The sequence below is a fragment of the Apium graveolens genome, chromosome 7, assembly GCF_009905375.1.
Source record: "Apium graveolens cultivar Ventura chromosome 7, ASM990537v1, whole genome shotgun sequence".
Taxonomy (NCBI): Eukaryota; Viridiplantae; Streptophyta; class Magnoliopsida; order Apiales; family Apiaceae; genus Apium; species Apium graveolens.
This window is the reverse complement of record NC_133653.1, coordinates 235895375-235967463: the sequence shown is the minus strand read 5'-3', so window position 1 is coordinate 235967463 and position 72089 is coordinate 235895375. Positions and strand designations below refer to the sequence as shown.

At 37.1% G+C, this 72089-nt stretch overlaps 2 protein-coding genes and 1 long non-coding RNA gene across 3 annotated transcripts; 1 reads left to right on the top strand and 2 right to left on the bottom strand.

Annotated features, from left to right (window-relative positions):
- Positions 1-6012: 6012 nt before the first annotated feature.
- Positions 6013-14680, top strand: LOC141671939 (nuclear pore complex protein GP210). The gene is made up of 2 exons (XM_074478395.1): positions 6013-6656; positions 9096-14680. Exons 1-2 carry the CDS (start codon positions 6164-6166, stop codon positions 14495-14497), a joined length of 5895 nt encoding a protein of 1964 aa, XP_074334496.1. The 5' UTR covers positions 6013-6163; the 3' UTR covers positions 14498-14680.
- A 12393-nt stretch (positions 14681-27073) lies between these two features.
- On the bottom strand, positions 27074-30058 carry LOC141673098 (uncharacterized). The gene is made up of 5 exons (XR_012555809.1): positions 29887-30058; positions 28652-28986; positions 28320-28379; positions 27788-27962; positions 27074-27272 (listed from the first exon to the last, which is right to left on the bottom strand). It is a non-coding gene; the product is annotated as an uncharacterized LOC141673098 (long non-coding RNA).
- A 32193-nt stretch (positions 30059-62251) lies between these two features.
- LOC141674564 (uncharacterized) lies at positions 62252-62764 on the bottom strand. The gene has a single exon (XM_074481274.1). The coding sequence runs from the start codon at positions 62762-62764 to the stop codon at positions 62252-62254; it is 513 nt and encodes a 170-aa protein (XP_074337375.1).
- Between the last annotated feature and the right edge of the window lie 9325 nt (positions 62765-72089).

Below are 72089 nucleotides of genomic sequence, written 5' to 3'. Positions count from 1 at the left end.
ATTAAGAGGCATATCATCCCTCTTAGACATATTACCAACACGCTGACAGCGATCACACTTCAAAATGAACCGATGCGCATCCTTAAATAATGTAGGCCAGAAGAATCCTGCTTGAAGGATACGAACTGCTATCTTTTCTCCACCATAGTGGCCTCCATAAACAGTCAAATGACAGTCTCGCAAGATGCCCTCTGTCTCGCTGTACAGAATACATCTTTTGATGATTTGATCAGCTCCTTGCCGAAACAAAAATGGCTCATCCCACATGTACCACTTCACCTCATAAAGAAACTTCTTCCTATGAGTAGAAGACAAGTCTGGAGGCATAATATTGCTCACAAGGTAGTTCATAATATCAGTGAACCACGATTCTTCCTCTTGTACCCCAAACAACTGCTCATCGGGAAAAGACTCATTTATCAATGTTTCATCTTATGAAGTCGTACTTGGATCTTCTAAACGAGAGAGATGATCAACGACTTGATTCACAGTACCTTTCCTATCCTTGATCTCCAACTCAAACTACTGAAGTAAAAGAACCCATCGAATCAATCTACGCTTCGAGTCCTTCTTTGAGACGAGATAGTGAATCACAGCGTGATCAGTGAAAACTGTCACCTTCGTCCCGAGCAATAAGAACGAAACTTCTCAAAACCGTAGATAATGGCTAAGAGTTCCTTTTCAGTAGTAGTATAGTTCAGTTGAGCACCATTGAGGGTCTTACTAGCATAGTAGACCACATGAAATATATTGTTCTTCCTTTGCCCAAGAGCTGCTCCAACTGTATAGTCACTTGCATCGCACATCTTTTCAAAAGGCTCATTCCATCATGCATCTCTGAAATGTGGCATGTGCACCACACAACCCAAAAGAAACTCTTCTGAAGGCAAACGTACCAAATGGACAGGTGAAGGTAGTCTTTTCCTGATCTTCTGGAGTGATGCAAATCTGATTATAACACGAATAACCATCCAGAAGACAATTGTATACATGCCCAACCAACCTGTCAAGCATCTGATCAATAAAAGGAAGAGGGAAGTGATCCTTCCTCGTGGCCTTGTTCAGCTTCCTGTAATCCATACAAACTCTCCACCCCGTGACTGTTCGATTAGGACGAGCTCATTCTTCACATTAGCGACCACAGTAATACCTCCTTTCTTCGGCACACACTAAACTGGGCTCACCCACGAACTGTCATAAATAGGATAGATGATCCCTGCATCTAGCCACTTGAGAATTTCCTTCTTCACAACCTCTTTCATTATCGGATTTAGCCTTCGTTGTTGCTCAACAGTTGGCTTGCTTCCTTCCTCTAGCAGGATTTTATGCATGCAATATGAAGGGCTGATTCCCTTGATATCCGCTATAGTCCATCCAATTGTCGATTTGAACTCTCTTAGAATTCTCAAGAGCTTTTCCTCATCACTACCTGAAAGATCAGATGCAATAATAACAAGCAAATTAGATGCATCACCTAAAAATGCATACCTCAAGTGTTCAGGAAATGGTTTAAGCTCAAGTGTAGGAGCTTCCTCAATTGATGGCTTGAGAAGCCCCTTGATTTTTGAGTTCTGACATTCCAAGAGATTCAAAAGGCATATCCAGCATTCGCTTTCAAGGAGAAGCATTTAAATACTGCAACTGCTTATTACCTTCATCATCTTCACTATCTGAATTCCCCAACAAGGCTTTCTCTAAGGCATCAGACCTTAGAAATTGATCAAGTTCTGAAGTAACTACAGAATCGACCAATTCCACTTTTAAGCACTCCTCATTATCAGTAGGGAATTTCATGGCATTGAAAACATTAAAAGTCACATCTTGATCCAGTACTCGCATAGTGAGCTCACCCTTATGTACATCAATCAAAGTTCGGCCAGTAGCCAGGAATGTCTTCCCAAGATTATGGGAATCTTTTTATCCTCCTCGAAATCAAGAATTACAAAGTTAGCAGGAAAGATGAGTTTGTCCACCTTAACCAAGACATCCTCCATAATGCCTCGTGGATATGTAATAGAACGATCGACCAACTGCAAGGACACATAAGTAGGCTTTGGCTCAAGTAAATCCAACTTCTTGAAGACAGAAAAAGGCATCAGATTGATGCTAGCTCCCAAATTACATAAACACTTATCGAACGACAAGTTTCTGATGGTGTAAGGAATAATGAAGCTTCCAGGATCTTTAAGCTTTAGAGACAACTTCTGTTGCAGCACAACACTGCATTCCTCCGTAAGAGCAATAGTCTCTTAGTCATCGAGCTTCACTTTCCGAGAGAGAATACCTTTGATAAACTTCGCATAGCTAGGCATCTGTTCAAGAGATTCAACGAAAGTTATGTTGATATGAAGTTTCTTGAACACCTCCAGAAACTTAGCAAACTGCTTATCCAACTTTTGCTTCTGCAGCCTTTTAGGAAAATGAGGTGGAGGATAAACCTGTTTCTCCCCTGTATTACCCTCAGGAGGAGTGTGTTCCACAACTTTCTTCCTTGTTTCCACTTTTGCTTCATTCTATACATCTTCTTCAGCCATAACTTCAGATTCTGAAACTTGAGATTTTTCGGGGTGTGCAACCTTCCCCGACCTCAATGTAATTGCCATAACCTGCTCTTTAGCTTCCTTCTTTCCTGGAACTTCTGTGTCACTAGAGAGTGTACCAGGTTGTCGATTCAACAAGGCATTGGCAATCTGTCCAATTTGATTCTCCAAGGTCTTGATAGAAACCGCTTGGCTCTTGCACATGAGCCTCAACTCTTCCAATTCAGATTTTTCATTAGATTGTTGCAGTTGGAGTTGTTGTCTTGGTGCATATTACGGTTGTTGAAAACCAGGAGGGTTGTATTGATTTGATGCATACTGCTGATAAGGTTGTTGCACCGCATTCTAAGTGTTGCTCCAGCTGAAGTTAGGATGATTGCGGTTGTTGGGATGATAGGTGGCTGGAACTGGTTGCTGTGACATCTAAAAGTTGCTCATGAACTGAGCCGATTCACTAGAAATAGCACACTGCTCCATCTCATGCGCACCAACACAAAACTCACAAACACTAGTGATCTGATTAACCCCATAACTAGCCAAAAAATCCACCTTCATCGTCAAAGCCTTAAGCTGAGCAGCTATCGCAGTAGCTGCATCTACCTCCAAAATTCCTGCTACCTTGACTTGAGGCAATCGCTGAGAAGGGTTCTAGTATTCATTAGCATCCATCAGTTCAATCAACTCATAAGTTTCATCATAGCTCTTAGCCCATAAGGCTCCACCTGATGCTGCATCAAATATGGGTCTGGACTGTGCTCCCAAGCCATTATAAAAATAGTTTATAATCATCCAGTCAGGCATCCCATGATGATGACACTTTCTCAGAATCTCCTTATAACGATCCCAAACTTCACATAAAGACTCTCCCGATTGCTGCGCAAATTGAGTAAGAGCGTTCCCGACTGCAGCTGTCTTCTTAGGGAAGAATTTAGTAAGAAACTTTTGAGCAAGATCTTCCCATTCGGTGATAGAGCCTAGTGGTAGAGAATGCAACCAACACTTAGCTTTATCCCTCAGAGAGAATGGAAAAAGCCTTAGCTTTATAGCATCTTCAAAAAATTATTGAATTTGAAAGTGTCGTAGATCTCGATAAAATCTCTAATATGGATGTTGGGATCTTCCGTCGGAGAACCCCCAAACTGAAATGAGTTATGCACCATCTGAATTGTGCTAGCCTTGATTTCAAAAGTGTGTAGCCGCGATGGCTGGTCTGACAATGCTAGACTGAATATCATTAATCTTCGGTTGAGAGTAATCCATCAAAGCCTTTGGATTCGCTTCTGGTTCTCCCATTGCAATAAGAACTTCTTCTTCAACTTTTTCAACTTCTGCACGAACTTCTTCTTCTACTAAAACTTCTTCCTCCGCTTTATCCAGTGTTCTTTTTCGAGATCGAGAATGCGTTAGCATATCTCTAGAGTACCTGTAAAAGCAATAAGCAAACAAGTAAGTAAAATATCCGAGTCAGTGGACTTTAACAACCACTGATGTCAAGCACATAAACTAAAAATTAACACCGAGTCCCTGGCAGCGGCGCTAAAAACTTGTTAGGACGAAAATACGTGCTAATTTTACATGCAAGTATACACGTTTGCAAGTAATATAGAATTCTTTCTAGTTCGTTCGCACAGAGACTGCTTTAGGTTAACTTCAATCTATGCACTTATGCAACAATGATATGGCTATCGTTCAATGCTAAGATGATAACAAGTTGAGATTGTTTATAACTACGATTAACTAAGAGATTATACTAAATAATATTAACTAAGAGAATAAGAGGATTGAATTACTTATACGAGACAAACATGGGATCCTAACTTCATTACTAATTCATTCAAAGTCATTGTTCTTAACCTTAACATGCAATGGTGATGACAACTAATCAGATAACACAAAACTAATAAACGCCAACTTTCGTTGTACGAATACCCTACTACCAGACATCCATAAAAGAGATAGAAGCTGAATAGACACCAATTATATTGAAACCCTATATGTCTATAGAATTTGACAACATAACGGTTTAATGCGCAAGTTATCTATCGTGATTACATATGGCAAGTAAGATGGTTAAAATTACCTACGAATCATGCATAACAAATACATGAACCAATGCTAGCATGGCAAGTTCTAAACCCCTATATTCACTTTCTCTTCAATAGAGATTAAAACGCTATCTTATAAGTTCGCGACGCTCATAAGACGAATAAGCACAACCAATACTAGGATATCATACAATCACCACACACTAAGATATTAAAACAATTTAACTATTGAAATCCATAAGTAAATCCGTTAGAATCCCACGATAACGATTAGTTCATAACCGAACTCATCATCACCGCGGGTTCCGATGAAAGCATGGTATAATAAACTAAGTCTTTGTAAAACTGAATAATAATCAAAGTACGTAATCAAGAGTAATAGGTTCAACAAACAAGAAAACTAGCATCCAAGATTACAACTTAAACAAAGAATCACAAGGATAAACTAGATCCTCTTCACCTTTCGTTGTATTTGTGCTCGTAGGTCTTCTCGACGTCTTCTCCTTAGCCTCTGTTATGAAAAACGTCTTTTTGGAGTCTTTATATAGCAGCCCAATCATAATAGAAGTCCAGAAAATCAATCTTCTACTTGAATCATGATTTCTGGAAAACGACCTGGCGCGGCCGCGCGCTATCCCAGCGGAGAGCGCTGTATCTCAGCGCGCGCGGGCGCGCTAAGCTTATGGAAAATCTGAGTTTTTTTCGCGCGCGCTAAGCTTACGGAAAATCTGAGTTTTTTTCTTCTTCTCTTGCTTGCAGCTGCTACTTTCTTGTGCAATTTGATCGAGACTCCATTCCTAACACTCTTCAAGTATAAAACCATGTAAGATCCATTCCTGCCTTCGATTATGTCCTGAAATGCAAAACACTATAAAAACACATCAAATACACAAATAACTTGAGTACAAAACACCAATTCGAGCCTTTATAGAGTGTTTAAGCGGATATAAATTCCTTTTAACAATGATCCGAGTACTGCGTCCGTCTCATTTAATTTGTTCAATTGGATTTTTTTTACTTAATTTAAGATATATGACCGTATCGTTACATTATTTTTTGGATTTTTTTTTTGGGGATAAATATTTAAGATTTTAAATTTATTCCCAATAAAAAAATTAAAAAAGAATCAATGAATTTATATATTCAATTCACCTTAAAGTATGCGGAAAAGTAAAATAATAGATGTACAAGTAAGTTCAAAATAAATAAATTTATTTTTTTAGTGTATGTACGAAGACATATGTTAAGTATGAAATCTTATAAATTTAAGTTATTTTAATTAACATGAAATATTTGTGTATGGGAGGATGTACTGTTATTAATAAATATGAGAGAATCAAAATAAGTTTAAGTTGCGAAATTAAAATAAATAAAGGGAAAGGTGGGCAAAGTAATGTTAATAATAAGGATTTTAAATGGGAGTCCGAGCTGCCCCACATAAACCCCTTCTCTTCCGAGTTGCTCCTGTCCGAGTGTTGCCCAAAACAAAACCCTAAAATATCTCCACAGTCACACACTCACTTGCCTGCCCTATATACATATACATATACAAATGTGTGAGAAATTGAGTGCCCTTGTATGAATCTATCATCTGAAAATCAATCAATCAATCAATCCATCCTAGGGATGTGTGAATCAGCATCGAGTTGGTTAGGTGTGGTGTTGGTGTTGATGTTAGTGTTAGTTAGCAATGGCTATGCGACGTCGTTTGGACCTCACATAGCTGATGTGAATATATTGTTGCCACCCAAGATGAGTAATCCTGTTGAGTATAGACTTCAAGCAAGTGATGGTTGCTTCAAATGGTCATGGGATCATCATGATATCTTGTCTCTTGTACCAGAGTACAATTCATCTAGTCACTGCTCTACCACTGCACACTTATTGTCAATAGCACCTTTTACTGGCCGCAAGGAGACTGCTGTCTATGCTACCGATGTCGATACTGGCAGGGTTATTCGTTGCAAAGTTTACATTGATAATCTCGCCAGAATTCAAATCTTTCATAGTTCTGTCAAACTTGATTTAGATGGCCTTGCCACTCTACGTGTCCGTGCCTTTGATACTCAAGGTACCTCACTTTGCTTTGTTTTCATTTGTTTTACTTTCATTTTTCAATAACCGCATCACAAACTTGATTAACTTTTACTTTTTGTATATAAGTGTTAATACAACTTTTAAGGACCAGGGTCAAATCATCATATTGGTCCCTATCGACTACTGGGCATAACTAGTTTTGATAACATAACTAGTTTCCCTCTTAATTATCATCACATGATTGAGCTTCAGCAGTTTCCTCCTGATATTAGCAGAACAGGCTGTGTGTCTGGATATCTAGATTTTTTTTAACATATACTTGAATGTTTTTGGAGTTGTTGTATGTTTAAGTGATAAGAGATGCAATAGAAAAACAGGTAGAAATTGCAGCATTAAGATAGAAATCAAAGAGATTAGGCAGAATTGGAGAGATATAGCAGAGGGATAAAGATAGACCAGAGATATTGATATTTAGGGATGGAAAGAGATAGTATAGAGTGAACTTGCAGGGAAACCGGAGAAGATAGTTTTAGAGAGAGAGAGAAAGACAGCAGATAATTGTAGGAAGATAAATTGGTGGAATTACTCGGACGGAAGTGTCCGACATGGATATGTGTCCAGGTATCGGACTCGGCAACATTTTAAAAAATATACATATTTTGGTCTAAAATAATTGTCCAAATCCGAGTGTCCGACATGGGTACTCGAAGGTAAAATGAAGAGTCCGAGTAACATAGGGTGGAACTAAGTCCTATTTTCTGATATTTCATAAAGCATCAACTGAACTTAGAATTACTACTACTATTTATAGTACCCTAGTGAGCAACTAACTCCTGAAATGTCATAACTACCTTCACTACTAGTTAATACAACTGGACCAGTACGGTAGACATAGTGATGCAATTCGTAATAATTGCACCTTAGATTTTTTTTAGTTCCTTGGAAGGATTTCATTCATTACCCATTTGCGGTTCCATAATATAGATTTGTAGGTGGGTTATCAAACGAAGACTTCTGAAGAAAGATAGGATGATTCGTTTTGGCATGGCTCTCTCCCCTATACGTGCTGTGTGAAACTCTGCAGCTGAATCAATTCAACATCTTTTCTTTGATTGTCCTTCACCATTTTCATGACGAAATGCTATATTTTATAGTTTAAATTTGATGGAGAATATTCAGTTCTTTCAGAATCTTTCTAGAGGATCCATTTGAGTTAGAATTGGAAATTATTTGTTTCGGCAGCTATTCCTTCCATACGGCAGGAACATTATTGCAGAAGTATGAAAAAGAAATATCTCCAAAAGTATCCCTGAAGTTGTGCAATTTATTTTAAATTTAATCGGGGTTTGGTCCATTTGCATGCAAAATTAGGAAGCAGGAAGCAAAAGTTTGTCTTTAATTTCAATGTTGTACTAGCTCGTTGAGTTCTGTTTGTTGTTGGCCGAGCTGGGCCTTTCCGCTCTCTATTTCCTTCCGAGGATTTGCGTTTTTTTATTCTGTTGAGTTAAAGAGTTAGCATTTTTTTAAATCAGTGACTGTTCATATGAATATAGTTGGAGGAATTAACAGGTAATACCATCTTTATCAGTAAAATAGAACAGCAGATTAATAAATCTTTGTTGTTGAATATTAACGAAATTAAAACAATTCCATGTCTTCACATGTATGTTTGCTAGTTACCATGCTACTATAATTCACTTGTATGCCTAGGATGCTCAGGTACTAGTGGCTAATTTCCTAGTGCATTAAGATTTTATGAACTTAACCCACACCTTTTTTTAATTTGCTATAATCTAGCGTCCTTTTTTTTTTAATTTGCTGTAATCTAGCGTGCGCGCGGATACACACACACACACACACAGACACTACTTCCAAACTGCTAGCAACAAAGTCTGACAAAGAAAACTACTGTTGATAGGTCTCATTTGCCAAGAATAATGTGCCACGCAATATACTGTATATAGACAACAGCTGTTCTTTTTTATGTGTCAACAGTTGCAGAGATTGATACTATATGAATCTGCCTGTTGATTCTACTATGTATTTTTCACGAATAAGAATTAAATCCATCACTGCAATTTTTGGTGAACAATTTAATTGCTATATACACAGCCCAAACGGATCTTCCCATTGCTGGTAAATTTTTTTTTTGGGGGGGGTGTCAAACGTGCTCTTAATTTACTATGTTTTCATGATCTTTGGTCTAATTAGTAGAATATTACTGAGGATTGAGGAATAACGAGAGATGAGATACTGAGATCTCAAAATTTTCTTATAGACATCTTTGTCAGTTGCTTTTATTGTTAATAATATTTTTTAGACTTTGGTTGCATGTGTTCTTGGGCTAATACTGCTTACTGCAGTGCGGGGGGCCTGGGCCTCTCTGAACCAGATACAATTGGTGTCGTATTTTAATATGATGTGAATTTATAAACAAACTCGTAAATCTTTGTTTACTGGTCTTCTTGTGCAGAAAATGTGTTTTCATCCCTAGTGGGCATACGGTTCATGTGGCAACTCATGCCTGATAATGATGGATCAACCCACCACCTTGTCCACGTACCTTTAAAGCTGTCTCCGCTAGGTGATTGTGGTGGCTTGTGTGGTGATCTGGACGTCCAAATCAAACTGGAAGATAGTGGAGTATTTTCGGACCTTTATGTCGTAAAAGGAACTGATATCGGTCACGAACGTGTTTCAGTCGATTTGCTTGAGCCAACGTATGATCACATGGCAGATAGTATAATTTTAACTGTTGCAGAAGCTATGTCTCTTTATCCACCGTCTCCAGTTTTTGTTCTCGTCGGTGCTGTTGTGCAATATTCTCTTAAAATTATACGGGGGAATATTCCTCAAGCAGTAACTTTGCCATCTCTGTATCATCAATGGTCGGTTTTGAACTCTTCAGTTTCTCGGATAGACACAACACTGGGTAGAGCTCTTGCATTGAACTTAGGTGTAACAAATGTTATTGTTAAAGATACAAGGGTTGACGGCCACATCCAACTGTCATCTATACACGTTGTGCTGCCAGATTCTCTATTTTTATACATATTGCCTCTGTCACATTCCGGTGATATTCTCGAAGGTGCAGCACCTTATCCATCTGTTTCACGTTGGTATGTTGTTTCTGGTAGACAATATCTCATTGAAATGAAAGTCTTCTCGCAAGTACCTGAGTCACAAGAGATATATATTACGGAGAGTGATGATATAAATTTGTACGATAACCAATATGAGTTTTGGAATACGTTTCCAGTTTCAGATAATATTACTTTGAAACGTGCGTGCTTGAATTCTAAAATTCTGAGAGCGATGTCATATGGATTGGGAAAACTAACAGCAACTTTGACATTCAGTAATGGGCTTAATGAGGTGAAAGAGGTTCTCAAGGTTGTGCAAGAAGTCAAAGTTTGTGAGCAAGTTAAGTTTAGCAGGGACAAAAGAAGTGCATCTGGGAGTATTTTCCTGCCATGGACCCCATCTGTCTATCAGGAGGTTGAGCTTAAGGCTGCAGGAGGTTGTGCCATGTCTTTCAGTGACTACAAATGGTTTTCTTCTGATATGTCTATTGTAAGTGTATCTGCACATGGTATCATCCAGTCAAAGAGACCAGGGAAAGCTATTATTGAAGTTGTATCTATTTTTGATTCTTTCAATTATGATGAGGTGGAAATTGAAGTTTCCGTTCCTTCCTCTATGATTATGCTGCAATATTTTCCTGTAGAGACTGTTGTGGGATCAAATCTTGTAGCTTCCGTGACACTGAAAGCTTCTAATGGTGAATACTATTTCAGATGTGATGCCTTCAGTTCCGCCATTCGCTGGAATATCGAAAGTGATTGTTTAAAAATTGTTTATACAGAAAGGGAATCTTTTCTTGTGGACAAGCAAGAAGTCCCTGATATATATGTGTCACTATATGGCCCTCCATGTGCCTGGGCCCGTATATATGCTTCTGGAACTGGTCGAACATTGCTACATGCATCATTGAAAAAAAAATATCATTCTCCTGATCTTTCCCTTAGTGGACCAATCGATTTAAAAGCATCAACCCTTATTTCAGCATATCTACCACTCTTAGTGCATCAGGCAGGTGATGGGAACCAGTATGGTGGTTATTGGTTCAATTTGTCTTATGCTGAGGCTAATAAACAGTTGAAGAATTTGAAAATCTTAAATCTTGTCCCTGGCACACATATGGATGTCATTCTGTCTGGAGGACCAGATCAGTGGGGAGGAAGTGTTGAATTTACTGAAAGTGTGGAAATTCTACCTCAGGAACATACCAACCACAAAGGGGTTTTGGTCCATAATATTACTACAATTTATGGTAGCTTATATAGAATATCCTGCCAGAATTGGGGAAAATTTAAGCTTCTTTTCAAACGTGGAAACCTGGCTGGCAATAATCATATTCTACCTGCCGTGGCAGAGGCTGAATTAGTGGTCATATGTAGCTTACCATCTTCAATCTCAATAGTAGTTAATAGTGCTGTCAATGCCCTTGATGTAATACAGACTTCAAAGCAGGCTGACCGGAATTCAGGGCAAGTGTGTGTGCTTCCAATCACCGTGGCTAATGGGCAAACTATAAGAGTATCTGCTGTTGGCATTAGTGACTCTGGAAATGCTTTTGGAAACTCTTCTTCTCTTAGTTTAAGTTGGGAAATGAAAAATTGTGATGGATTAGCCTTTTGGGATGATGTTGCTTCATCCATTTCACATTGGGAGAGGTTTTTGGTCTTGCAAAACTCTACAGGGCTTTGTGCTGTTCGTGCTACTGTTGATGGATTTATAAATACCTTGAGCAATCAGCAATTTCTTAAATCCTATGCCGGTTCAAAAGTTCTTACCGATGCTATACAATTACATCTAGTTTCTACTTTAAAAGTTGTTCCAGAGTTCAGCTTGTTATTTTTCAGTCCCTTGGCTAGATTAAATCTCTCAATTAGTGGAGGGAGTTGCGCACTGGATACTGTGGTTAATGATACCCTAATTGCTGAAGTAATTGATTATCCGCCGGATGTACAGTGCTCTCAACTATCACTAGTGCCTAAAGGTTTAGGGACTGCACTTGTGACAGTTTATGATATGGGACTTTCTCCACCACTTGTTGCTGCCTCTGTGGTACAAGTTGCTGATGTAGATTGGCTTAAGATTACTTCAGGAGAACTAGTTAGCCTTGTGGAAGGTGGTTCCCACTCTGTAGATCTTCTGGCTGGGGTGAATGATGGACGCTCATTTGACTTCTCTCAGTACATGTATATAAACATTCGTGTGCATATTGAAGATCGCGTTGTTCATCTGATAGATGGGACTATTGACGGATATGTGAAGGCTCAAACTTTTATACTTCAGGCCAAAAATCGCGGTATTACGACTCTATATGTAAGCACGAGGCAACAATCTGGACGTGAAATAGTGAGTCAATGTATTAAGGTAGAAGTTTATGCTCCACTGAGTATACGTCCCTCCAGAATATATCTTGTACCTGGTGCTTCTTACGTACTTACTGTAGAAGGAGGCCCAACTACTGGCGGTTATGTTGAATATGAAAGTTTGGATGATGTGACTGCAATAATTCATAGATCTTTGGGGCGGCTGAGTGCAATTGCACCAGGGAATACCACTCTCTTGGCTAGATTTTATAGTAGTGGTGATAAAGTGACGTGTCATGCATTTGGAAATGTAGTAGTTACGGTGCCTCCTTCGGTAATGTTAAATGTCCAGAGTGAGCAAGTTGCTATTGGCAGCAGCATGCCTATTTATCCTTCCTTTGCCAATGGTAGTTTGTTTTCTTTGTATGAGCTGTGCAAGAATTATGAATGGAGTGTTGAAGATGAAGACGTAATGAATTTTAAAGTTGTAGATATCTTGCATGGGCACAGACATGGTTCCTCTTCCCTTAATTTGGAAGAAAATGGATCTAATGTTAAGCTCAACCTAAAGTTTATTCGCGTGTTGTATGGAAAATCTTCTGGCAGGACCCGTGTTGACGTTTCATTATCTTGTGATTTTGTATCTCGTTCATATTCACAGTCCAGCACTTATACTGCATCCATAATGCTCTATGTGGTACCAGATATCCCTCTTGCTCTTGGAAAACCAGCGACATGGGTACTTCCTCCTCATTATATAACATCAAATCTCTTGCCATCATCCTCAGAGTCCTACAGCCAGGGAGCTGCTCAGAGCAGCAAAGGAACTATTACTTACTCTTTGTTAAAAGAACATGAGGGTCAGAATAATATTGAGTTACTAAATGAAGCTATGTCTATCGGAAGTGTAAAAATACAAACAAGAGATAGTAATATTATTGGGTGCATTCAGGCAAAAGATACATTGAGCGGAAGATCTGAGATCGCATCTTGTGTTAGAGTTGCTGAGGTGGCTCAGATCAGAGTAAACAGACTTGTGTTTCCATTTTACATTGCTGACCTTGCTATCGGAGCAGAACTTGATGTTCCGTTAATTTATTATGATGCTTTTGGATACCCTTTTTACGAGGCTTATAATATTGTTTTGTATGATGTGGAGACTAATTATGGCGACATTGTTTCCATCAATGACACACGTGATGGGCATATTTATCTGAAAGGATTACAATTTGGTAGAGCGCTTGTTCGAATATTTTTCAGAAATAACTCAACCAAGTCGGACTACTTGTTGATTACAGTTGGTGCTCGTGTATGCCCTCATAATCCAATCCTCCAATTGGGTAATCGTCTTAATTTCAGCATTGAAGGCCTCACCAATCAAGTATCTGGATGGTGGACGAGTGTTAATTCAAGTACTGTCTCAATAGACAGAGTGTCTGGAGAAGCTGAAGCTGTTGCAGAAGGAAGTACTCAAGTCATGTATGAAAGCTCAGATTTCAAGTTTCTGACAATGGTTACAGTGTTGAAGGGGTATATGATTTCAGTTAATGCTCCAAAAGAGATTCTAACGAATGCTCCCATCTCAACGGGAGGATATAGCTTCCTTGTGACATTCAGTGAGGCATTTGAACACATCCATGAAGCAGGTGGGACTATTAACACACTTCTGCATGAGTGCAAGGTGGACCCACCTTTTGTTGGTTATGCCAACCCATGGATGGATTACAGTGGAAGGTCGTATTGTCTTTTCTTTCCATACTCCCCAAAACACTTGGTCCATTCTATCGGAAATTTAAAAGATACAAGGCAGGAAATAAGGGTTACGGTTAGTGCATCTGTGCGAGGAGCCAACATATCTGGATCTGTTTCTGCCCTTTTTGTTGGGGGATTTGCAATACTGGAAATGGACCACAACTCATTACAGTTAAATTTGACCCCCAAGGCTGACATGTCTGTCATAACTGTAGTTGGTAATACGGATGTTGTAGTTGACTGGCATGGTCGGAAACAGTTACAGATCACACCTGTCCACATGGAAAATCATGGAGTAGCAGGGCGGGCAGAATATGAGGTCAAAGTTCTCGGCTCCGAGAGGTTCCAAGATAAATTGATCATCTCACTTGCAGCCAATGGCCAGAAAGTAGAAATTGATGTAAACTATGAACCTGAGAAGATAACAGGACTGCCTTCCTCCAGTAACTTCAGCAATTGGGTCATTGTACTTGTGTGTTCCACTGTATTAATATCAACATTAATTCTGTTTCTCTATTACCTGGATAGACCAAATAGAGATCAGTCAAATGTAGCACCTACCAGCCCCACTGTCATAGCACATTTACCGGCAACCCCTTCTCGTAGCAGTACATCCGTCGTGAATGAACACTCTCCACAGACACCTCAAGCGTTCATAGACTATGTGAGGAAAACAGTTGATGAGACTCCATACTACAGGAAAGATCCGCGGAGAAGGTTTAACGCTCAGAATACCTTTTAGATTGTACGTGAACTTTATTAGTTTGTCCTTTCTTCTTTAGGAATTGTTATATCAGTATTGGATAATACCTAGTCACACTAGAAAAGGCATCTCATGCAAGGCAAATGTTGTATTCATGCCATTTTTCTGGACTGTAAATTAAGACCCTGTATTTTAGTGTTTTACCTGCACCAATTTGTGTCCTATCTTGTTCCTAAATTTTGGTATATCATACTTTTGCAAGTCATTTTATTTTTTTATACCAAATTTTGGACTTTGGCCGTTTCTGGAAATGCAGGAAGTACCAAGTTCAGTACACTTACTATTCATTCTATTACATTAAATTTTTTAAAATTTAACATTCTATTACATTAAAATTTTAAATTTTAAAAATTTAACATTTATATACATGTTTGTTAAATAGAGATATAGCATGTTGTAATTTGTGAGAAGTTAGTTTTGTGTGAGAAGTGACTTTACTGTAAGTAGGGGTGAGCAAAAAATCGAAAACAACCCAAAACCGAACCGTAACCGGTAAAAATCGAGCCGAAAAAATCCGAACTGAAATCGAAACCAAAATATTAAAAAGCGAACCGATTGCATGGGTTTGGTTCCGGTTATTAGTTAAAATTGAACCGGCAATAACCAAACTGAACCGATTATCTAAATAATTAAATAAATATATAATTTATATAATTTAAATGAAATTAAAAAAATCAAAATTTTATATTTTAAAAAATAAATACATGATTTACTAGAAATGTGCATTCTAGTTGGTATAATTAAGGGGCCCTAAATAGTGTTCATGATTAAAGTTTCTGTCTACGTAGTCTAGCAGCAACTTATGTATTCTAAAGGGTAAAAACTAAAACACTAACTGTAATATTTGAACCTGCAGCTGTTTTCTTAAATGCCCTAGCCTGTCATGCACATTTTATTAACTTATGGTTTTCTTTTGAAAATTCCCTTTGTTTACTTGTGAAAGGAATTTACAAAAAGTTTATATGTTATGTTACTAAACTTCTTTCTATTTATATATTATTTTTTATTTTTGTATTTTACGGTTTTGTAACCGAAACCGCACCGATTATAACCGAACCGAGGTTTTTTAAACCAAAATCGAAGCCGAAATCGAATTGACGGTTGCGTTTTTCATTTTTGAAAACCGGACATAATTGGTTGCAGTTTGACGGTTTTGTAACCGAAACCGAACCGATTATAACCGAACCGAAATTTTTTAAACCAAAATCAAAACCGAATCCGAATCGACGGTTGCGTTTCATAATTAATTTACAAGATCATGTTAGTCAATTAAGAAAAAATTAGTTTATTTGCTTTAGTTGCCTTAATTTCTTATTTTGGTTTTGTAGTATTCACCATAGCGATTGTCACTTTTTTTTACCACATATGTTGAAAATGTGAATGAATTATTATTATTATTTTTAAAAAAATAACTAATATATTTTGTTAAAAGTGCGATAAATGAGTTACATGATTGTGGAACTTGACAGAAGTATATTTTATGAGAGCGATGGTCTCATGAATAGGAAGTATATGTCATAATATTAATGATTATCGAGTTTGTTCAAATATTTTTCTAATAGAAATGAAAGTTCTATATTTGTTATATCCATATACGTTTGAATTTTTTTTACCTGTACATCATATTTAGCCTTAAAAATTTCTGTCTCATCTTTGTTTATATTTAGTTTTCGGTGTTTTATGATAACGATATTTTATTATAACTGTTTCTTGTATTATCATAATATATATATACACATATATATGTAAATTATCAATTTTAGATAATGAAATAGTAATAATTATACGCAATAATGAGTTATACTGATTAATAAATGTGATAGTACATATAGCTCCTGGGAGGGCTACTCCTAGGCCTTCAACTCCACGCAGCTCCTGGGAGGACTACTCCTAAGCTCCTGACTCCATATAGCTCCTGGGAGGACTACTCCTAGGCATTCAACTCTATACAGCTCCTGAGAGGACTACTCCTAAGCCCCCAACTCCACGCGACTCCTGGGAGGAGTAGTCCCGCGCAACACCACTCCCAACTAGCTCAGTCCCGCAAGCAGAACCCTGATAAACCCCAGCACGTGAGACGTTGGCCCAAGCACGTGACGGGGACAACTGTCACACATCAATCATGGGAATAATCAGGACACGTGTCAGAGGATCCTCAGAACATTCCTCGACCAGTCCCGCGCTGACACGTGTAAAGCATCCACTCCCGCCAGGTGTCCTCCGCTCCCAGAACCATTGGCTACGATTCAAAGGTACCAACCCCAAAACCCTATCCTTGGGCTATAAATAGCCCAAGAAGGTAAGGTTTTGGGGTTAATCATTCTTTCACACTCATACACACACAGCAACCTTACATTCATATTCATCTCCATCTTCCCAAAAAGCTAGTTCTTACTCTCACGCCGGAGGCGCCGCGAGACTCCAACCCCCCTTTCGGTGTTGTTTTGTAGGAACCCAACCACAGCTACACCTCCACAACGACGAAGGATCCAGGACGCCGTCGAAGGAGCAGCCCCGCCACCAGGAGTTATCATTTGGCGCTAGAAGGAGGGGTCGCTCCATCCTTGGGTCTCGGTGCCCCTGGATTCGTCGTCATCAACAAACTCTTCAAAGAGTCCATTTATTCAAAATTGTAAGAATCCAAGCAACCCACCTTTTTCATAAGCATGAATGTTGTTTATTTCGGCCACGTTTGTGTACGCTTGTTATTTTAGGCCACGTTTGTGTGAGCCCGTTTTGTTGATTTAAGCCACGTTTGTGTGAGCTATCGTTAGCTTTAATCGTTATTGCTCTAGTTTGAATATAGCATTCGCATTATACTGCATCGTTGTTTAAACTGCTCCTAGGGAGCTATTTGTTAGTGTTCGTTGTTATTCTGGGTAGTTTTTGCAATTCTCAAAAAGCAACCTTAGATTGATATTCTCGGTAGCATATTGTTGTTATTTGTCGTTGGTATTGTTGAGAAATGGCAAGACCAGGAAAGAATACTTCTGGGAGACCATCTGCTAGTGCTCAGGTCTAGGAGCCAGACCACTCCCAGGCCCTTGACCCTGGAGCCGAAAGAGAAACGTTCCAGGAGCAACCACTACACACTCCCGTAGTGGAGAGAATTGTAAACACCAGGGATGCCAGGACCCTCATAGAGCTCAATCAGTACAAGTACACCAATGTCCCGGTAGCCGAAGAGCACATGGCCAACCTTACGAGCGATGAACAAGCAGAAGCAATCAGACTATACAGACAGGAACAGACCCGACTCCAAGAAGAGGCAGAACTAGAGGAGGAGCCGGAGGAGTCCGGGACTCCCAGCAATCAAAGAGGTCTGTGTTCGACCGCATTGGAGCCAAAGGAAAGAAAAACAAAAAAGATCAAGGCAAGAAAGAAGCAGAAGCTACTAAACAGAGAAAGTTGGAAGAAGTCCGGAAGCAAATCAGGAAAGAAGAGGAAGCAAAGCTCGAGCTAAAGATCCAAAAGAGAATGTAATTAGAAGAAGAGAAGCTGTTGGCCAAGTCTAGGAGCAAGAGAACCCGGAGAGACCCTACTCCGGAGCTGATTTCTGAGGATGAAGAAGAAGAGAAGCAGAAGGACCTAAAAGACATGATCTATGAATTGCAGAGGAAGATGGACAGAGACTCAGGAGTGGAGATTGGAGAAACACTCACTCCTTTCAGCCACTCCTTAGAAGCTATCCCCCGGCAGCGGAACTTGAAACATACAACTTTGACTCCTTTGATGGTATGGGAGACCTGGAGGAGCACCTGAACTACTTTGATCAGATAGCTCAGATATATTACTACAACGACTTGACGAAATCAAGGTTCTTCGCTTCAACCCTTAAGGGAGGGGCCCAGAGATGGTTCAGCAGAATCCCCTCCCGCAACATCCACTCCTGGAAGGAATTTCGAGCCTCTTTCCTTAGGAGATTTCGGGCGAACAAAATGCACGAAATGCACATGTGTCACCTGGAGACGATCCGGCAACACGACAATGAGTCCCTCTCTGCATACATGCGCCGGTTCCAGGAAGCAATCAATAAAGTTTCAAATCTGGACGAGAGGGAAGCTTTAAGCATTTTTAGAAGAAACCTGGACCCAGAGCACAACGAAAGGTATATTGTGGAGCTAATCAATAAGGAGCCACAAAGTCTGGCAGCAGCTTATTCCATGGCTGCCAGATTCATTAAGGAAACAGATGTGCTCCAGGCAATGAGAATGACCCGGAATGGAGGGTCCAGGAGTAAAAACACTGATGACTGACCGAAAGGGGTTTACCATCAGGACAAGAAATTCAAGCAAAGCAACCAAAGCCAAGAAAGACAAGCAAACCCGGTTTTCCAAAGACTTGGTCCTAAGCAGGAGTCGAACAACGACCCAGGACCCGTGAAGCAAGCTCGGGAGCCGAAGCAGGAGCCGGACTGGACTCCTCTCAACATGACCCGGGAGGAAATCTTGAAAGAAGTCAAAGACAAGCCTTTCTATTATCCTTCGAAGCCAATGCAAAATCCTCCGGAGAGCAGGCCCTACAATAGGCAATGTGATTATCACGAGACTCATGGCCACAAAACCGAGAATTGCTTATCACTCAAGTACTTCATTGAGGACCAAGTGAAGAATGAGAATATGAACAAATACTTAGTTCGGGACCACAGCAGAGGGGAAGCGCAGAAGAAAGGAAAGAATGTAGTCAATGTGGTCCTAGGCGGATCCTACTCCCCACCCCGGAGCCCGGACTTCGGCGAAGAAGTGCTCTCAATCCAATCACTCCCAGACATGGTGATATCATTCAGCAGCAACGACTACGAAGGAGTCAACCCTCATCACAATGCAGCTTTAGTTGTCACTCTAGACATCTTTGATAATGAAGTAAGAAGAATGCTCATAGACAATAGCTCCTCAGTAAATATTCTCTTCAAACACACAGTGGATAGAATGCAGTTAGGAAACGTCCGCTCAAATGAATGTCGAGAAGACCCACTCTATGGCTTCGGCCACAACTTAGTCCCAATCCAAGGAACTTTATATCTGCCAGTCATTTTTGGATCTGCTCCTAACCAAGTGACTCATGTCATCAAATTTTATGTGATCAACGCTCCTTCTTCATACAACGGAATCATTGGCAGATCAGCTCTAACCATGGTCCAAGCAATAACTTTAATCTCCCATCTCAAGATCAAATTCCCAACCCCAACAAGAGTCGGAGAGATTAAAGGAGACTATGGAGTCGCTGAAACATGGTACAACCAGGGGTTAGTTATGGCAGAAACCCATCAAGATAACAAGAGGAAGGCTACGGTCCTCCGCAAGCAACAAAGCATGAAGAAGCACCGACCCCGGACAAGGGAAGAAGCAAACAAAACAAGTCCAGAAGAACTGGCAAGCAACCAAGTCATGGTACAGGACAAGACAAGTCGAGTCCTAGACCAACCTTGTCCTACCATGCAAGCAACCGAAGAACCTGAACAAACAAACAACTATCTAAAGAAGAACTCTGAAGCCCGGATTCATCAAATGATTTCAAACAAAGAGCAAGCAAAAATTGAAGCGACAGTTGAAACAGAAGAAGTCCAGATAGACGAAAGCAATTCTAGCAAAAAAGTGAAAGTTGGGTCAGGACTCGAGGAGTCCTTCAAGGAGAGATTAGTATCCCTCCTCCGGGAGTACAGAGATGTTTTTGCCTGGAGTCCAAGGGACATGCCAGGACTACATGAGTCCATAGCAATGCACAGCTTGGATGTCAACCCCAGCAGGAAACCAGTAAAACAAAAGAGAAGGAACTTTGCTCCAGAGAGGCTAAGAGCCATTGACGAAGAAGTAGAAAAGCTACTCAAAGCAGGAATCATCAAAGAAATCAAATATCCGGAGTGGCTAGCCAATGTGGTCATGGTTAAGAAGTCCAACGGCAAATGGAGAATGTGTGTGGACTACACCGACCTAAATGATGCATGCCCGAAGGACCCGTATCCTCTTCCAAACATTGATCAACTGATAGATGCCACCTCAGGACATGTAATGCTAAGTTTCATGGATGCTTTCTCCGGATACAACCAGATAAAGATGAACCCGAAGGACATCCCTAAGACAGCATTCATAACTCACAGAGTAGTCTACACTTATGTGATGCTACCCTTCGGGCTTACCAGCGCAGGATCCACTTACCAAAGAGCCATGAACAAGATATTCAAGTCCCAGATTGGGAGAAATCTGGAGTGCTATGTCGATGACATGATTTCCAAATCAACAACTATACCAGGGCACGTGGGAGATCTGAAAGAATGCTTTGAAAATCTAAGGAAGAACCAACTCAAGCTAAACCCGGAGAAATGCACCTTCGGAGTAGGAGCAGGCAAGTTCCTAGGATTCATGATCAGCAACAGAGGCATAGAAGCCAATCCGGAGAAAATAAAAGCAATCCAGAAGATGAAAGCTCCCAGGACCCAAAAAGATGTGCAGAAGCTAGCAGGATCACTAGCAGCACTCAGGAGATTTGTCTCAAAACTAGCAGAGAGGTGCCTACCCTTCTTTGATTTACTCAAAGGAGCAACCAACAAGAAAGAGGTAAACTGGAATCCGGAGTGCCAGAAAGCATTCGATAAAATCAAGAACTACCTCTCTCAGCCACCAGTCCTAACTAAAGCTAAGCCAGGAGAGCCTCTCTACTTATACTTGTCAGCAGGAGCACAAGCCGTAGGAGCTGCCCTAATCAGGGAAGAGAATGGAACACAGCAACCAGTCTACTATGTAAGCCATGTCTTAAAAGATGCAGAAACAAGATACCCAAGATTGGAAAAGTTTGCCTTTGCTCTGGTGACAACTTCAAGGAAACTCAGGCACTACTTCCGAGGGAAATCAGAGTAGTGACAAATCAACCACTAAGGAAAATAATCCACAAGCCAGATATCTCAGGAATACTTGTTAATTGGGCTGTGGAATTGAGCCAGTTCAACCTAAGCTTCATTCCCAGGACTGCAATCAAAGCTCAAGCTCTTGCAGATTTCATAATCGAATGCAACTTCCCGGAAGAAGACCAACAACCAATGGACACGGATCAGGAGCCAAAAAAGGAAATTAGTCCGGAAGCCTGGACCTTAAAGGTAGATGGTTCTTTAATAACCGAAAGGTCAGGAGCCGGACTCATACTCAGGAGTCCAGAAGGATTTAAGATTCAGACAGCTATATCCTTCAGCTTCCCAGCAACAAACAATCAAGCATAATATGAGGCGTTGATCGCAGGACTAAAGCTCTCCCGGATTCTAAGGGTCCAGGACTTAAAAATCTACAGCGACTCCCAGAGAGTGGTCAAGCAAACAAATGGAGAATACATAGCAAAGGACCCTACTCTGGCGAAGTACCAAGCACTGGTTCAGAGCTACTTAGCCTCAATCCCAAGCCACCAAGTCCTTCAGATATGCCGAGAAGAAAATGAAGAAGCGGATATCCTATCCAAATTAGTCCGGAATTCATCAGATCTGGACTGCTCAGTCTACTTCGAAGAACTCCACAAACCATCTATTGAATCCGGAGAGGTCTTGGAAATAGAAAGCACTCAAAATTGGATGACTCCCTTCATAAACTACTTGGAAAAAGGGGAGCTCCCAGAAGATAAAGGAAAAGCTCAAAGATTGAAAGCAAAAGCAGCCAAGTTCTTCCTCGAAGAAGGAGTACTCTACCGCATGACCTTCTCATCTCATATCCTGAAGTGCATTGGCCCAGAAGAAGCAAAGTACTGCTTGGCAGAAGTGCATGAAGGAATATGCGGAGACCACATGTCTGCAAAAGCCCTAGCTCATAAGATCATAAGACAAGGCTACTACTGGCCAACAATTCATCAGGATGCAATACAATTCGTCAAGAAGTTCAAGGAGTGCCAGCTCTTCAGCAATGTGTCCCGGATAAGCCCAGTCCTACCATCCTCAGTCCTGTCACCTACCCCCTTCGCTATTTGGGGTATTGATATCATGGGACCATTCCCTCGAGGAAAAGGAGACCTCAGGTACCTACTACTCTCTATTGACTACATGACAAAATGGGTTGAAGCAAAAGCAATGAGGACAATCAATCAGCAAGACTGCATAAAGTTTATGGACAACATTTTGATGAGGTTCGGGATACCACGAGTCCTAGTATCAGACAATGGACCTCAATTCATTGGATCAGAGTTCGAGTCCTACCTTCAGGAGCGCGGGATCAAGCACAAAAAATCATCAGTGGCATATCCCCAAGGAAATGGCCAAGTAGAAGTAACGAACAGAATCCTGCTCCGAGGCATCGAAAAAAGACTCAAAGAAAGCAAAAGCAAGTGGCCAGAAGAACTACCAAGTGTACTTTGGTCCTACAGGACAAGCCCAAGGACAAGCACAGGAGAAACTCCATTCAAACTAGCTTATGGAACAGAAGCAATGCTGCCTATTGAAGTGGGATCTCCTTCACACAGAGCAATAAACTTTGAAGAAGAAGCCAATGAAGAAGGACTCAAAACAAACATGGAACTAATTGATGAAGTCCGGGATCAAGCTGTGGAAAGAATGGAGAAATACAAGGAGAAAACAAAAGAGCACTTCAGTAAGAAGTCAAGAGTCAAAAACTTCCAAGTTGAAGACTTAGTCCTTCGAGACACTGAAGCATCAGATCCCCAAACACCGGAAAGTTAATGCCCAAATGGGAAGGACCATACAAGATCAAAGAAGTCCTCATGCCAGGAACCTACAAGCTCCTGAACATGGATGGCTCAGAAGTCCCAAACACTTGGCATGGACTAAGGCTAAGGAAATTCTACCAGTAGTGAAGCAAACAAAGCAACCAAAAAACTTGTAGCCAATATGGCAAAGCAACCAAAATATTTCTCCTTCTATATTGTATGAATGATCAATGAAAAACTTTCTCTTTAAACTTGCATATTTTTCAAAAAATAATCACTAGTCCGGACAAGCTATTAGTCAGGACTAGAGCAATCAACTTTTACTTAGAATTAATTTTATAACTAAAAGCAACCACTAGTCCGGACATGCTATTAGTCAGGACTAGAGCAACCAATTTTTACTTAGAATTAATTTTCTATCTTAAAGCAACCACTAGTCCGGACAAGATATTAGTCAGGACTAGAGCAACCAATTTTTACTTAGAATTAATTTTCTAACTAAAACCAACCACTAGTCCGGACAAGCTATTAGTCAGGACTAGAACAACCAACTTTCACTTAGAATTAATTTTCTAACTAAAAGCAGCCACTAGTCCGGACAAGCTATTAGTCAGGACTAGAGCAACCAACTTTCACTTAGAATTAATTTTCTAACTAAAAGCAGCCACTAGTCCGGACAAGCTATTAGTCAGGACTAGAGCAACCAATTTTTACTTAGAATTAATTTTCTATCTTAAAGCAACCACTAGTCCGGACAAGATATTAGTCAGGACTAGAGAAACCAATTTTTACTTAGAATTAATTTTCTAACTAAAACCAACCACTAGTCCGGACAAGCTATTAGTCAGGACTAGGGCAATCAACTTTTACTTAGAATTAATTTTCTAATTAAAAACAACCACTAGTCCGGACAAGAAGATTAGTCAGGACTAACCAGCAAATTTTACTTGCAAAAATATTCTAAGGCAAAAACAAACTACAGAAATAGAGTAAAATAACAACAAGGAAAGCATTCATTATAAATTCACCGGCCTCAAACGGGCCCAGAGCAAAGTACAAAAATCACAAGAATCAAATGTATCAAATTCTTTGACAAATAGCAAGTTAACAAGAATAAAGTCAAGAGTCCGGAGCACTAGGAGGAATGAAACTGGGACAGGGGATGTCAAATGGCTCCGGTTCCCCAACCCGAGCTCAATGTCTTCCTTCGCCTTGATGAACTCGGAGACGAAGCTATCCCAATCGGCCTCCAGATTAGTCTTGATGTGTCGCTCAGCAACCAACCAGCAGCGAGCTATCTCCGGGGCACCAGCATTGGAAAGGGCCCTATCGTACTCCTCAGATCTTTTAAATTCATCTATAACCTCAGCCTCCGGATGAACAGCAGACATTTGCCTCCGGAGCTCAGCCAACTCAGATTTTAGGTCAGAAACCTCCTTCTCTGCATTATCAGCTCGGATAGTCACTTCATTCAGATGCTTATTCAACCCGGACAAAGAATTATCCTTCGCAATGATTTGGTCCCGGAGCCGGCTAATCTCAGCATCCTTATCAGCAACAACGCTCCGGAAACCTTTGATCTCATTGTAAGCAAGAGAGGCGGATCCGGCCAAATACCCACCAAGCTACAAAAAACAGATAAACTTAAAAAAATATTCTAAGTCAAAATAATACAATAAACAAGAAGGGAAAGAAGAAGTACCTGACTCCAGAGCCGGGAACACTCCTTCATAGTGGCATCGAATCCGGACTCATTCATCTTACTCCACTGAGGTTGAGTTGGAATCCCAGCCATGAAGCGAGCCACCTTCTCCTCCAGCCCCGGACCGCCTTCATCCGGACCATCTTCATCAACAGCTTTTCCTTTACCAGCCCCGGACCCAGAGCCAACTTCATTGTTTTCAGCCCTGGGAGGTTTCGACCCAAGAGTCCGGAGCCTCTTCCTCCTCCGCCCAGAATCAGCACCCGGAATTTCCCCAATAGGACCAAGATCCTCAAGATTATCAAACTCATTCCCCATATCCAGCTCAACATTGTGCTCCGGAGTAGATTGGTTTACATGAACTTCAGGCTCCGAATTGGGGACGGCATTACTCTGTGATCCCTCCTCGGCCGAGGCGTTAGATCCGGAGCCACCAACAACATTCTTCTTTGGCAACTTGAAAGCCTTGCCCAGACCTTTCAGAGCATCACTGTAAGCGGAGGACGACATGTCCGGATTATAATGTGGCAAACCTGCGAGAAACAAATAAAAAACACAAGTCAAAAACAACAAGCAAAAACAAAGGGAAGCAGATAAGAAACATTTAAAAGGTCCGGACAAGAAAGAAAACTACTTACAGCCCAGCCTATGCAAAGTTCTATGATTCATAAAGGTATCTCGGGTCATCTGGCAACCCAGACATTCACAAAATGCAAAAAATAACTGGAGAATATCACCCCGTAGCACATCCCTGCGGAAGCGAGTCCGGACTCCTTCCGAAGCTATATGGGGTAGATAGTGCAAGTCCAAATCCCGGAGCATGATCAACTCCCCATTCCAAAACTTCAGCGAAGATTGCTGAATAACGGGCCTATAAGAACCACTGTATCCACACTCCGAAGCCCGGAACCGAAGCTCGTATGAAGGGAACTGGCTGGACCGGACTAAATGAAAGATGTGATGCCACTGCTTGAACGTGGGCTGAACTTTAAATTGATTGCAAGTGGCAATGAACCAAGTCATCCACTTTATTCCATTAGGCGTTATCTGCATTGGAGAGATCTTGTATACATACTTACACAAATGCTTTAGAAACAAATGCCAGTGTGGATTCCATCCAGACCGGAGATGCTCCAGCCACACTGGAACGAAGCCATCAGCCGGCCTGTGATGAGCCCTCTCGTCCGGAGTCGGCCACCTCCACTCAATCCGGCAATCCAATTGAAAAGCAGCCCGAACCGCAGAATTCTGAGCTCCATTATCTAGCCCAGCATACTCATCCTTCAACTCATAGTGCTCCTTAGCCACTATGCTATTCGTAAATTTCCTATCAAACGCCTCCCTATCATAAGGCCCGGGATCAGCGTTCTGCTGCCTAGCATATCCGGACCTAATGCTCCTAAAATAAAAGCTATTTTCTATCTCCTCACTCTTCGTCACAAAGTATCCGAGATTCTCAACCCAGAGCCCCTCCGGACTACATGGTACCTTCCTAAAAGAGATCTTAGCAACATAAAGCTTCGTTATAGCCTCGGAATCCGAAGTAAAAGCTTTCTTACCCATTTCAATTCGCTCAGAGTTACTAGAAGGCTCAGAATCCGAACTAGACGGCCCCGGATAGCAAGTTATGTAGGCCTTGGCAAGAGCTTTAGTCCGGACCATAAACCTAAAACAAGCGGCAAAGGTTAGTCTAAAATCCTACAGTTTGTTTATCTTGAAAGCTACATGGTCCGGACTACCCTATCACTAGTACAAATTTAGCTTTCAGCGTCGGTTAAAATAGGTCTAAGGCGTCGGTTATTAGGCGTAGTATATGCAGGAGACGCTATAGATACTTGCTTTAGGCCACGGTTAATTAAGCGACGTTAAAACTTAGTCTGTGATGGTTTAATAACCGACGCAAGAGGGCATATAACCGACGCAAGAGGGCATATAACCGACGCAAAAGGGTGTACAGCAGCGTCGGTTGCCTTCAACTGCCGACACATATAGTCTTGATTATTAGCGTCGCTCCTCTAATAACCGACGCCTAAACCTGTTAAATTAAACAAAAAAATCCCATTTTATATTGATATCATTTTTAAACTACTTTTCTGTATACACTCCTATCGATAAACATAGAACAAATATAAATTCAAAACATCCAAAAATAAAATTATACACAAATCTGATCATAAAATTAACTTTAAAGAATTTTGTTACATTTTGTTTATCCTTGAAAGAAAAGGTCCATTAAATTCCACGAGTATTACATAATGCTGACAAAAGCAAACTTGGACCATCCAATTTCTTGGACCCTTTTGAATCCAAATGAAGCTAAAAAAAACAGGCAATAGTAGCTTTCACTTGTGACTTCTTTCAGAACAGCAACATGGTAGGCATGCTATCAGAGGAATTGCATAATCTGAGACCACAAGCCTACAACAAGGAGACTAATTAGCTTGTGATGCAGACCAAATATATCACGTATCCTAAACTCTTAATTGTTAGATGATTTAGCAAAGTCAATGTTGTGAAATAAAATCCCTGGTATATTTAGATGAAATGAATCACAGTGAGTAATGATAGAGAAACAATGTGTCACATCACAGATATTGAATATATATATTATATATTTCAGTACTGTGATAACAAATTTATCTTGTACACTGACCGAAAATATAATCTAGATTTCCTGCAATCTATCTTATCTTACACAATACTAACACTATTTACATGTTTTATTTATAACAAACATGACTTTAATGAAAGGATAGGGATGTAATAAATATTAGTATAAAGATTATAAAATCCTTTACATTCTAAAAGAAGTATACAAAAAAGGCCATTAATCCATACTGATGATGCAAAAATACAATGATGTAACTCAGACGAGAGAGTAGAAAAGTAGCATATGATAAAATGAACAAGATTCATTTGATAAATGACCTCACCTTTGACTTCACTATCCAAGCCTGTTAGAAATTCTTAGTTACTTCTATTGAGATCGGATGATGCTAACAATTTATGTCAAGACTATCTAAGATCCAATTGACCCTCCTCCATGAATGGCAACCTTCTTTACACTTTTTCGTACACTATCAGTCCAGGATGACACACTCCTGGAACCTGTTAGTCCAATTTAAAATATATTGCTGGAAATCTGTCAGCATAAGTGGATTTCAAATATATGAAACTGAGAAAAATAAAGAAACATCATTAAGTTCATACACATAAATATCGACACAAATATATGAAATACATAATACATCAAATCGACTCATGAAGAACTTAAATGAATACTATCTACACTTCCTGACTTTAAATTAAATTATTTTCCCAACATTGCAACCTTCAACGTGTGCAATTAGTCTCATAGTCTATTAGTTATAGAAAAATTCTTAAAGACTACATTGGAAGCTTATAAGACAGAAATACATCTCTAGCATAAAATTGTGATGCGTAAGTGTAACTATATGGACATACCAGTAATCTGAATGAGAAAAGATTTTGACACGCCAACAAGACGTGGGAGTCTTTGCGTCCCTGAAATGATTAAAGGTCATTAAGTAGTCAGGCTAATAAACAGGGTTAAACACCCTGGTCTCGACAACAAGTAATGCTCGGAGGAATGAAAGATACATCTACCCGATACTTTCAAATATATTTAACAGAAGCGGTCAAACACTTTGTTCAGATTAAAGTTTCTTCAGAGAAATTGTTAAGGGGATACAAACAAGAAATTCTTCAGAGACAGGACACAAAATTCGCACAACCATATTGGATTAGCAGATCTTTCTCTAATTTAAATTAATTACCTTAATACAAGTTACAAAAACATAAATAATTCATGTTATTCTGGATTCAAGCACATTTACTGCCGCAATCTTCTTGACCAGAGTGGAGTCCCTGCTCAACAGAAACTAAATGAGATAGAGCAGAACAGAAATTCATAAATGCACAAAACTTAAATTCCAAGAAAGATCATAGGTTCTGGGAATTATTTGGAGTTTGGATTAGGTACACGGAGTTTTTAGTAATAGCATACATTTATACTAGTAATCATGAACACTTGTCGGTTGTCGTTGCCCATTGTGGCATTATGTGCTCTGAGGTCGTTGGCCATGTGGCTTTACTTTCAAATCCTTCTGAACTGGTAAGATGTTCAGTATAGAATTATGCCAAGAATGCTAAATAGAAATTAGCGAAGTACAACTTTTCTACAAAATCATACATAACAACACAATAAACAAATAACAGACTGAATAAAAAAAGACTGGAATAGAAGTGTAATATTGACCAATTACTGAAAATATGATAGTCTGAAACTCAATAAACATAAATTACAACTCCTAGACATTCGAGAGGCCAGATCCTGCCCAAATCGTGTAGAAACGATTCACTATCTCGGTACCTAATTAGACTTCTATTTCCCCTTTTATCTTCTCTCCTAGCCCTCACCACTCTTTTTTTTCTTTTCATTTTTTTATTCGTTTCTTTTGCATTGTCCCCTACTGCATTGATTGTTTTACCTTCTGTCTATATCATATCTCACTAACGGTTTGGCTTGTCCAATATCAGATACAAGCTTCCTGAAAATCTTAGATTAACAACTGATAATGTGAATTTGTACTTTAATCAGACTTAGTTGTACATTACTATATAGTTTTAAACAATTACCTAACATGATATTTATACATAGCGACACAGTAGTGCAAGAGCAGACATTGTCATAGAACTAAGCTAAATTGGATTAACAGTGACTGGATAATAAGATGCTAAACTTTTTTAAAAAAAGAAGAAGCATCCAAGTCTGAAACCTAATATAATGTGAACTTATTGCTGTCAGGAGAAAAAGGGAACTGTAACCCTATCCAGTAACTTTCACTAAGAGTTGCCAGACCAAATGTGGCATCTTTGACCTAAGCTGGTAACATAACAGAATGATGATTCTGCTGGGTGTATTAAACTGTTAAAAAAACAAGGGTGCCTTCGAAGAAATATTACCACATAAAAGAAAGTGACATAAATGTTGAGACTGTCTAGGAAGTACCTTCAAGTTTGACTATATGAGAAGATTTGTTCACAATATTTGGCCTTTTGTGACAGACTGCATAATAAGGGGTTAAAAAATAGCAGAGAATCAAATTAAATGTCCCATAGATTGAGAGGAAGCTACCTCAATGTCAATTGCGCATTTACTGCACACTACCAAATTCACAAAAGAAAGGGAAATATAAAATTTACAAAAGGGAATTAACTATATAAATTCACATTTGCCTTCAAATACATACATATATACATACATAGTATATACCAGCTAAAGAAAATGAAGTTGAATCTTTAGAAATTTACATTCACATTAATGTATACAACATAAAAAAGAAAAGAAATAACATACACTTACATACCAGCAAATAAACCCTTCTTTCTGTTAATACCAAGAACCATAAATTGATCCATAGAATCTAGAGAACCCATAGAAGCAATCAATTAGCTCGTACATAAATCGAACCCAGATTAGTAAAGTCTATCTAATCGAGAAATTGCTACCGAAAAACCTAGTTAGCAGTGGAATGGAGAAAGCGAGAGTGAATGAAGTGAATTAAGAATACGGAAGGGAGAATGGAGTGTATTAGCACCGGAAGCAATTGGGAAGAAAGCCAGATGAGAAAGAGCGGTTAAGAGAGTTCGAGGACGATACAATATTATTAACATCGGCGTGTACAGAGGCCCAAATGGACTGGTAAAAAAATTTCTTATATTATAAAAACATTGATATATATTATATTTTATAATATTTCGAAAAATTAAATAAATAAAAATGTTATATCGTTATAATGTAAAAAGAATGAAATGTGATTAGAATACAATTTTTTCATGAGCTTGAGATATTAAGTAGGAATCAAGAGAATTTATTTCTTGTATGATTGGAATTCAGTAAATATAACTTGATCTTAATACTAATTTTTTATATATAATATTATTTAATTTAGAATTTTTAATAAAATTATTATTTGTATAATTATATAATATAAAAATTATTTTACATGTATAAAAATATTATATGTATTGGTGCAATCTACTCACTATAGAATTTAGTCATATAAATATTTAAATTTAAATAAAATAATATTAAAGTAGATATTTAAGTAGATAGGGAAAAACAACAAAGGTGAGAGCGTGTTGGGCTGCTTGGCCCTGGGTTTGTAGCGTTGGTTAAGCTTCACCGACGCCTTAAGTATACATTATAGTGTCGGTCAAAATTTCACCGTTGTATAAGGTAGAGACTTGAGCATCGCTTCCAAGAGGACCGACGCTGTTAATCATTTTAAGCGTCGACATTTTAAAGTCCGACGCCCATAATTATTATAAGTGTCGTTTAAACAGTCAACCGACGTTAAAAGTATAACAAAATGACAATAGGCGTCGGCTAAAGCTTACACCCGACGCCTATAAAGTGTATAGTGACGGTTCTGTATATGACCGACGCCTAAAGTGCGACGCTGAAAGATATTTCTGTACTAGTGTATGATTCAATTTTATTACAAGTCAAAATCAGACAGTCCGGAGACCCAACCCAAATACAAAACTAAACGTCCACTCCGGACTGGAAACCTCCGAATCCAAACAAACAACCCTAGCCTGTTACTCCGAACTTAGATATCAAAACAACTCAAAAATAACAACCAATTACAAACTCAAAACCTAGCCTATTAGTCCGGACTAAGGATCCAAGTCCGGACCCTAACAGAAAACCCTAATTCCAGACACACTATCATTACAGGATAAAACACCAAAATATAGACAAAAACATATATATATATATACACATACATACAGCAAAACAACCAAAACAAAATACAAGAACACAGAAACACTACAACGAAACCATGAAAATCAAGAAAGAATCAGATTAAAGAAAGAAACAAAGAAAAAGAACAACACTTACAAGATTGATATAACAGAGTGACTGGGGACGACCAAGAAGCAAACACTGGCCAAGCTACAGCGACAGGCGGCGACGACAAGAACAGCAGAGGAAACCTCCAGAGAAAGAAAGAAAAATAGAAGAATTGAAGAAGCAATAAAAAGAAAACAAAGAACACAACACCTCCTTTTATAGGGGGGTTAAAAACTAAACAGCCACGCCACGTGGCACGATCCCAGCCGTCCATCACGAGCGGTCATTATTGGAGAGTCATTATTACAGCACGTCTTTTGAAAAAGACAACTGTAATAATTCAAATAATTGGGGGGAAATTCCCCAAAACCGTTTCAACTTCCAAGTCCGGACTACACAACTCAATTTAATCCGGACTGGGGGGCAAGAAAAGCTCAACTCCTGCTAAGGACAACCACCCTAGTCCTGATCCGCCAAACTCAGCGTAATCCGGACTGGGGGGCAAGAAAAGCTCAACTCCTGCTAAGGACAACCACCTTAGTCCTGATTCGCCGAACTCAGCGCAATCCGGACTGGGGGCAAGAAAAGCTCAACTCCTGCTAAGAACAACCACCTTAGTCCTGATCCGCCGAACTCAGTGCAACCCGGACTGGGGGGCAAGAAAAGCTCAACTCCCGCTAAGGACAACCACCTTTGTCCTGATTCGCCGAACTCAGCACAATCCGGACTGGGGGCAAGAAAAGCTCAACTCCTGCTAAGGACAACCACCTTAGTCCTGATTTGACGAACTCAACGCAATCCGGACTGGGGGCAAGAAAAACTCAACTCCTGCTAAGAACAACCACCTTAGTCCTGATCCGCCGAACTCAGCGCAACCCGGACTGGGGGGCAAGAAAAGCTCAACTCCCGCTAAGGACAACCACCTTAGTCCTGATTCGCCGAACTCAGCGCAATCCGGACTGGGGGCAAGAAAAGCTCAACTCCTGCTAAGGACAACCACCTTAGTCCTGATCCGACGAACTCAGCGCAATCCGGACTAGGGGGCAAGAAAAACTCAACTCCCGCTAAGGACAACCACCTTAGTCCTGATTCGCCGAACTCAGCGCAATCCGGACTGGGGGCAAGAAAAGCTCAACTCCTGCTAAGGACAACCACCCTAGTCCTGATCCGCTGAACTCAGCGCAATCCGGACTGGCTCAACTCCTGCTAAGGACAACCACCCTAGTCCTGATCCGCCGAACTCAGCGCAATCCGGACCGGGGGCAAAAAAAAAAGCTCAACTCCTGATGAGGACAACCACCCTAGTCCTGATTCGCCGAACTCAGCGCAATCCGGACCGGGGGGCAAGAAAAGCTCAACTCCTGCTAAGGACAACCACCTTAGTCCTGATTCGCCGAACTCAGCGCAATTCGGACTGGGGAGCAAGAAAAGCTCAACTCCTGCTAAGGACAACCACCTTAGTCCTGATCCGCCGAACTCAGCGCAATCCGGACTGGGGGGCAAGAAAAGCTCAAATTCTTTCAACAAAACAACCAAAAGCTCATGTTCTACAAACATACCCAAATTCACTCCCCCATCCAGAAAATCTGTATAAGGGAGTGGGGGGCACATGATAGTATATATAGCTCCTGGGAGGGCTACTCCTAGGCCTTCAACTCCACGCAGCTCCTGGGAGGACTACTCCTAAGCTCCTGACTCCATATAGCTCCTGAGAGGACTACTCCTAGGCCATCAACTCCATACAGCTCCTGGGAGGACTACTCCTAAGCCCTTAACTCCACGCGACTCCTGGGAGGAGTAGTCCCGCGCAGCACCACTCCCAACTAGCTCTGTCCCGCAAGCAGAACCCTGATAAACCCCAGCACGTGAGACGTTGGCCCAAGCACGTGACGGGGACAACTGTCACACATCAATCATGGGAATAATCAGGGCACGTGTCAGAGGATCCTCAGAACATTCCTCGACGAGTCCCGCGCTGACACGTATATAGCATCCACTACCGCCAGGTGTCCTCCGCTCCCAGAACCAATGGCTACGATTCAAAGGTACCAACCCCAAAACCCTATCCTTGGGCTATAAATAGCCCAAGAAGGTAAGGCTTTGGGGTTAATCATTCTTTCACACTCATACACACACAGCAACCTTACATTCATATTCATCTCCATCTTCCCAAAAAGCTAGTTCTTACTCTCACGCCGGAGGCGCCGCGAGACTCCAACCCCCCTTTCGGTGTTGTTTTGTAGGAACCCAACCACAGCTACACCTCCACAGCGGCGAAGGATCCAGGACGCCGTCGAAGGAGCAGCCCCGCCACCAGGAGTTATCAAAATGCTTATTAAGTTAAATGCAATTAATATATATGTATATTAAATGGAATAATCATTAAGATATAATTATGAAAAAGTAATTTAGTAACATGCAATTAGGAATAAAATGTCCCATCCAACCGTAATTGCTCTATTAGAAATAAAATATTTTATCCAACCCCTATTTGCTCTATTATATATAGTAGCTTTATAACCCGTGCGATCTTCATTAATATTTTGAAATTATTTTAAAATTATAATAAATTTCTTTTAATTAATATTAAATAGTATATAATTGATGAGATCGAGACCATTAACCTTATTAGTATATTTATAAATAATAATATTAATATTTGTTGTTGGCGGGATTCGAACCTGAAATTTGGATAACATATAAATAATATTATAAATATTTGTTGTTGGCGAGATTCGAACTTCGGAGTTTGAGTAGTGTAAAATAATATTATAAATATTTGTTGTTGGCGGGATTCGAACCTAAAAACTTGAGTAGTGTATATTATTTAGTATTTAGATTTAACGGTGTTGATCATTTGATTAAAAAAATCCGACGATAATAAATGAGTATAACCAAACCAACCAAAAAAAGAGCATACTAAAATATATCTCATTCCGATTATTATAATATAGTATATATAATAGATTTTGAAAATGAGAGCATCAAAAAGTCTTTCAACAATTTTTAATTGACTGAACATCATTCCACTATTTATGTAAAAAATTATATTCAAAGCGCTTCTCTTCAATTCGGATGAAAATAATATTAACGTACATCAAGAAATAGTAATCAATAGGGTCTTTTGGTTTGTAAGGTGTCATGGGTCGGAATCAGTTTTTTTTAATTTTTATAGTAGATAATCCGCGGGTAGAGGTGCGCACTGAGTAACTGTACAGGTTCACGCGATAACCTGGAAATTACGTGAATCAAGTTAAACTCATTTAAGCGTCATGCTCTGACTTAGAATTCGAACCCGTGACCAAAAATATAATTATACCCTTTTAACTAATTGAGCCAATACTTACGGGCCGGTTGGAATCAGTTTAATTAGCATGGGGTTGAAGTATTCTTGTTGATATTATATATTTGGCTCAGTAGTGAAATGAATATTCTTACCGAAAAACCTCGACAAATGAATCGATAAACGATAGTCTTGTCAAATGAATAATTTTTTTAGTCCTAATAGAGGCTATATATTTTTAAACTCGATAAATGAATAATCTCATTAAATGAATAAAATTTCTTGTCCAAATATATTCATTTATCGAGATTCAAATGTACATTAATATTTTTCAAAACTATTAATTTTAATTTAAATATTAAAATATATAATTTTTTTAAGATATTAATAAATTTTGTATTAAACCTATTTTTTTTAATTTTAAGGAATTAATATATTGTATTAAATATTTACATGTAAGTGTATAAAAACCAAATATATATTTGATTCCTGTGATAAAAAACACATACTTATGGATTTTATGATTTTAGAGGATTTTTCTTTTCAACCACATGAGTTTGTAATAAACAAAATCTATACTTAAAGTCATAATAGTCGAGCCAAGTGAAGGATTAAATTTTGGGAATTTTTAAAAATATCTAAGATTAAAAATATTTATACAAAAATACTATTATTTTAAAAACAAATGCAATTTTTTTTTCTTTGTAAAAATACTATTTTTTTAATTTTTTTTTGTAAAAATACGATTTTTTTTACAACTTATTCAACTAGATGCAAATTTCGACGAATTTTTGCAATTTCATGAAATCTCATGCAATAAAAAAACTCGATTTAACTAAACTAGTTGCATGTCTGTCTGATTCTTGGTTGATTTTGTTTGTTTCTGTATTTTTTGCAAAAACTTTCAATATAGTAAAATCGTAAAAAAAACTTTGAAAAGTTAGTATTTTTGATAATTTCAATCTTTGCAATAATTCAAGAGTAATTTATAAATTTAGCAATATTTAATTACAGTTTAACCCTTAAAGCATGTACATGTAAAAAAAAACTATTTTAATGAATTTTTTCCCCCATTTTAACCCTTTTATTTAATATGCGAACTTATTAATTGTACAAAGAGAAAACATTCATGTTTAGCTTATGTTAAATATGAGAACTTATTTTTTTAAATTTTATATAAATGTTTAAATTTTTTGAAAGTAAGTACTTACATGTACTTTCCTCTTAATATCCTTTTAACCGAAGTTATCTATTTATACTATCTATTATATATTATAATAGACGAAACATTAAAAGTTTGGTAGTCGGTCGATCGGTACTTGCTGAAATTACTTAATTACCTTTAATTAATTATTCTATTTCTAACTATTGGCTCGATCAATTCTAATTCTAATTGATATTGAAGTCAACTTCCTCTATTGATTAATCAATTTTAATTCTATTTTATATCAAACTCTATATCATTATAATTTATATTAAATTCAACTTATTCTATCAAATTATAGTTTAATTCATATCGAGTTCTATATTATTCTAATTTCTTACTTCGGACTAAATTAAATTTTAAGCAAACTAAATATAATTATTAAGATATAGTTGATATATCATGTGACTCGGGCTAAACTAAAATAACAATACTATCAATCCTCCTAAAAAAATTATACTAATGAATTTTGATAAACAAAATAATATATATTATTTATCCGAGATAAAAAATACATTTTACAACTGATTTAGACTAACACAAAACTAAAATAAAAATACAATTCGACCAACAAAAATAAAATCATATATACTAATTATTCGGTCTAAAACAAAATTATCTTATTGATCCACACTTTAAAAGAATTAAAATTAAACTAAAAATAATTAGTTTGATTTGATCGGTGTATTGAGCATCGGGTTAAAATAAAATAATATAAACCACTAATCCGAGATAAATAAATTTTTTATTAAACTAAGTAAAATTCATATCTTATTGATGTGAACTAAAAAATTAAATTTTAATTAAAACATACATATTATTTTTTTAATAAATACACATAAAATTATCAATAAAATTAAATTGTTCAATCAGTAATATTAATTTTTTCAAATATTTTTTATAGAGTTGTAGTTAATCATTTAAGTAATCACCATGCTAAAATAATATTTTTTAAGGTCCCAAAATAATGGAGACATTATATTTTTACCCTAAATAAAATAAAAATTTCGTCATAATAATATTCCCTCTACCAATGTTATCATTTTAAATAAGTTTAAATGTTCTTAAACGTTTTGAACATATATGTCTATTAATATAATTATGATGAAGTCATATCATTTAAAGTTTTAAATGAACAAAATTAAGAATTGAATTCAATTTTTTTAAAAAAACTATATAATATTAAAAAAAATCTGTGCGATCCGTGCATCGCACGAGTTTTAAGCTAGTAATCTCAAAATTAATATAGTTATATTTCTAAAGGTAAACAAACATTATGTTTAATAATTTTTAAACATTAAGAGTTAGATATAAATTATGGTGTGTAAAAAATATTTTTTTTAAAGATAATAAACGGCGGAAAAGAGAAATAATATGTAAGCAAATATATATATATATGTGAATAGTTTATATATATATGTGAATAGTTGATGAAATTCGGGTACTCCCTAGTTAATTTATAACCATAACCATTTTACATATATTTTGCTTGTTTCATGAATTATTCAGTTAATTCTAATTTTAACTTATTAATTAATCAAGTTGGATATTTTTTAAAATTTAAATTTAAATCTATCGAGGTCTTTTCATGATTTTCGCTTATCACCCATTTGTTAAACCATACTGCTTCATTTGTTATATTTTTGAAATTTGAATTTCAAATTACTTATTTACACAAATTTATAAGCACTTACAATCAATTTGTTTGCTTCGAATCTTAGTATCTCATCATTCTCTCTTTTTTTGCAGGTTACACGCTTATTTATTAAATCATATTTCTATATAAACACTGGGTCCGGGTATCATGTAGTTGATTCGCGTCTATACCTAATATACATGAGACTATACACAAGCAATCAAAATGTTAGAGGCTCAATATTTATTATTTCATAAACACCAATTGTAATAACTCGAATTTTTCAGACCTTGTAAAACATTTAATGAATAGTAACCCTGACGAACGGGAAAAACTTTTGAGCCCATACTATGTAGTGCATGAGAAAATGAGTTTCGGAGTTGATATTATGATTATACGTACCAAATGAGTGTATGTAAACGCTATTACTTTTCGAAGAAAATGAACTTTGAAAAACGACCGTATTTACAACTTATCGAGGATTACGGGAATCACAATATAATTACAAGATTAAAACCCTATGAATTTATATCCAAGTACGATAATTTAAAATATAAGGAATAAATACGAAAGGAATTACGTCGCAAACCATTTACGAGTAAGTATTACGAAAACGCATAAGCGACCGAGCGAAAGCGTAAACGATTAAATAAACGTAACGCACTAACTAACCATAGTAAGAAAGTAACTATGGTTACTTTATCAAATAGTGAGCTAAACATAGGATGATCAAGCAAGCTAGCCAAATAGTGTGCTAAGGAAGCTAGCACATGTAGTTTAGCTTGTAAACTAGCAAGCTACTTGGATTTGTCCCCAAGATTTGCAACCAGGAATAAACCTAGGATTCTATACTAGGAAGAATAACAATCAATAGAAAGATATAACCATCCCATTTCCTAGAATCACCCAAGAAAGAAAGCATAACCCCCCCCCCCCTTTTATTCTCCCATTCGGCTATTTCAAGAAAAAGGGAGAAACTCAAAATCAAATCTCAAGTTCCAGCCATGGTAAAATCATCCCATTAATTCTCAAGATTCCTAACAACCAAAATAAGGTAATAAAATTCTTTGATCTCTTTTTTATCAAAGTTTGATGGGTGAAATAAAATAAAGATAGTTACCAGTGAATAGTATGAATAATAACTCTTGTTTGGTTTCTTGATTTCAATGGTGGTAAAAATATTTGAACCAACTTTACTTAAGATTCAATTTCAAGATCCATTTAGTATGTAGTTGTAAACCTAGTTTTAGAGGTGATGTTGTTGAAATCTTGATGTTTGGCTAAATAGATTTAAGGTTGATTGTTTTTGCCTCAATAACATGATGTTATTGAGAGGATTTTTTGTGGTGATGATGATATGATGATTTTTGGTGGTTGTATAAAGATTTAGGGCGTAAACGAAACTCCGATTATAAACGTAATTTCGTTAAAATGAACAAATCGTAACTTTAAGTTTCTGCAGAAACTCCCGAAGATGTAAACTATAGTTTCTTGAAAACTAACCATTGATTATGATAGAAAATGTTATAAGGATCGTTTAAGTGCTTGAATCTCTTGATTCCGATTTACGGATCAAAAGTTATGGCCGTTTTACTAAAAGTGATTTATGCGAAAAAACTGCTACGAATTACGAACTTTGAAAATATAAAGGATTGACTTAAAAGTGTTCATAAATCATGAAATATTGACAGAGAGTAACATATTGAGTTGCTAACTTCCATAAAAATTTCAAGTGAAAATAATGATTTTTCAATTTTATAAAAATATCGGAGCCGAGACCGCGCGATTAGAAACCGTAGAATCCATAAGCGGAGCCGACGACGATAATGAAAATGAACCTAAGGTACTTAGAAAAATGAAGCGATCATGATGTGAATACGGACTTAAAGGAATAATAAGGGTAGTACAAATTGAGAGGGTGCATAATAAGTAACGCATGAGTGCGAGTCGCCGTAAATTAGAACGGGACCTAACGAATTGTGTTTATGATTATAGATTTCTGAGCGGAACATAGAGCATCCTCCACCTCGAAATAACCAGACAAGTTTATGAACCCAACTCCATTTTACTGTTGTGTTGTGAAATGATTGTTTTACTATCATTGCATAAATACCATGCTTGCCATGATACGTATTAATTGAATTTTTCGCATAATGTAGCGATGTTGTACGTTAAATATATGTATCCGAGATTTTCGGAGGAAGTACTAAGGATGTGAGTTGACCGTTGTCAACAGATAATTAATAAGGGGGGAAAAGTTTCTCCTTGAAACTATATTCCAAATATTAAATAAGTCGGGATAATATTTTCCGACGATCTGAAATATTCGAATGATTTTCCGAAGTCAGAAAGTATATTTTAAATCAGGATCTATGATTTTTAAATTAATAATAAACCCTTTAATGAATAATAAATAATTACACGATAATCGATAAATAATTAAACCTCGAATAAGTTTACTCTCTAAAAGAATATTTAAAATATTATTCCTCAACTAGTTTCCGTCTACGTAGTTAATAATCTTTAATGTTTAATCAGGTTTGAAATAAATAATCGTTGGAGTATACTACTCCAATAATAAAGGATTAGGTATATAGTATTTATTATTCGAACCATAAAATATAGTTGAGGGAATATGATCGTTGAGAAATCGTTTTAACAAAAGTTCGAGGTATTTTAATGTCTCGTAAGTGGACGTTAAGTCCCTTTAAAACGTACTATTATGGACTTGTAATCGTCCTATAATATCACCGGAATAATTCCCAGCCTTTTCATCTTAAAATCCCGACCGACTCTCGGTCTTATAATTATACGTCACACTTAAAGCGGAAATTAAATATTTTACGATAAATTCTTTCAATTGGAATTGTGATGCAATACTGTAACCCAAGCCTAGGTGCTGTGTTTACTATTAAGGTATTCGCAGGATAATAAAATCCCCTAAAGAATTGTTTTCATAAGAAGGTGTGTATCACCAAGGAAAACTATTTTCGAATAAAACATAATTATCATATATGATGTTTTACGTAAGTTATCATACAGTCATTTTCATACTGTACATTATTATGCTGGGCATTATATCTCACACTTGTTTTCTTAAATTGACACAACACAACAGTGAATCAAGATGCCTGCCATGAGAACCACAACCAGGAAACGGGTAGGAAATGGTCAGCTGTTCCGTAAATTATTTGGTGCTGTACCACAGGTAGTCCGAATAAGCTGGATTAGTTTTCAGTTGTTTTTAGTTCGGCTTATTTATAAGTATGAGTTATGTAAGGTAATAAACAAGAAATGTATATTTGGCTGACGGACTACCCTTACTTAAAGGTTACTCCCCGGCAAGACTTAATCATTTTTGGGTTGTAATAATTATCACTTGATGGTTGAATTACTCTAGTTATGAATGGTTCGTTTCCAAGATAATAACCTGTAAGTGTGTGTGTGTGTGATAAGTGTGGGGTCATGAAGTATGAGTATTTTTATATTATAGTATGAGTTATGTGGTTGTAGTAGTTTCGATGTCGTGGCCTCCGAGATTCCTGACTCCGGATTTCGGGGAGCCACATAAATGGTATCAGAGCCTTAGGTTATCAAATCTTGGGAACGATAGGATATAAAATACATAGACATAGGAATAATAAAATAATCAATTTGAACTCAATTCGAATTCATCGTCGGGCTACACGGGTAGTCTTGACAGTTTTACCCTCAAGGGAATTCCGACTCTAAGTTAGTAACACCTTGCCTATTGTGTCATGTACCAGTGGAGCCTATGAGGGAGGTTGACCCTGTTGAGGATGTTATGGTTCTTGAGCGTGACCCTACTCCCGAGCCAGAGAACCCACCCATTGATGATTCAGATGATGACCATACTGAGAATGTCCCAGAGGAGGAGAATGACCTTCCTGTCCCCATAGCTAATGGCATTGAGATGACCCAGGGAGATGGCGTAGGCTGGAGGGATGTAGAGATGTACTCTCACCCGACTATTCGCTCTCCTACCCCACCCTCAGGGATTCAGAGCCCTATGCCCTATAATGATGATGATGACGAGGATGGGATATATGCACAGGTCTACGAGGCTTACGACATATCCTCTAGCGACCCAAATTCACCTCTACCACCCCGGGGACCATACATGTAGTTGTACCATGCGCCAAAAAGGTCGTGTGAGCGAATATGAGAAGATTTGTAACATCCCCAAATTCAGGGTCAGGATTGGGTGTCACCAACCAACTTTAAAAAAATATAAACCTGTATATTAAAACAAATATACAGATAACCCTCAATTCTGGGTCGTTTACAGGTAATGGTATGAAATAAGAACCTAACCTTCAAAAATTTATGACGAATAAATAAAATTTTATTACCTCTTTACTAACTTCCTCGTCTTATTCAGTCTGATATCTCCAACTTCCTGCAGCTGGGATCTCTCCAATTTTACTGTCTATTAAGAGCTATTCACTTTTATCCTCATTTGATACTGAAAGAAATAAGAATTCAAAAAGCAAGAGTGAGCCAAAAATGCTCAGTAAGTATAATAGTTGGTTTCCAGGTATTATGATAAAAAGGAACTCCCGGAAATAATCTTTAAATGATTTTATAAACATCTTTATTTATTAAAACAGTTGAGCGAATAAAACATCGACCCTTATTAGCCTTCAATCATAGATAAAGAAAATCAACAAACAGTTCCCTGATTCATATCCTGAATCAATTCTTTGTTCGATTTTGTAATCATAAAACTTTCCAAGAAAGAATTCCATTAATGGCGATCAACAATAAATTAGACTTGACATTAGAACAAACATAGCACTAAACTCTGCTAATCAGTCAGAATATAGCGGGAATCTATGCCCATCCGCATAGACCCACCATTACATCGGGTACCCAGGCACTATGGCCTCAATAAACAAAGGGTTAGGTCCATCCCTGACCCTTAGAGTCCAGTCCATCTCTGACCCTTATCGTAACCATCCAGTCTGTAGAGTATTTCGATATTAAATCATTTTAATTTCAAAACATCATGATTCAGGGTTCGCAAATAACCCAGAACAATAAATATTTTCCCAAGAGATCACAAATAATAATAAAGAACAAAACAAAAAGGTACTTGCATAATTAAGAGTAATTGCAGCGAAATGTAAAATATTTAACTATTCTGCAGGGAAATGTAAAATATTTAACTATTCTGAATTTAGAATAAGGAAGAAATACTTGCAATATATCACAAGGAGGGTCGAGAATACTTGCCTTAATTGATCCACTTTCTAACTTTCAGTTACCATTTTATGCTCGCCTCTATTCTGTATCCACTCGTCCCATTTACCACCTCTTTCAAACTTTATTTTTACTATCACTATCTAGCTTGAATGCCTCAAACTATGTGTATATATCATAAAAGATACTATTTCAATTAACCGACAGTATATAACTGTCTATTATACGTTTATCCTTGTCGTCGACCCACCCGATACTAACAGATAAGGATCACATTTAATCATATTAAATTTAATAGACACGTGGACTCACAATTTACATAACACATAAGCACATAAGACACGTATCATATATTTTTATATAACATATAACTCAATTCGTCAAAACATTCGACTCGATACGTTCAGAATTGAAATTGGGCCGAAATACGACTTTTCGACAGTTTCGCGACTCAGAAACGTTTACCGAATCAAGCGACCTTTTGAGACGAAAGATTTTATGTCTCAAATGTATTTTTAATAGAAGCTGAATATTTTTCTGAGTCTAGATGCGTTCGTTTTGCATTAAACAGATGAACGGTCTATTTATTATAAATAAAATAAGAATAATTCAATTAATAATAATATTACTTAAATTTTAAATACCTTTATATAATTTTTAAAACCTCAAAATGATTTTTAAATTATTATTTCGCTTAATTATAAATAATTACATTTTATTTTATTATTTATTGCATAAAATTAAATAATTAAATGAATTAATTAATAAATTAAATCCATAAGTAATTAATTTAAAATAAATTATAAATAATTAAATTAAATTTAGATTTTTGAAAATAATAAAGAAAATAACTTTCTGAATTTTATAATAATTTAGTTAATTATTTAAAATAATTAACTAAATTATATTTTGAATTTAAATTATTTTTAGAATTAAAATAAGATTTTTGAATTGTTTTTAAAATAAAACTGCACAAACAGTTTTCAAAAAAGGAAATTGGGGAAAAACAGATCGAAGGCGGGTCAGATTCGGGTTGAACAACGGGCCGCGAAGAACCGAAATGGGTTATCAAGAACCCGGATTCCGGCAGAACATTCCGGTCACCAGAATTAATTCCGGCAGCTACGATTTTTGGCCAAAACTCTATCGTTTGGCTCGATTTATATACACAAATGATTCCCAGTCATTCCAGCATTACAACCACATCATTATCATCCACAATTAAGCGCTTAAACTCCGATTCCTGTCACCTGTTCGAAGAAACTGACAATAAAATCGGAAAATTTTAATTTTCCACAAGATTGAATGTGGCGCCCTCCAACAAGACTGAATGTGGCGCCCTCCAAACCCGGGTCAGAAGTTTGGGGTCCATAACACACACACACACACTATATATATATATATATATATTTGTTTATGAATATAATAATATATATGCAATGACTCTACTTACCATATTCCACGGATCGTAGCAGTTTAAAGTATGCCCACAAGCCTCAACCTTATTTATATTACAAACGTACCAAATCCCAATTTTTTTATCTTACAACTGAAGTAGAACTTTATTACACACTATCAACACAAACTAAGCCAAACTCATCTGCTAGCTTATTCCATTTCAACCTGGAAACCTAGCTCGCACACTTGTCTGAGGATCCTCGCTACCACCAATTTCCTTTTTAACCGGAAAAGATCATAAACATATTTGCAAGAGTGAGATAACTAGCTCAGCAAGTCATAATAACAACACTGAGATTAAACAATGATCAACTAAAATGATATAATGAATCAAGTTTCCTAATAAGCAATAATTAGAATTGGATATTCACTTTCATTTTTAAAAACCAAGGTTAGGCTGCTGATCAGTCACGCATTAACCCCGAGCAAGGCTCCCAGCTTTGCTTTATATATTGGATCCAAGGCACACATTGGCATATTATGACCACGAATCTTGTCCGACCACCAATCTGGTCCATACTTAAAAACAATCCAATTCTATAATAACAACATGACAAACAATGTAAATCAATAAGCTGAACCATAAACAACATTTATCTTGAAGCATAGGGTGACTCGTAATACCATGAAGGAATAACAAGGTAATCGTAAAGATTGGCTTTCAATCTAGGGAAAGAATTTGGAAGTTGAAGACCAAGGGTTCAAGGGTTACAAGGATTAGTCTTCTGTTATACAAGGCATAAAGGTACGTATGTGAAGTAATTCCATATCAAGAATCAGTATGTGGTATATATTTATTTGTGGAGTAGTATCGTATATGTGTGGTTTGTATATGAGAATTCAACAATCAATGGTTTACAAAGAATAAGGCTTACGACTCAAGATCAATAACAATAATCAAAGTTTAGGGTTAAGTACTTCAAAGTACTTGCAATATAGAACAAGAACTACTTGGAATCATTACAATATAATGAAGAAAGTTCGAAGATACTTACAATACATTACAAGAAAAAGCAGAAGCACTTGCCTTACTAATTCACTTTTACTTTACTTGCACTTGTCAATTGGATCCCACTCGCTAACCACTTGCTTTCACTTTCTACGCCTCACTTCCTCTGTTAAACATCACATTTATTTATCAATACTCATTCTTATCTCATTCTATTCATTGCAAGCTTCCATCTACCTTTCTTTTCACTCAAATCCGACGTACGAATTGAAAGTTACGAATTATACCGTCAAACAATGCACATACATGCATATTATACATCAATTAGATCACGTATAACACATAGCACATAAGATATTTGATCAAAATAATTTTTTTCAAAGAAGATTCGGGGTTACATTGATTTTCCAGGTATTTAATACGACTTTTTGAACATTTTTTGGAATTAAAACGGGTCTCCGAGTCATTTTATAATTAAATAATAGGGTTCGAAAACCCGAATCTGACTTTAAAATGATTTAATAATTATTAACGAGCCTTGAAAGAAATTTAAAATAATATTTTAAAGCTCGAAATTATTTTTTGGAATTTTTAAATCCAAATAAATAATTAAATCTAATTAAATATTTAATTAAAATTAATTAATAACTAATTAAATTAATTAACCAATTAATATTTAAATTAATTAATTGATTAAATTAATAATTAATTACCAACTAAAATTAATTAACTAAATAATTCAGATTTTTTTTGAGTTAAAATAATTTTCAGAATAATAAATAATGAATTTTGAAAATTTTAAATATTATAAACCATTTTCTGAAATTAAAAATACAAAGGAATACGATTTTTGAGAATTTCGGAAATAGAAATCGGAAATTTATAAGGTTTGCAAAAAACAGGGGGCTAAACTACAATTTACCCCCACTATCTTCTCCGTTCGCCGGCCAGGTTTTCACCGCGCCGTCGCCGGCAGTCGCCGATCGGCTTTTCCTGCCCAGAATAGCGTGAAACGGTGCAAATATGTCATTCATGACATCCTGAATCGATCCCTTCCCTCCAACTGCTCAGAAAACCAGCCAATAGCCGGGAAAATCTCGACGAACTTTCGTCGCTGCAGCCGTCGTTCCAGAATCCGGCGAGTCGATTCCGTATACCAACACACGAATTATTTACATTCAATACACAACCCTAATTTAATATTTCAACAATGAAACCCCTTTTTCATCATATAATATACCAAAATGACCAGGATAAAATTATCTACAAGATACAATCATCAATTCATATTAACAACATCAAAATCAAAATTTCATATATTAATATTTAATTAATTAAAATTAAAATTAATAAATAAGAAAATAACCTTGATTTCTGCACTGAAATGGATAGTTGATTCTGATAGAACTTTTTGAGAGCTTCGATTCGGTATATGGCATGCTTGATTCTGAGTTCGATAACGCTTCCATTTTTAAATTCGATTCTTAAGAACACAATGATTTTTGGGGTTTTCTATGTAATTTATCGGTTTTAACTGTTCGATTATGATCATACGAATAAAATGAAATAAGAAGAAGGCTATTTATATTTATAGAATATTAATACCCATTGGATCGTATTGGATCGAAAAATAAGTTACTTAGCCGCTAAGTAACTGCAAAAATGATCCGATTTGATACCCGTATTGGATAATTATCCAAACCGGGCTTCTTATAAAACACTTTATACGAAAATAATGTAAATAATACACCGTCTTTCGAGAATACGGGATTTGTTGATCTATCCAAATGATTATCGTATCAAAAATTTTGCGCCGGGACGCGTACGGGTCAAACCGTACTCCAGATCGAAAAAATCAAAACACGGAAAATGTCTGGAATAATCAGATTAGGTTACGAAGGAGTTTTCTGAAGAGTTTCGTGTTGTAAAAATGTAAAAATGGTTGAAGTTGGACAATTCCCGATTTTATAAAATAGTTTTGTAATTATACAGAAAATAATTAATAAATTCATAAATAATTTTAAAATTATATAATAATCCAAAAATTACCAGAAAAATATCACAATTATCTATATTTTATTTTGGTCATAATAAAATTAAAATACTCATATTTTATCACATATAACCATCCAAATATTATTATCAATCATCAGACAACTCACCAAAATTCACATAGTAATCACATAATAATCATTTATTGATAAAAAAATAATTACACGCTAAATCCCGGATATTACATCCTCCCCCCTTAAAAGAATTCCGTCCTCAGAATTTCCTAAGTAAACAAATAAGGGTACTTTTCTCGCATATCACTTTCTAACTCCCATGTTGACTCTTCAACCTTTGGGTTTTTCCATAATACTCTTACTAAATTTAAAACTTTATTTCACAATACCTTTTCTCTCTTTTCTAGAATCTCTGTTGGATTCTCTACATACGATGTTAGTAATATGTTGTGAACTTGATGATAATTCAAACAAAACACATTAGTAGATTTAACTTAGTGTATTTTGTAGCACCTGACGGATGATCAATTATAGTCCCGACAGATGATTCAATATAGTCCCGACGGATGACTAATTGATATCCACCGGGTGAGTAGCTTATGTAACAATAAGTAGTGTAGCATATTTCTACAAATAACTTTGTGTAGATTCTGTAGTAGCATATGAGTCATGTTGACTACTAGTAGATATGCAGAATAGGTTGATTAATTGTAAATATTAGATGTCTTGTATTTCTGTATAAATGAAATGGAGTCAAGTGTCAAATAGCTACCCGACGGATGATCAACATAGCTACCCGACGGATGATCAACAAGGCTACCCGACGGATAACAAGCATGTACCCGACGGATGATCAATTCAAATATCTGTTGACAGTGACAACACAATCACATGCTTTGGGTGTTTGCAAAAGGAATGTGGCAGCCTATTTAGCAGGAAAATGAGAACAAAGAAGCATTATCATTTCCATGCAAATTATGAAGATATTCAAAGATGCTGGAATAGAGTAGTGGAGCAGCATGTAGTTAGACTTGATAGGTTTTGTTTTATTATCCTGTCTTATTACCATGTAAACTTGGTGATATATAAACCAAGTATAGCTAGTAGAACAAAAAAAACTAAGCAAATATATTTTAGAAGAGAAATAGAAAAAGCTGTAACTGTTAAGAATTTCTCTGTAGTTTGTTTGTTCACTTGTAAAACAGTTGTGAGCTATTCAAGCTTCACAGGGTTCTCTCGATATATATATATATCTGGTGGATACATTCAAATCCACCAGAAAGTTTTAAAGACTTGTGTTTTTATTACTTGTGTTTTGATTTATATAATTCTTTCATTCCGCACTTTGCAAATCAAACACTTATATATTATTAAGTTAGAACAGCTCTAAAAATCTCAAAAAGAAGCCAGAATTACATTCAACCCCCTTCTATAATTCTTGTTGTATTGTTAGGGAATAACAATTGGAATCAGAGCAAGCTCTTGAAGTACAAAGAGTTTAAAATCACAACAAACAACAAGATGAACAAGAAGGATGTTGGAGATAAGATTCTATTTCTGGACAAAGACAATGATCACCACTAGAAGGTGAAGATGCACTTACATCTTCTTTCTCAAGATGAGGCTTATGTGGATTGCATAGAGAGAGGTCCCAAGCCTTGGCATGAATGGTCAGATCCTGATATTGAGCAAGTCAGGAAAGACAAGAAGGCCATGAATATATTGTTCAATGGAGTTGATGGTGATATGTTTGATAACATCATTAACTGCAAAACAACCAAAGAGGTTTGGGACATAATTCAGATTATCTATGCTGGTACTGAGCAAGTAAAGAAAACTAAGATGCAGCTGCTAATTTAGCAATATGAGCACTTTCATTGTGAAGATAGTGAGTCTCTTACTGGCATTTTTATTAGATTTTAAAAACTACTAAATGCTCTGAAGTTGCGTGGAAGAGTCTATCAGATAAAAGACTCCAATATCAAGTTCCTTAGATCTCTTCCAAAGGAATGAAAACCAATGACAGTCTCATTGAGAAACTCTCAAGATTACAAGGAGTTTACTTTGGAGAGACTGTATGGCATCCTGAAAACTTATGTGCTTGAAATAGAGCAAGATGAGAGGATGGAGAAAGGAAGGAAGAAAGGAGGGTCCATAGCACTGGTTGCTGAGTTAGAAAAAGAGAAAGAGATGAAGGTAGAAGCTGTTGAGTCTACTTCAAAGGCCTGTGAGAACAAGGGAAAGGGTTGGTAGCTGAAAATGAAGACAATTTGAGCCAAGATGACATTATTGATGAGCATTTATCTTTTCTTTTCAGAAGATTTGCCAAGCTCAAGTTCAAAAAGAAATTTGGAGCAGCCAAGCCAAATAGAAACATGGTGGATAAATCTAAATTCAAATGTTTCAAATGTGGCTTGGCAGGGCACTTTTTCAGTGAGTGTAGAAAGTCAGATTCCAGCAAAAAGAAGTTTGAGCCTGTTGATTATAAACAGAAGTATTTTGAGTTGCTCAAGCAAAAGGAAAGGGGTTTCATTACACAGGAAAATGACTGGGCAGCTGATGGTTTGGATGAAGATGAGGATGTCAGCTATGTCAATCTAGCCCTAATGGCCAAGTCTGATGAAACAGAAACTAGTTCTTCAAGTAAACAGGTAATCACCACTAACCTAGCACATTTATCTAAAGCTAAGTGTAATGATGCAATTAATGACATGTCTACAGAATTATATCACTTACGTGTTACACTTAAGTCACTCACTAAATAAAATGCTAAACTTAAAGAAAATAATTTATTTTTAAGTGAGAGGAATAATGTGCTAGAATCTCAGCTTATTGAATTTGAAAAATTGAGAACTGAGTGTAAGATTGCTAAGGATGAATTAACTGAGTCCTTGAAGAAAGAAGAGATTTTGAAGAAGCAACTTGAACGAGAACAAGAGGTGATTAAGGCATGGAAATCATCCAGAGATGTTCATGCTCAAATCACTAAACTTCAAGGTATTGAGTCCTTCTGTGATGCAGTCTGGAAAAAGAGTAAGGAGAAGATGGAACCTAATTTGGTTGAAGGATTACTAACAGATGTGGACTCGGTGGATGATGAGAGTCATCCGCTGGATAATCAAAAGGATTATCCTTCGAGTGACACAAATCCTCATCCATTAGCTATAAACAAACCTGTGAGCAAAGCCAAACTTGCCAAGCTGAATGAGAAATCTGGACCAGTTTCCAAAAACTTTGTTCCAGGAGAATCTAGTCAAGTGAAGAAGGAGAAGAAAGTTAATGTTGGTCATATGTCTATCAAGCCATTGAATGACAGATTGGAGAAGATTGAGGTTAAAATATAAGCTAAAAGGAAAAATAATAGAAATGGGAAAGTAGGGATTAACAAACATAACAACTACACACCTGATAAATATGCCCCAAGAAAAATCTGTGTTAAGTGTGGTAGTGTTAATCATTTGTCTTTTAATTGCAAACTTGCGATGCCAACTCCCATATCTGTACCCTCTTCTTTTCCCAATATGACTGCCATGCCTTCTATTCATGTGAATGCTATGTCTGCTCAGAATATGAATGCACAATTTGCTAATATGCCATTTGCACCTAATCCTTATTATGATGCATTTAGTATGCCTCAAATGCCATTTAGCATGCCTTACTGAAATAACATGTTTGCAAATGTGCATGATAATTCTATTTTAATGACTGGTTTCAAAGGTCCAACTCAAATGACTAAGGATGAATCAGAAATTCCCAAGTCAAATGAGGTTAAACCTAAGAAACCAAAGAAGAAAGCTAACAAGGCAGGACCCAAGGAAACTTGGGCACTAAAATCAACTTGATTTGATTTTGATGTGTGCAGGGAAATAGAAAGAATCTTTGGTACTCGGATAATGGCTGTTCAAGATACATAACTGGAGATTCTACCCTGCTCACAGAGTTCAAGGAGAGAGCTGGCCCAAGTATTACCTTTGGAGATGACAACAAGGGTTATACTATGGGATATGGTTTGATTTCAAAAGACAATGTCATCATTGAGGAGGTTGCCCTAGTGGATGGTCTCAAGCATAATTTGTTGAGTATCGGCCAACTTTGTGATAAGGGCAATTCAGTAACCTTCAACTCAGAAGCCTGTGTTGTGACAAACAAAAGGAGCAAAAAAGTGGTTCTCACTGGTGTGAGAAGAGGAAATGTGTATCTAGTTGACTTCAACTCATCAAATGCAGAATCTGTTACTTGTCTTCTCAGTAAAGCAAGTCAAGATGAAAGTTGGCTATGGCACAAGAAGATGTCCCATCTAAACTTTAAGACCATGAATGAGCTTGCGAAGAAAGAACTGGTTAGAGGTATTCCTCAAGTGGAGTTTTCTATGGATAGTGGCTGTTCAAGACACATAACTGGAGATTCTACCCTGCTCACAGAGTTCAAGGAGAAAGCTGGCCCAAGTATTACCTTTGGAGATGACAACATGGGTTATACTGTGGGATATGGCTTGATTTCAAAAGACAATATCATCATTGAGGAGGTTGCCCTAGTGGATGGTCTCAAGCATAATTTGTTGAGTATCGGCCAGCTTTGTGATAAGGGCAATTCAGTAACCTTCAACTCAGAAACCTGTGTTGTGACAAACAAAAGGAGCAACAAAGTGGTTCTCACTGGTGTGAGAAGAGGAAATGTGTATCTAGTTGACTTCAACTCATCAAATGCAGAATCTGTTACTTGTCTTCTCAGTAAAGCAAGTCAAGATGAAAGTTAGCTATAGCACAAGAAGCTGTCCCATCTAAACTTTAAGACCATGAATTAGCTTGTCAAGATAGAACTGGTTAGAGGTATTCCTCAAGTGGAGTTTTCTATGGATGGACTGTGTGATGCCTGCCAAAAAGGAAAGCATATAAAAGCATCATTCAGAAAGAAGCTTGATTCAACATTTGAAGAACCTTTGCAATTGCAACACATGGATTTGTTTGGACCAGTCAATGTGTTGTCCATCTCAAGGAAAAGATTTTGCCTAGTAATTCTAGATGATTTCTCAAAGTTCTCTTGGATATATTTCCTAAAGTCAAAATATGAGGCTAGTGAAATCTTCATCAATCACATAAGGCAAGTCAATAAGCATCCTGATTTCAAAGTAAGAAGAATCAGGAGTGACAATGAAACTGAGTTCAAGAATTCTGTGATAAGATCATTTTGTGAAGAGAATGGAATAATGCATGAGTTTTCTGCAGCAAGAACCCCACAACAAAATGGAGTGGTAGAAAGGAAAAACAGATCTCTTATTGAAGCTGGAAGGACAATGCTTGAAGAATCAAAGTTATCAACATATTTCTGGGCTAAAGCTGTGAACTCTGCCTGCTACACTCAGAATATTTCTTTGGTGAATCAACCAAAATGCATGACGCCATATCAATTATTCAAGAACAAGAAGCCAACTCTAAATTTTCTTCATGTCTTTGGCTGTAAATGTTATATCTTGAGAAATCAGACTGATCAACATGGGAAGTTTGATGCTAAAGCAGATGAAGGAATTTTTGTTGGATATGCTGTGGAAAAAGCACATAGAGTCTACAATCTAAGAACCAATATTGTTATGGAATCAATACATGTTGTGTTTGATGATAAAAAGATTGAAGGACTGCAAGATGAAGATTCTCATGAGAGTCTCAAATTTGATAATATGGAGATGGTTAGTGATGATAATGATGATGAAAGTGATCAGGAAACAATGGCAAAGGATAATGCAGAAAAATCTACTACAAATGAAGCACAAAATTCAATATTTGTTGAGTTAGAAAATGCTTCATCCGTCGGGAGACAATCTGCTTTATCCGTCGGGAGACAATCAGCCTGATCCATCGGAACACAAAGTGCACCATCCGTCAGGTCATCAAAAGAAGCTGAAAGTCAGAATAGATCACTTACATAAAATTCTCCTTTCTCAAATCAAAGATTCACAAACTCAGGGGGAGTTTGTAATAATTAAAACTCAGTCACACATCAAGACAATAATGAGGCCTCTTCATCTAGGGCTAATCTACCTCAACAAAGAAAATGGACAAAAGATCACCTCTTTGAGCTCATAATTGGTGATGTGGCTTCTAGAGTTTAAACTGGGAGAGCAACTTAAGAAGAATGTCTATACAACAGCTTCCTATCTAAGGAAGAACCAACGAAGGTAGAAGAAGCTTTGTTGGATCCTGATTGGATTTTAGCTATGCAGGAGGAGCTAAACCAATTTGAAAGGAATAAAGTATAGAAGATGGTACCCAAGCCTAAAGGAAAGAATCCAATTGACACCAAATGGGTATTCAGAAACAAGATGGATGAAAATGGTATAGTAGTAAGGAACAAAGCTAAACTGGTTGCTAAGGGCTATTGTCAACAAGAAGGAATAGATTTTGATGAAACTTTTGCTCCTGTTGCAAGACTTGAAGCCATCAGAATTTTCTTAGCCTATGCAGCTTATGCCAATTTCAAGGTGTATCAAATGGATGTCAAAAGTGCATTTATGAATGGAGATTTGGAGGAGGAAGTCTATGTTAGTCAGCCTCCTGGTTTTGAAGATCCAAATTTCCTAAATCATGTCTTCTACCTTTTGAAAGCACTTTATGGACTGAAGCAAGCACCTAGAGCCTGGTATGACACTTTATCAAAGTTTCTTTTAGAAAATCACTTCACAAGAGGTACTGTTGATAAAACTTTATTCTTTAGAAATGTTAATGGCTCTAGTATACTTGTTCAAATTTATGTAGATGATATTATATTTGGCTCTACAGATGAAAAACTTTGTAAAAAGTTTACCAAATTGATGCAAAGTAAGTATGAAATGAGCATGATGGGAGAACTAACTTACTTTCTTGGTTTGCAAGTTAAGCAAGTTAGTGATGGAATATTTATTAGTCAAACTAAATACATTCATGATCTTTTAAAGAAGTTTGAACTAATGGATTGCACGTCTGTAAAAACTCCCATGGCCACTGCAACTAAGCTTGAGTTAAACACTACTAAAAGGTCTATGGATATTTCAAGCTATAGGGGCATGGTTGGATCACTTCTGTACTTAAAAGCTAGTAGGCCAGATATAATATTTGCTACTTTTCTTTGTGCTAGATTTTAGGCTGATCCTAGAGAATCTCATTTAGTAGCTATTAAGAGAATTTTTAGATATCTCAAGGGAACACCAAAACTTGGCATTTGGTACCCTAGAGATTCTAGTTTTGATCTAACTGGTTACTCAGATGCAGATTATGCAGGTTGTAAAATAGACAGAAAAAGTACAACAGGAACCTGTCAATTTCTAGGGAACAAGCTTGCGTCCTGGTTTAGTAAAAAGCAAAATTCAGTTTCTACTTCTACAACTGAAGCTGAATATATTGCTGCTGGTAGTTGCTGTGCACATATTTTATGGGTGAAAAACCAATTGTTGGACTATGGTCTACAAGTGGATAGGATTCCTATTTTCCGTGATAATACAAGTGTAATTGCCATCACTAAAAATCCAGTACAGCATTCAAGAACGAAGCACATAGACATCAAGTACCACTTCATAAGAGAACATGTGATGAATGGTACTGTGGAACTATATTGTTATGGATTAAAAACTAAGGTATATAACTGCTGTATTTATTACTAAGGAACATGAGCTTCGAGGCTTGATTTGACTCCTCTTGTGTTTCGTGACTCGATCTGCCTTAACAAGATACCTACGTACCTTGCTCATTGTCAATGATCAAGTCAAAAAACGTAGTTCTGATTTGTGGGGTGAGGCCCCTTATATAGATGTTGGGAGTCCTTGAATTGGACTTGGGTTAGGAGACTTGGTGAGCAAGTCTCAGAATTAGAATGGACTTTGGAGTCCTAGAAAGTAGGAAGCTGATTCCTTATCCTACCAGGTTCCCTGGAGGACAATCTACAAGGATTTATATCTCCACTAGGACTTATCTTAATAGTTGTTTTTCTCCCTTATTAATTAATTACGAAATTAATTAATATTCAGGGTTTTAGGCCTTCTTTGTTCCATCAGGCCTGATCAATGTGTTAACCTTTTTGGTCTTAATGTCATACATCTTCTTATTGGGCTCCGTGGCCCAAGTCATGTGTAATTAATGCAACTTTAACCACATAATCAGGATTTATTTATTCCCTATCACATGTGTAATTAATGCAACTTTAACCACATAATCATGATTTATTTATTCCCTCTCATTTGCCCCCCAATTTTTGGGAAAAAGTGACTACGTTTCATAGAAGTTAAGTTCATTTGTTCCCTTACAGGGTATCGCTTTTGCGTAAAGTGTGGAGCGACCTACACATTTACAACGATTTGCTTTTATCCCTATTATTTAGGAATTATCTTAATTTCCAGGAATTTTCCTTGAATTCTGGGGTTTTCCTTTAATTTTCTGGATTTTTCCTTTAAGTCTGGTATTTTTCCCTTAATTTTTTGAAAATATTTTCATTTTTCACAAAATATTTTAAGGAATTTTTTTCTTTAATTCTGGATTTATTCCTTATTTTCTGAAAATATTTTCATTTTTCAGAAAATATTTTAAGGAATTTTTTCCTTTAATTCTGGATTTATTCCTCATTTTCTGAAAATATTTTCATTTTTCAGAAAATATTTTTAGGAATTTCCTTTAATTTTCTGGATTTTTCTTCCTTATTTTTCTTTTTTCTTTTTTTTACACCTGGTTCGACCAGGAATCCTGTTCGACCAGGATCCTGGTCGAATTAGCCTCTATTGTGCCCTGGTCGACAGAAATTCGAGCAGGATTTTTCGAGCTCAACTCCTGGTCGAATTTCGACCAGGATTTATACTATATATATATATATTTTTTTTTTCAGAAACATTTCGGTCATGATTAATATTTTTGACCGAATTAACCTCCTTTTCTAGCCTTGGTTGTAACACCCCACTTAAACAAGTAGATGCTACACAAGCTAAGTCTTATTTATTAATGAAAGCAAAACAAGCTAAACATAATTTATTAAACTAATAAAAGTTCAAAATCTTCAAAATAAAGTTCTCTAACAAGATCCAAACTAATATGGAATAAAACATGTCCTTGACTTTATTTTCAACTAGATAACAAGCTAAAATCTGGGCAGCACTCATCATACCCCCGCTTTACCCCCGACTACCTGTGGAAAGAAATAAATACGAGTGAGCCAAATGCCCAGTACGAATATATCATTAAAAGGTAAAGCAAAAGAATATATTTGATTTTAATAATTAGCCAAGAAGATGAGTAATATGATAGTAATTATTTAGAAGCAAGGAACCAACTAATCCAAACAAAATCAAAGAAATGGCTGAGAACAAGTAAGGTGGGTACTAATAAGGACATCTTATAAAACCTCTGCTCGCTAGTAAACACTAAGCAAAGCACAGTGCAAATAGTTCCTTCTCCGGTTATCCACAAGAAGGATAAAATGAAATGTATAAAACATTTCCCAAACAAACAAAATGATCATGATCTTAATCATGCCTCATACCCCAGAGACATGCTCGTATACTCATAGCACTTATACGAGTTAGTGCCGAGAGCACCAAAGACTGCAAAAACTCCATGTGCCTCGTCTGTGATTTACCCACACAGATAAGTTTAAGAGCCCATAACAAATGGTTACAAAGTGTTTCCAATAATATTGAAAATAAAAGTTGCATGTGACAAATCAAGTATACTGATAGGCAACATAGATCAAAAGTGGTTAAGCAACAACATGGATCAAAGATGGCTGAGCAAAAATTAACAAGTGTACATATACACTTAACAAAATAAAATTTGATAAGATAAATATGATGGGACAATAAGTACATGGGAAGAAAATATATTTTAAATGAAGAGAGAATGAAAGATACTCGTACCTGGAATGAGTCTAAATTATTAAATCACTACTTAGCTCCAAATCAACCTCCAAACCAATCTATAATATCAACACAAATATAATTTATAAACGCCAAACTCTAAAACCCACTAAAAAGTAAGCTAACAAAATTATAATATTTTATAGAGCTACCACAACTAATACTGATTATCACCATCTCATTCTAGAGTAGTATAAACATATAACTAACAAATAATCTGAATAATATACAAGCTGGTTTACAAAATATAAAAGATATTTTATTAATTTATAAAAGTAATGTAGAAAACTTTAAATATATGACTTTATAAAAGTAGACAAACTTAAATTATACATTAATATAACACATTAAATTGTAAAAACAATTTAAGAAAATGATAAAAATAAATATAGCATGCTCTCTGTCTATCAACACATACCGACAATATTTATCAAATCCACCTCTCACACGTTAGTACTACAACAGTACTTACAAAATTTAAATTATTAATTAATAACATATTGGTAAAAAAAAAAGTAACAAATATGTTATGAGGAAAATATAATAAGATTAACAAATGTAAACAATTTATAATTTTAGATAAACAAACAACCAACTGTTAATTGCTTAACTTATTTAACAAAATATTTTGACTACATATCTCCTCTAAAATAAAATACTATGCATATCATTAGTCCTACAAATACATATTTTGTCAATTTTAATAAATCTCAATAAACTAAATCTTGTAAAAATAGATTTTATTTTACAAATATTTTTACATATTAACAAACTAGCATAATATAACATGATAATATTGTGAACAACTCACACACATAACTAGTAAATAATAATTAACAAAACTAGCTAAACACTAACAATATTAAAATGTACCATATCATCCACTTAATAAAATGTAAAAAAAAACCCTGAGAATCATATAATTTCTTAAACCAACTTAATGACATAAAAATTAAAAACAAAAACAACAAGAACATGACTAATTAAAATACTACTAATTAAACATCTTGTAGCCAGTACAAATAACAATTAATCAATTAAATCAATTAAACATGCATTAAACAATAACCTAACACAATATATAAACACATAAACAAATAATATAATAATTTGATAAAACTTACCTGAATTTAGAGCCTGATTTAATATGTAAAAAAATGTGTACAAATAATTATAGACCTGAAAATAAAATGATTAATATTAGTATACAATATAAATAGTAATCATCTTAAATTACATAATTAAATTTTAAATAAACCTCCTCAAGATGTACACTTCTCTGAAAGTTTTGGCCGACCTAGCTATCTTTCTCCTCCTTTTGATCTTTAATAACCCAAAAATCTATTTCTCCTTCTCTTAATCTTTAATAACCCAATATTTTAACAGTGACACTCCAGTTAGCTCTTTTCTGACCTTCTTGCACATGTAGATCCAAAGCTTCCTTTCTTATGCACCAACTCTTCTATCTCACTCATAAGTTATATAATATAACTATTTTTCCATTTTGTTAACTATCGCTCTAAGATGAGTTTTTGTGTGAAAACACTAACAGGGTGACTCTGTTTATAAGTAGCCCAACAAACTATGAAACTCTTATCACCTGGTTTGACTCATATTCAAATTTTAAACAACTAAAAGATAGCTTACAAAATTCAAATTTTTAACAGCCTATTATCTACATAAAACATTATCCATAATTTTGAATTCTAAAATTAATTAATAAATATTTACTAAGTTATTGCACCAACAATGTACCAAATAAAATATGGGGTATTATATTCTTCCCTCCTTAAAATAATTTCGTCCTCGAAATTTTCGTGAAGTACCTGATTCGAAGAGGTACGGATATCTTGCGCGAACTGAATCCTCGGTTTCCCAAGTAGCTTCCCGAACATCATGATTTTTCCATAAAACTTTAACAAAAGGGATCGTGTTCTTGCGCAACACTCTCTCCTCCCTCGTCAATATAGCTTCAGCTTCTTCTTCACAAGATAAATCTTCACGAAATGCATCTAAGGGATACTGAACAACATGATTAGGATGATATACATACTTCCTCATAACCGATGCATGAAACACATTGTGCACCCGTGAAAATTGTGGCGGTAAAGCAACTCTATATGCCACAGCTCCAACCCTCTCAAGAATCTCAAAAGGTCCTATATACCTTGGACTTAGCTTACCCTTCTGACCAAATCGCTGAATGCCTCTCTGGGGAGATACCTTAAGGAAGACCTTGTCTCCTACTTTAAATTCATATTCTCGCCTACCCTTATCAGCATAACTCTTCTTCCTAGATCGAGCTTGTTCAAGTCTTTCTCGAGCAACTGCTACCTTATCTGTAGTGACTTGGACTAGATCGGGACCTTCTAAAAGCTTCTCTCCTACTTCATTCCAACAAATAGGTGTTCTACACTTGCGCCCATATAGTGCCTCAAAAGGAGCCATACCAATGCTGCTCTGCCAACTGTTATTATAAGCAAATTCAACCAAAGGCAAATAGTCATCCCAATTTCCATACCACTCTAATGCACATGCTCACAACATGTCCTCCAAGGTCTGAATTGTCCTCTCTGACTGCCCATCCGATTGTGGATGAAAAGCTGTGCTATAGTTCAACTTGGTGCCCCATGCCTTTTGAAATCCTTTCCAAAATCTTGAAGTGAATCTGGGATCTCTGTCGGACATGATCGAAACTGGAATCCCATGTAGTTTAACAATCTCATTCCTGTATAATAACGCTAAGCTCTCCAAGTTCATATTCTCACGGATTGCCAAAAAGTGAGCAGATTTAGTGAGTCTGTCTATAATCACCCATATCGCATCATGTTTCTTAAAAGTCTTAGGCAGTCCTATGACAAAATCCATGCAAATATTCTCCCACTTCCAAGTAGGTAACTCCAATGGTTGTAATAAGCCACTTGGCCTCTGGTGCTCAATCTTCACCTGTTGACAAGTCAAACACTTCGAAATAAAATCGGCAATATCTCGTTTCATGCCGCTCCACCAAAAGTGTTCCTTTAAATCTCGATACATCTTTGTCTCACCTGGATGAATAGAAAATGGTGATCTATGGGCCTCTTCCATCAATTCCTCCCTGAGTTCCTTGTTAGCAGGCACACATAGACGATTATACATCCATAGAATGCTATGATCATCAAAATGAAATCCTGGTTGCTTTTCAGGATCAATATTCTGGACAAAAGACCATAATTCTCCATCTCCATCCTGAGCTGCCTTAATCCTAGTGATAAGACTAGGCTCGACATGCAAACTTGCTACCATACCAACTGTATTCTGATGATAAAACTCCAAACTAAATTTCTCAGTCTCACGTTGAAGAGGTTGTTATTGCGTCACCAAAGCGGCCAAATTTCCAAAATCTTTCCTGCTTAAAGCATCTGCAACCTTATTAGCCTTGTCGGGATGATACTGAATGCTCACATCATAGTCTTTCAATAATTCAATCCATCGTCTTTGCCTCATATTAAGTTCCTTCTGCGTGAATATTTACTTCAAACTCTTGTGGTCAGTAAAGATCTCACACTTATCACCATACAAATAGTGTCTCCATATCTTCAATGCAAAAATGACGGCTGCAAGCTCTAAGTCATGTGTCGGATAATTCACCTCATGAGGCTTTAATTGTCTTGAAGCGTAGGCAATCACATTTCCATGTTGCATCAATACACAGCCAAGTCCCTTCTTCGAAGCATCGCTATAAATCATATAGCCTCCCAATCCTGATGGTAGTGTCAATACTGGTGATGTCACAAGTCTCTTCTTCAATTCTTGAAAACTAGTCTCACACTCATCGGTCCATATGAACTTGTTGCTTTTTCAAGTCAACTGTGTCAATGGCATCGCAATTATCAAAAAGCCTTCTACAAATCGGCGATAGTAGCCCGCGAGTCCCAAGAAACTCCTCACTTCCGTCGCAGTGCTAGGTCTTGGCCAATTGGTAATAGCCTCAACCTTGGCTGGATCCACCTTGATTCCATCTGCTGATACAATATGTCCCAAAAATGCAACTTGATCAAGCCAAAATTCACACTTCTTGTATTTTGCATACAATTTGTTATTCCGTAGTGTTTCCAACACAATTCGAAGATGCTCTTCATGTTCCCCCCTTGACTTTGAATACACCAATATATCATCAATAAACACAATCATAAACTTGTCCAGAAAATCCTTGAATACCCTGTTCATTAGGTCCATGAAAACTGCAGGTGCATTTGTCAATCCAAAAGACATAACAAGAAACTCGTAGTGTCCGTAACGAGTCCTGAATGCTGTCTTCGGAATATCACTTGCCTTCACTCTTAGTTGATGGTAACCTGACCGTAGATCAATCTTTGAAAAGTATTTTGCTCCTTGAAGCTGATCAAATAAGTCATCGATCCTCGGTAATGGATATCTATTCTTCACTGTGATTCGGTTCAACTCTCGATAATCAATACAGAGTCTCATCGAACCATCCTTCTTCTTCACAAATAGAACTGGTGCTCCCCAAGGTGAAACACTGGGTCTAATAAAACCCTTATCAAGTAACTCCTCCAGCTGTTCTTTCAGCTCTTGTAGCTCTAACGGAGCCATTCTATAAGGTGCCTTAGAAATAGGTTGTGCATCTGGTAACAAATCGATAGAAAATTCCACCTCTCTTTCTGGAGGAAGACCCTCCAAATTGTCGGGAAATACATCTGAAAACTCACGAACAACAAGAACATCTTCTAAGTCTGGCTTCACTTTGGACGTGTCAATCACATGAGCCAAAAATCCTTCACATCCATGAGCAATCATCTTCTTAGCCTTGATGGCCGAAATGAATTTTCCACAACCACTAGGCTTAGAACCCTGAAACACGAACTCGCGAATTGGAGTCGCCAAAAATTATTCTTTTTCCTGGTCTGTAGCTTTGTGTCGCTCCAGCCAATCCATCCCCAGTATGATATCAAAGTCCCTCATCTGAATAGGTAAGAGATCTACAAGTAGTTCTCTATCATCTACTCTAACTACACAATTAAGATACTGAGAATTTACAAGTATAGTTACACCCATAGGAGTGCCAACAGAAAAATCCGATATAAGTGCAGTGGATGCAATGTCTAATTGTTTAGCATAAGATGTAGAGACAAATGAATGTGTAGCTCCAGTATCAAATAAGACTATAGCATTTCCATTACCGACAGAAAGTGATCCTGAAATGGTACCTGGAGTACTTGCAGCATCTTTTGCAGTGATGGAAAACACACGACCGGAAGTCTTCTGGTTGCTTTTCTCTCCCTGATCCTTACGATCCCAAGGCTTCTTTGGTGGCATCTGACAGTCTCGAATAGTGTGACCCTTCTTTCCACAATTGAAGCATGCTCTAGTAGCCCAATAACAAGTGCTTCCTCCATGCATCTTTCCACAATGCTCACACTTAGATGCTTCCTTATTTCCAGTTTGGTTGGAAGACCTCTTTTGCTCATTTCCTTGATTTCCATTCTTTTGCTAAAAATTCCGAGTATTATACCTCTGATCATTTGGTTTGAATCCACCTGAAGAACCACCATTTTTCTGAAATCCATGTCGACGCTCGGAAAAGTCATCTTCTCTTTTTCTTTTTTGATTTTGCATGTCTCGTTTCTTGAGAAAGTCAGCCTGATGAAGCTCTTGATCTCTGGCACTGTCAACCAAGGTGTCCATAGATGTATAGCGGTTAGAGATGATATGGTTGCGGATGGAATTCTTCAATGCCCACTTAAACTTCATGATTATATCCGCTTCTGACCCAGCCACAGATCTTGCATAACCAGCTAACCTCTGAAATCTGACTTGAAAGTCTGCCACCGACTCATCATCTCTCTGAGTAATACTCTGATACTCCCTTACATATTCCTCACGTATGCTGGCTGGAAAATATCTCTGGTCAAACTGAGTTTTGAATACCTGCCAAGTAAGAGTATTTTCATAGCCAGGTGCATGCGACGGTACCACAGACTTCCACCAAGTATTAGCATCCCCCTCAAGACGATAAGTAGCAAATCGAGCCTTTTCCACCTCTGAACACTCCAAGACCCTGAAAATTTTCTCCATGTGATCTATCCAAGCTTCAGCATCCATGGGAGTCTTGGCCTCCTTAAAACAATTGGGTCTTTGCTTCATAAAACGATCAAACATAGTTTGAACATCTCGATCTTGCCCGTTAGCAGTGGGATTCTGTCCACGTTGAACTTCCCGCAACATCTCCATAAAAGTACTCTTATCCATAATAATCTGCTGATTATCATTCCCCCCAGTATTTCGACTACTGCTACCTCTTGCCATCCTGCACAAAATTTTATGAGTGCACAAACACATATATCACAAAATCATATCCAAAACCTTAAATCTACCCATATGGAGTCAACCCAAAACTCACAGGTCAAATCCTAAAGGATAGTCTACAGAAACTATAACCTAAGCTCTGAATACCAACGTTGTAACACCCCACTTAAACAAGTAGATGCTACACAAGCTAAGTCTTATTTATTAATGAAAGCAAAACAAGCTAAACATAATTTATTAAACTAATAAAAGTTCAAAATCTTCAAAATAAAGTTCTCTAATAAGATCCAAACTAATATGGAATAAAACATGTCCTTGACTTTATTTTCAACTAGATAACAAGCTAAAATCTGGGCAGCACTCATCATACCCCCGCTTTACCCCCGACTACCTATGGAAAGAAATAAATACGAGTGAGCCAAATGCCCAGTACGAATATATCATTAAAAGGTAAAGCAAAAGAATATATTTGATTTTAATAATTAGCCAAGAAGATGAGTAATATGACAGTAATTATTTAGAAGCAAGGAACCAACTAATCCAAACAAAATCAAAGAAATGGCTGAGAACAAGTAAGGTGGGTACTAATAAGGGCATCTTATAAAACCTCTGCTCGCTAGTAAACACTAAGCAAAACACAGTGCAAATAGTTCCTTCTCCGGTTATCCACAAGAAGGATAAAATGAAATGTATAAAACATTTCCCAAACAAACAAAATGATCATGATCTTAATCATGCCTCATACCCCAGAGACATGCTCGTATACTCATAGCACTTATACGAGTTAGTGCCGAGAGCACCAAAGACTGCAAAAACTCCATGTGCCTCGTCTGTGATTTACCCACACAGATAAGTTTAAGAGCCCATAACAAATGGTTACAAAGTTTTTCCAATAATATTGAAAATAAAAGTTGCATGTGACAAATCAAGTATACTGATAGGCAACATAGATCAAAAGTGGTTAAGCAACAACATGGATCAAAGATGGCTGAGCAAAAATTAACAAGTGTACATATACACTTAACAAAATAAAATTTGATAAGATAAATATGATGGGACAATAAGTACAGGGGAAGAAAATATATTTTAAATGAAGAGAGAATGAAAGATACTCGTACCTGGAATGAGTCTAAATTATTAAATCACTACTTAGCTCCAAATCAACCTCCAAACCAATCTATAATATCAACACAAATATAATTTATAAACGCCAAACTCTAAAACCCACTAAAAAGTAAGCTAACAAAATTATAATATTTTATACAGCTACCACAACTAATACTGATTATCACCATCTCATTCTAGAGTAGTATAAACATATAACTAACAAATAATCTGAATAATATACAAGCTGGCTTACAAAATATAAAAGATATTTTATTAATTTATAAAAGTAATGTAGAAAACTTTAAATATATGACTTTATAAAAGTAGACAAACTTAAATTATACATTAATATAACACATTAAATTGTAAAAACAATTTAAGAAAATGTTAAAAATAAATATAGCATGCTCTCTGTCTATCAACACATACCGACAATATTTATCAAATCCACCTCTCACACGTTAGTACTACAACAGTACTTACAAAATTTAAATTATTAATTAATAACATATTGGTAAAAAAAAAGTAACAAATATGTTATGAGGAAAATATAATAAGATTAACAAATGTAAACAATTTATAATTTTAGATAAACAAACAACCAACTGTTAATTGCTTAACTTATTTAACAAAATGTTTTGACTACATATCTCCTGTAAAATAAAATACTATGCATATCATTAGTCCTACAAATACATATTTTGTCAATTTTAATAAATCTCAATAAACTAAATCTTGTAAAAATAGATTTTATTTTACAAATATTTTTACATATTAACAAACTAGCATAATATAACATGATAATATTGTGAACAACTCACACACATAACTAGTAAATAATAATTAACAAAACTAGCTAAACACTAACAATATTAAAATGTACCATATCATCCACTTAATAAAATGTAAAAAAAACCTGAGAATCATATAATTTCTTAAACCAACTTAATGACATAAAAATTAAAAACAAAAACAACAGGAACATGACTAATTATAATACTACTAATTAAACATCTTGTAGCCAGTACAAATAACAATTAATCAATTAAATCAATTAAACATGCATTAAACAATAACCTAACACAATATATAAACACATAAACAAATAATATAATAATTTGATAAAACTTACCTGAATTTAGAGCCTGATTTAATATGTAAAAAAATGTGTACAAATAATTATAAACCTGAAAATAAAATGATTAATATTAGTATACAATATAAATAGTTATCATCTTAAATTACATAATTAAATTTTAAATAAACCTCCTCAAGATGTACACTTCTCTGAAAGTTTTGGCCGACCTAGCTATCTTTCTCCTCCTTTTGATCTTTAATAACCCAAAAATCTATTTCTCCTTCTCTTAATCTTTAATAACCCAATATTTTAACAGTGACACTCCAGTTAGCTCTTTTCTGACCTTCTTGCACATGTAGATCCAAAGCTTCCTTTCTTATGCACCAACTCTTCTATCTCACTCATAAGTTATATAATATAACTATTTTTCCATTTTGTTAGCTATCGCTCTAAGATGAGTTTTTGTGTGAAAACACTAACAGGGTGACTCTGTTTATAAGTAGCCCAACAAACTATGAAACTCTTATCACCTGGTTTGACTCATATTCAAATTTTAAACAACTAAAAGATAGCTTACAAAATTCAAATTTTTAACAGCCTATTATCTACATAAAACATTATCCATAATTTTGAATTCTAAAATTAATTAATAAATATTTACTAAGTTATTGCACCAACAATGTACCAAATAAAATATGGGGTATTATATTGGTCGAAGCTGTTTCGAGCAAGATTCATTCGATCAGGATCCTTGCTTACTTTCTGGTCGACAAATTCTCTTGGTGTTAGGATTCTTCGATCAGAATCCTGACCCCTTCGGTCAGGAATTAGGATTTTGAATGAATTAACCCTTTCTCTTAGCCTTGGTCGAAGCCTTTTCGACCTCAATTAATATTCGACGAGGAATAAAACATGAACCCTGATCGAATTGGGTCAAAAATTTGGGATATATCACTTTTTGTGACTCCATATATTTTTTGGGCCCTAAGTCTGGGCTGGATTCCTTTGGGCTCCTGATTTGGGCCTGGATTCTCTTGGGCCAACCCTTTAGTGGGCTTTAACTGGGGCCCATTTTTTCAACTGGGCTTTCTTTGGTCTATCCTTTAATTGGGCTTTAACTTGGGCCCATTTTTTCAGCCGGGATTTCTTTTTTCAGGCCCAAAGATTTTTCTGGATTTTGTGGATCCTTCCAGAATTTAAAATTTTTTATGGATTTTGTGGATCCTTCCAGAGTTTTCTTAAAACACATATATTTTTTATTTTCTCAAAATCCTCTAAACTGTTCTAGATCCTTCCAGAGTGTTCTGTTCTTGAGCCCAAATGGGCTTTTCTAGGCCCAATTAGCCTTCCTTGTGGCTATATAAGAGTGAAGTGTGGGGGGTGTGATTTCACACTTCTCATTTCCACCCTCCACAACTTCCTTCAACCTTCTACTCTCCTCTCTCCAGCCTTCAAAACTCCTCCCTCTCTAGGGATTTTCCAGCCTTCCTCCAAGTTTTCAAGTCTTCCCTACTCTCCATTAATGGTAGACAAAGGTGCTGAGAGAGCGGCCAAGATTGCCTCGGCTTCAAAACGAGGTAAGGATGTCGAGATCCACTCTTCTTTCATGTCTCTGATAGATATGATCAACACTAGGGGGACGAATATCCCTCTACTACACATCTTGATTCTTTTAATCATTGCAACACTTGGCACAACATAGATTATGATAAGTTAAATGCTCGTTATAACGTTCGTCCTCCCCTTACACTAGTTCCTATTTCTGGTGGCGACCGTACTTGCAACTGGAAACTCGATACTCTTTTTATTTACACAGATGTCCTTGATGCCGAGCTTAGGTTTCCTTTTCATCCCTTTATTCCTCACCTTCTAGCTGATTTACAAATTAACCCATGTCAGCTTCCTCCAAACGCTTGGAGGAACATTTTATGTTTTATGGTTGGCTTTCTTAGGGAAGGTTTTCCCCTATCCATAGCTGTTTTAGGAAAGTTTTTCAATGTTACAACAGTTCTTCTGGTAATTGTGGTTGGGTCTATGTTAAACAAAGGCCCAAGTGTAAGCATATCTTTAACAGCGCCTCCATTCCCGATAATAACCAAAATTGGAGGAATAGTTTTATCGTGTTAAGGTGGGAGAATGGCGACTGGGGCACACTCTTCAGATCTTCCTTCGGGAAGGTTAGTGATGGTAGCCTCAAATCCATTCACTTAACCCCCGAGGAAACTATCATTTATAATGAGCTTACTCAGGATGACAGTACTACTACCAGCTGGACTCTTTTAGAGGAGTTCTCCCTCATCCATATGGGGCTATCCTCTGTTTCTCAACATGGTATTTTTCTTCCTTTCTCAATTTTATTTCATTTCATGCATTATTGACACCACTTATTTTGTTTTTTATCTTGTTTTGCAGCTGCTAAGGAGATCAACGAGGATAATATGCCTCCCATTGAGGAGACTGCCATAATGAAAAAGGCTCATCTTGCGGGCCTAAATACTCGAGGAAAGGCTATGGAGCCTAGCTTCTTACGGAAGCACAAGGAGCCCATGGTGGAGGTTCCGGCTGAGGGAGCTGAGGGCCACAGTGCCCCTATCACTACTACTGCTCTTGTCCCTGCAGCTACGGGCGCCTTTCAGCCTCTCTGGGGATTCCGCCAAGGGGATACCGTGGTTGGATCCACGAAGCATGCCTGGGATTAGTCTTACCACGACGTAACTCCCAAAGACTTCACTGATGTGGTGGCTACTCCTGACTTGGAGAGGATCAAGCTTATGGGAGCTCAGTCCTTAGCCTCGGTATGATTATTTATTGGAATTTATCTTTCTTACTTGTAGCATTCACTTGCCTTACACCTTTGTTTATTGTTTCATTTCAGTCTAACACCTATTTTCAAAGTGATGTGAGGCAAGCCAAATCATGGAAGAGGGCTTCTGACAAAGCCGATAATGCCCTCAGGAGGCAGAAGAAGAAGTATGCTGCTTTAGAGAGAAAGTTCAAGTGTAAGGAGGAAGAGCTCGGAGAGTATAACGTCGAGCTGGTGGTGCTTTGGGCCAAGAAAGATAAGGCGATTGATAACTATCTGGACTCAGAGGAGTGTACCCAGTCTATGAGGGTAAGGGACGACTCAGTCTTTCCTGGGTTTTTTAGGACTGGTTGGGACACGACCCTTGGGACCGTGAACGAGGCTTGTCCTAATATTAACCCGGCGGACTATATCTGCCCTGATGACGAGGCTTTGCTGCAGAGGTTTCATACCCAAGTAGTTGTCTCGGATCGTATCCCTCAGGACCCGCTTCTTCCTCCTCCCGAGTCGTCTTCCAGGCCTGCTGAGGATGCCTGCTCTTCCTCCTCCGATACAACAGAGACTTCGAGCGAGAGCGGAGGAGATGATGATATGGATGCCGAGGGCACCTCTGCTCCTTAGAGCTTTTCCAGCCCTGCGTGGCTTATTTATTTTATCTTGTCTTTGAGATTTTGTTTATCAGACTTTGTATTATTTATTTGATCTACTTTTATTTATCGAGCTTTATGCTTTAATCTTATGCACTTAGTTTACTTGCCATGTCATAGAGACTAAAACATATTTTGAAAACTTTCTGTATTTCACAAATTGTTGGGATTCATCCCTTACACAGGTCTTAATAAACCTTAAAACAAAACTAAAATATGTAAATCCTAAGCAAGCAAAGCTTCAAGGTGCTTTTCAACCTACTTGTCATCTTGATAAGTGAGAATCATTCTCAATCGTTTCATACATAGTAAACCTTTAGGTTTTATGCATGCCAAGTTCCCGGGACTTCAAAACCATCCATAGTCTCCAGCTTGTAGGTTCCTCTACCTTGAACACTCTTGACCTTGTATGGCCCTTCCCAATTTGGGGCAAGCTTCCCTTTCTGCCCTACACCAGAAGCTTCTACCTTTCTCAAGACTAAGTCACCCTGTTTGAAGAACCTTTCTTTAACTCTTAGGTTGTAGTAAAATGAAGCCTTTTTCTGATATTCCACTATCTTCGCATGTGCCTCATCTCGCACTTCATCAATTAGATTCAGGGCTAACCTTTTCCCTTCCTCATTTTCTTCAGCATTGAAAGCTTGAATCCTGGGGGAGGAATGTGATATCTCTACAGGAACAACTGCTTCTGCCCCATATGCTAACATGAAGGGAGTTGCTCCAGTCGTGACTCTACAGGTAGTCCTATAGGCCCATAGTATTGGGAGTATTTCATCCACCCAGTTATTCCTCGACTTCTCGATCCTCTTCTTTAGTCCATCCAGGATTATTCGATTCGCCACTTCCGCTTGCCCATTGGCTTGCGGGTGAGCCACATAGGTAAATCGTAACTCAATTTCATTCTCCTCACAATACTTCTTGAATTCCTCATTGTTAAATTGTGTTCCATTGTCAGTGACTAGGATGCGAGGAATTCCATACCGGCACATGATATTTTTCCACAGGAATTGTGTAACCTGCTTAGTTGTGATTTTGGCCAAAGGCTTGGCTTCAATCCACTTAGTAAAATAATCAATGGCTACAATCAGGAACTTCCTTTGTGCCAAAAGGGGATGGGCAAGTTGATGGAGGTCAGCATCCCAGGGGGTTGTTTAACGACTGGTGCGTGCTTCTGACAGCGGTCACACTTTTTCACATATTCTTTGGCATGAGCCATCAATTCTAGCCAATAGAAGCCTAAACGGGTTATCTTATTAGCTAAGGCCCTACCCCCCAAGTTTTGCCCACAGATACCTTCATGTACGTTTTCAAGAGCCAAGTGTGCATCATCGGGCCTGAGACACCTTAAATAAGGAACCACGAAAGATCTTTTGTACATGATTCCATCTATCAAAGAGTATCTTAGTGCTCGAACAACCAATTTTCGTGCTTCAGTAGCATCGTTTGGCAACAAACCGGTTTGAATGTGAGTCTTAATGGGATCTATCCATGACGTCCCCAGACCTATAGGAGCTACAAGCTTAACATCAATGCTCCATGTCTTCAGAATGCGGAAGTACACACTTCCTGAACTTTCCTCTATCTCAGATGAAGCAAACTTTGATAATGAATCTGCCTTAGCATTTTCCTCCCTCAGAATGTGCTCAACATGGCATTCATCGAATTGGGTCATCACAGCCCTTACTAGGCGAACATATTTAGCCATCGTATCATCCCTTGCCTCAAACTCTCCCTTCACCTGGGATATGACCAGCTTCAAGTCTCCACAGACTTTTAAGTTCTTGACTCTAAGCGTCCCTGCTAAGCCAAGACCAGCTATCAGAGCTTCATATTCTACCTCATTGTTTGTGGTTGGGAAGTCTAACTTCATGGCATACTCAATTAAGAACCCATCAGGGCTTTGTAAAACCAAACCTGCTCCACTTGAATTTGTTTTTGATGCTCAATCAAAATAGAGAACCCATTATTCTTTCTCCTTATCAAATCTTTTCTTTGTCCTCTTTATCAACTTCCTTGTCTTGAGGTATGGTATCTTCCTGCCCCCCGACTTCTTGGTTGGGTATGGTACATTCCACCACAAAGTCAGCCAATGCCTGGGCTTTTATCACCGTTCGTGGCTTATACTTGATGTCGAATTCTCCCAACTCTATTGCCCACTTAATCAGCCTCCCACTAGCCTTGGGACTATGAATGATATTTCTCAGGGGTTGATTTGTTAGCACCTCAATCTTGTGAGCCTGGAAGTAAGGACGCAACTTTCTCGAAGCCATTACCAAGGCTAGTACAAACTTCTCAATAGTTGAATAATTCAACTCAGCTCCATGCAAAATTTTACTGATATAGTACACGGGTTTTTGGATTTTTAGATCCTCCTTGACCAATACAGCGCTCAAGGCACTCTCTGAAACGGCCAAGTATAAGTATAAAACTTCATTCGAAGCTGGCTTGGCCAGCAACGGGGCCTGAGGCATATATTTCTTTAATTCCTCAAATGCCTTCTGGCTTTCTTCACTCCATAAAAAATCCTTAACTTTCTTTCAAGACTTGAAGAACGACAAACACTTGTCTCCAGATTTTTAGATGAATCATCCCAATGCAGCAACCCTTCTAGTGAGCTTTTGAACATCTTTGATAGTTTTTGGGGGCTCCATGTCCAGGATTGCCTTTATTTTATCAGGATTGGCCTCGATTCCTCTCTTGGAGACCATCAATCCCAAAAACTTTTCGGTCCCTACTCCGAAAGCACACTTTGTAGGATTTAACATCATCTTGTGGTATCTCAGG

Coding starts and splice junctions, on each gene's coding strand:
- LOC141674564 (XM_074481274.1), bottom strand. CDS start 62,764: ATGCATGGAGGAAGCACTTGTTATTGGGCTACTAGAGCATGCTTCAAT.
- LOC141671939 (XM_074478395.1), top strand. CDS start 6,164: ATGAATCTATCATCTGAAAATCAATCAATCAATCAATCCATCCTAGGG. Junction 6,657..9,095: donor CCGTGCCTTTGATACTCAAG/GTACCTCACTTT, acceptor CTTCTTGTGCAG/AAAATGTGTTTTCATCCCTA.